The sequence below is a fragment of the Canis lupus genome, chromosome 8, assembly GCF_011100685.1.
Source record: "Canis lupus familiaris isolate Mischka breed German Shepherd chromosome 8, alternate assembly UU_Cfam_GSD_1.0, whole genome shotgun sequence".
In the NCBI taxonomy this organism is placed as follows: domain Eukaryota; kingdom Metazoa; phylum Chordata; class Mammalia; order Carnivora; family Canidae; genus Canis; species Canis lupus.
In genome coordinates, this window is record NC_049229.1 from 74,974,844 (window position 1) to 75,046,932 (window position 72,089).

Sequence of the window (72,089 nt, forward strand, 5' to 3'; positions counted from 1 at the left end):
AATAAATTAAAAAAAATCACTTACCCTATAGATAAAAGAAAAAACAAAAACAAACAAACAAAAAAAACCCTTTGCTGCCCCAAAGTAAAAATGCTATTACCTACATGCTGTCCCATATGCAGGAAAAAAAGGACACATGAAAGAAAACACTGGGGATATAGAAGATAACATGGTGGATAACAATGACTGACAAGAAGAGGGGATAAAAGCTCATGGACCTAAAGGTAGACTTAGGGAATTCAGTGGCTTATGAAAACAGTAATATTTTTATCATTGGAGTCCCACAAAATGAAGAGAGAGAAAATGTTCCAGGTTATTCGATCAAAATATAGCCAGAAAACTCCCTAATCAGGAAGGACACAGACCTTAAAATCCAGGAAGCACACATACTCCCATGAAATTCAACAAATTTGATAATCTCCAAGGCATTTCAATATCAAACTCACAGAATACGCAGACAAGGAAGGAATCCTGAAAGCAGCAAGGGAACTGCTGTCCTGAACCTCACAGCCACCAGAATAGCTGCATCTGGATGGTGATGCTCAGACTCAGGTCCCACAGGGTCAGCACATCTCCCTCCTCTGGAAATGATGATAAATAATCTTCCTCACAGTAGAGTTCCACAATCTCCCAGTCCCCTGCTCCATATGTGAAGGTTCTCCCTCCGTGTGTCTGCTGGGTCTTGTTCACAGAGTCCTAGGATTGTCTACTGGTTCATCCTTTCTGTAGGAGGGAACAAGTGTGAAATCCACCCTTCACCTCATGGACAGAAGTTATCAGGGACTTATCACAACAAATGCAGCAAGAATTTCAGAGCATCATTGTTTGGGTTCATGTGTCACTAAAATCTTAGCCTGTGCCCCTCCTGGAACATCATAGGAACAGGGGGAATAAACAACAGATACCCATTCCCACAGTTCTAGAATCTGGGAAGTCTGAGGTCCAGATGCCAACAGATCTGGTGTCTGGGGAGCGCCCACATCCTAAGGCGCCCTTTCCCAGTCACCTTGCATGGCGTCAGGACTGGGTGTATAAGGACCCTGATACCATCATGGGGCTGAAACTCCTGACAAGTTCTCCCCTAAATCCCTACCTCCAACCCCATCACATGGGTGTTAGTTCTAGATGGGGAAGTTCGGTCACTCACTGTGAGCTGATATCAGCACCTAAGTTATCAATGATATATTTCCTGCAGAGAAAAGGCTCTCCCAATCCAGTTCCTCATCCTGAGGTTCTTCCTGGATCCAGTAGAATCTTCTGGTCCCTGATTGGACACAGTATACAGATGTCTTTAAGAATCAGCTGATGACCATAGGGAGAGGACTAATTCAACTTGAAATTCTGAGTGATTTCCTAGTCTACCTCTACTACCATATCATAAGTTTGTTGCTTCTCTGTGATTCTTCCTAATTTTCAGGACGTCACATATTTTTCATGTTTGATTGTTGATTCCTCTAGAAGTTGGGGAACATGGAGGTATTTGTATATTATTCATTTTTAGGGAGAATCATAAATAAGTGTAAGCAGCTCTTTGCGCATGTAAACTAGCTGTTTTCCTATATAAACTAAATTTCTGAATCAGACACTGTATAGTTAAACAGATATTCCTGGTCCAGAGATGCTCCCTGCAGGAAAATACTCTATGGAGAGGAATTCCAGACCCTGACAAGAAACCTGCCCAGAACCTCCACTTGCATCTGCTCCTTCAAGACAGAAGTAGTGAGGAGTGTGCACACCCTGGTGTTCCTGATCCCCTTCTACAGGGAGGTTTGTGTCTGGGCTCACACTGAGGTCCCCTCTCTGTGTCCCTCGCACAGTAATACATGGCCATGTCCTCAGCTCTCAGGCTGTTCATCTGCAGAAACAGTGTGTTCTTGGCGTTCTCTGGAGATGGTGAATCGGCCCTTCACAGCATCTGTGTAGCTTGTGCTATTTCCACTAGCTTAAATCCATGCAACCCACTGAATCCCCTTCCCGGGAGCCTGGCGGACCCAGCTCATGCTGTAGCTACTGAAGGTGAATCCAGCGGCCACACAGGAGAGTCTCAGGGACCCCCCAGGCTTCATGAGGTTCTCCCCCAGACTCCACCAGCTGCACCTCACCCTGGACACCTGCAGACACAACACATCTTGGTCAGGAAACTGTCCCACATCCCCTGTTTCTCACTCACAAACTCAAGGTCTCTTGTCTTCCATGAATTACCTTTTATTTTTTTATTTTTATTTTTATTTATTTATGATAGTCAGAGAGAGAGAGAGAGGCAGAGACATAGGCAGAGGGAGAAGCAGGCTCCATGCACCGGGAGCCCGACGTGGGATTCGATCCTGGGTCTCCAGGATCATGCCCTAGGCCAAAGGCAGGCGCCAAACTGCTGCGCCACCCAGAGATCCCTGAATTACCTTTTAAAATAGCAACAATGAAAACCCAGCTGAGCACAGACTCCATGGTGAGTTGTCTGTATTCTGTCCTGATCCCTGTATGGGGTCACCTGAGCATCCTGGAACTGGTTTAATCTGTGGAGGGAGGGCCTTATTTGCACGTCCTATGACTAAATAGTCATCTCCAGACTTAGATTTGATTCTTTACTAGTTATAAACAGGGATTGCATTATATCTGCATTCAACCCTGTTTCATATCTTGTGAGAATATGAAATGTTCTACTCTGTGAACAGAATTTTCATTGCATCTATTTAAAAATCTCTCATTATTGTTGAGAGTTTTTAGTATGTAGTATTTTAACTACATCCCGATATTTGATCCCATTATACTTAATCACAATGTCAATGCAATATTTTGTTAATTTCCTTTTAAGTGATTTGTGTTATTGTGTTAAAATATAGCTTTATTTACTATTTTTATTTTATCCCCTGAACATTCTTGAAATAGTTAATTAATTCTAAACATTTGTTTGTGGAGGTTCAAACATTTGCCCTTGTAGCAGATCATGTCATATGGATAATATATTTTTTTCTTTACCTACTAATTTATAAATCTTTTAATTTTTCATTACCTTTATTTCCAGGGTAGTTATTCCCATTTTTGTGGTGAAAATATCTTTCTTCTATTTTCCTGAGTTCTTTGGACATACAACTCTGTAGACATTAGACAGATCTTGGGAGTAAAGTATTTCATTTTGCCTGTGCATGAGCTACCTAGAATATGACACCAAGACAAAGACCCAAGTAGATGGCTCACATACCTCTAAGACAACAAGACCTTATATTTGTGGAAAGTTAAAGCCACAAAGTTTTTTGAGTCAGTGAATTATTGAGAAACGGACAAGACTTGTTTGTACAGCATTCTGAGCCCTGTGTTCCCTGTTCTGGTGCTGAGGCTGGTTGTTCCCTCCTGGTACAGGAAGGAAACATTCGGAAAAAGATTTATTTCCTGCCAACAAGGGGATATAAATGGGATATATGTGGCTCACCATGTCTGACCTCTGGGGGTTTTATTTTTTTTTATTTTATTTTTTTTTATTGGTGTTCAATTTACTAACATACAGAATAACCCCCAGTGCCCGTCACCCATTCACTCCCACCCCCTGCCCTCCTCCCCTTCTACCACCCCTAGTTCGTTTCCCAGAGTTAGCAGTCTTTACGTTCTGTCTCCCTTTCTGATATTTCCCACACATTTCTTCTCCCTTCCCTTATTATCCCTTTCACTATTATTTATATTCTCCAAATGAATGAGAACATATAATGTTTGTCCTTCTCCGACTGACTTACTTCACTCAGCATAATACCCTCCAGCTCCATCCACGTTGAAGCAAATGGTGGGTATTTGTCATTTCTAATAGCTGAGTAATATTCCATTTATACATAAATCACATCTTCTTTATCCATTCATCTTTCGTTGGACACCGAGGCTCCTTCCACAGTTTGGCTATAGTGGCCATTGCTGCTAGAAACATCGGGGTGCAGGTGTCCCGGCGTTTCATTGCATTTGTATCTTTGGGGTAAATCCCCAACAGTGCAATTGCTGGGTCGTAGGGCAGGTATATTTTTAACTGTTTGAGGAACCTCCACACAGTTTTCCAGAGTGGCTGCACCAGTTCCCATTCCCACCAACAGTGTAAGAGGGTTCCCTTTTCTCCGCATCCTCTCCAACATTTGTGGTTTCCTGCCTTGTTAATTTTCCCCATTCTCACTGGTGTGAGGTGGTATCTCATTGTAGTTTTGATTTGTATTTCCCTGATGGCAAGTGATGCAGAACATTTTCTCATACGCCTGTTGGCCATGTCTATGTCTTCTTCTGTGAGATTTCTGTTCATGTCTTTTGCCCATTTCATGATTGGATTGTTTGTTTCTTGGGTGTTGAGTTTAATAAGTTCTTTATAGATCTTGGAAACTAGCCCTTTATCTGATATGTCATTTGCAAATATCTTCTCCCATTCTGTAGGTTGTCTTTGAGTTTTGTTGACTGTATCCTTTGCTGTGCAAAAGCTTCTTATCTTGATGAAGTCCCAATAGTTCATTTTTGCTTTTGTTTCTTTTGCCTTCATGGATGTATCTTGCAAGAAGTTACTATGGCCGAGTTCAAAAAGGGTGTTGCCTGTGTTCTTCTCTAGGATTTTGATGGAATCTTGTCTCACATTTAGATCTTTCATCCATTTTGAGTTTATCTTTGTGTATGGTGAAAGAGAGTGGTCTAGTTTCATTCTTCTGCATGTGGATGTCCAATTTTCCCAGCACCATTTATTGAAGAGACTGTCTTTCTTCCAATGGATAGTCTTTCCTCCTTTATCGAATATTAGTTGCCCATAAAGTTCAGGGTCCACTTCTGGATTCTCTATTCTGTTCCACTGATCTATGTGTCTGTTTTTGTGCCAGTACCACACTGTCTTGATGACCACAGCTTTGTAGTACAACCTGAAATCTGGCATTGTGATGCCCCCAGATATGGTTTTCTTTTTTAAAATTCCCCTGGCTATTCGGGGTCTTTTCTGATTCCACACAAATCTTAAAATAATTTGTTCTAACTCTCTGAAGAAAGTCCATGGTATTTTGAAAGGGATTGCATTAAACGTGTATATTGCCCTGGGTAACATTGACATTTTCACAATATTAATTCTGCCAATCCATGAGCATGGAATATTTTTCCATCTCTTTGTGTCTTCCTCAATTTCTTTCAGAAGTGTTCTATAGTTTTGAGGGTATAGATCCTTTACATCTTTGGTGAGGTTTATTCCTAGGTATCTTATGCTTTTGGGTGCAATTGTAAATGGGATTGACTCCTTAATTTCTCTTTCTTCAGTCTCATTGTTAGTGTATAGAAATGCCACTGACTTCTGGGCATTGATTTTGTATCCTGCCACGCTACCGAATTGCTGTATGAGTTCTAGCAATCTTGGGGTGGAGACTTTTGGGTTTTCTATGTAGAGTATCATGTCATCGGTGAAGAGAGAGAGTTTGACTTCTTCTTTGCCAATTCGAATGCCTTTAATGTCTTTTTGTTGTCTGATTGCTGAGGCTAGGACTTCCAGTACTATGTTGAATAGCAGTGGTGAGAGTGGACATCCCTGTCTTGTTCCTGATCTTAGGGGAAAGGCTCCCAGTGCTTCCCCATTGAGAATGATATTTGCTGTGGGCTTTTCATAGATGGCTTTTAAGATGTCGAGGAATGTTCCCTCTATCCCTACACTCTGAAGAGTTTTAATCAGGAATGGATGCTGTATCTTGTCAAATGCTTTCTCTGCATCCAATGAGAGGATCATATGGTTCTTGGTTTTTCTCTTGCTGATATGATGAATCACATTGATTGTTTTACGGGTGTTGAACCAGCCTTGTGTCCCAGGGATAAATCCTACTTGGTCATGGTGAATAATTTTCTTAATGTACTGTTGGATCCTATTGGCCAGTATCTTGTTGAGAATTTTTGCATCCATGTTCATCAGGGATATTGGTCTGTAATTCTCCTTTTTGGCGGGGTCTTTGTCTGGCTTTGGAATTAAGGTGATGCTGGCTTCATAGAACGAATTTGGAAGTACTCCATCTCTTTCTATCTTTCCAAACAGCTTTAGGAGAATAGGTATGATTTCTTCTTTAAACGTTTGATAAAATTCTCCTGGGAAGCCATCTGGCCCTGGACTCTTGTGTCTTGGGAGGTTTTTGATGACTGCTTCAATTTCCTCCCTGGTTATTGGCCTGTTCAGGTTTTCTATTTCTTCCTGTTCCAGTTTTGGTAGTTTGTGGCTTTCCAGGAATGCGTCCATTTCTTCTAGATTGCCTAATTTATTGGCGTATAGCTGTTCATAATATGTTTTTAAAATCGTTTGTATTTCCTTGGTGTTGGTAGTGATCTCTCCTTTCTCATTCATGATTTTATTAATTTGAGTCTTCTCTCTCTTCTTTTTAATAAGGCTGGCTAATGGTTTATCTATCTTATTAATTCTTTCAAAGAACCAACTCCTGGTTCTGTTGATCTGTTCCACAGTTCTTCTGGTCTCGATTTCGTTGAGTTCTGCTCGAATCTTTATTAACTCCCTTCTTCTCTTGGGTGTAGGATCTATTTGCTTTTTTTTTCACTAGCTCCTTTATGTGTAAGGTTAGCTTTTGTATTTGAGTTCTTTCCAGTTTTTGAATGGATGCTTGTATTGCGATGTATTTCCCCCTTAGGACTGCTTTTGCTGCATCCCAAAGATTTTGAACGGTTGTATCTTCATTCTCATTCGTTTCCATGAATCTTTTTAATTCTTCCTTAATTTCCTGGTTGACCCTTTTATCTTTTAGCAGGATGGTCCTTAACCTCCATGTGTTAGAGGTCCTTCCAAACCTCTTGTTGTGATTTAGTTCTAATTTCAAGGTATTATGGTCCGAGAATATGCAGGGGACAATCCCAATCTTTTGGTATCGGTTCAGACCCGATTTGTGACCCAATATGTGGTCTATTCTGGAGAAAGTTCCATGTGCGCTTGAGAAGAATGTGTATTGAGTTGAGTTTGGATGTAAAGTTCTGTAGATATCTGTGAAATCCATCTGGTCCAGTGTATCATTTAAAGCTCTCGTTTCTTTGGAGATGTTTTGCTTAGAAGACCTATCGAGTATAGAAAGAGCTAGATTGAAGTCACCAAGTATAAGTGTATTATTATCTAAGTATTTCTTCACTTTGGTTAATAATTGATTTATATATTTGGCAGCTCCCACATTCGGAGCATATATATTGAGGATTGTTAAGTCCTCTTGTTGAATAGATCCTTTAAGTATGATATAGTGTCCCTCTTCATCTCTCACTACAGTCTTTGGGGTAAATTTTAGTTTATCTGATATAAGGATGACTACCCCTGCTTTCTTTTGAGGACCATTCGAATGGTAAATGGTTCTCCAACCTTTTATTTTCAGGCTGTAGGTGTCCTTCTGTCTAAAATGAGTCTCTTGTAGACAGCAAATAGATGGGTCCTGCTTTTTTATCCAGTCTGAAACCCTGCGCCTTTTGATGGGGTCATTAAGCCCGTTCACATTCAGAGTTACTATTGAGAGATATGAGTTTAGTGTCATCATGATATCTATTCAGTCTTTGTTTTTGTGGACTGTTCCACTGAACTTCTTCTTAAAGGGGAATTTTAAGAGGCCCCCTTAAAATTTCTTGCAGAGCTGGTTTGGAGGTCACATATTCTTTTAGTTGCTGCCTGTCTTGGAAGCTCTTTATCTCTCCTTCCATTTTGAATGAGAGCCTTGCTGGATAAAGTATTCTTGGTTGCATGTTCTTCTCATTTAGGACCCTGAATATATCCTGCCAGCCCTTTCTGGCCTGCCAGGTCTCTGTGGAGAGGTCTGCTGTTACCCTAATACTCCTCCCCATAAAAGTCAGGGATTTCTTGTCTCTTGCTGCTTTAAGGATCTTCTCTTTATCTTTGGAATTTGCAAGCTTCACAATTAAATGTCGAGGTGTTGAACGGTTTTTATTGATTTTAGGGGGGGATCTCTCTATTTCCTGGATCTGAATGCCTGTTTCCCTTCCCAGATTAGGAAAGTTTTCAGCTAGAATTTGTTCAAATACATATTCTGGCCCTCTGTCCCTTTCGGCGCCCTCGGGAACCCCAATTAAATGTAGGTTTTTCTTCCTCAGGCTGTCGTTTATTTCCCTTAATCTATCTTCATGGTCTTTTAATTGTTTGTCTCTTTTTTCCTCAGTTTCCCTCTTTGCTATCAACTTGTCTTCTAGGTCACTCACTCGTTCTTCCACCTCGTTAACCCTCATCGTTAGGACTTCTAGTTTGGATTGCATCTCATTCAATTGATTTTTAATTTCTGCCTGATTAGCTCTAAATTCTGCAGTCATGAAGTCTCTTGAGTCCTTTATACTTTTTTCTAGAGCCACCAGTAGCTGTATAATAGTGCTTCTGAATTGGCTTTCTGACATTGAATTGTAATCCAGATTTTGTAACTCTGTGGGAGAGAGGACTGTTTCTGATTCTTTCTTTTGAGGTGAGGTTTTCCTTCTAGTCATTTTGCTCAGTGCAGAGTGGCCAAAAGCAAGTTGTATTGGGAAAAAGAGAAAAAGAGAGGAGAGAAAGAAGGAAAGAAAAGAGAAAGAGAAAAAAAAAGGGAAGAAAAAGAAAAAAAAAACGAAAAAAAAAAAAAGAAGAAAAAGAGAAAGAAAAAGGAGAAAAAAAGGGGGTGGGGGAAGGAAACAAATCAAAAAGCAAAACAAAACAAAAACAAAAACAAAAACAAACAAACAAAAAAAGAACCACCGGGGAGTATCTTCTGATTCTGTGTACTTTAAGTCCCTTGGCTTCTCCTGGAAGTTGTCAGTCTAGCTGGTGTTCTGGGGGAGGGGCCTGTTGTGCTGATTTTCAGGTGTTAGCAGTTGGGGGAGCTGCTGTGCCCCTGCCTGGTGCAGGGCTCGGTGGGGGTTGTTTACCCCGTGAGGCCGCAGGAGGAACAGCCCCAGTGGCGGGGCAGCTCTGGAGCCCTGGATTCAGCTCCGGCAGGAACTCCGTCTGCAGGGCCTGGAGGCTCCGGGGCGGGGCCGCTGATGTGCTCAGCTGGGGCAGGAGCGTCCTCGCTGTCCTGGGCCCTCCCGGCCTCTGCCTGTCCCGGGGGAGGCGGGATCCTGGGCTGTGTCCCGGCGCCCTGTGCTCCGGAGCCTGCGCTGGTGGATTCGCGCTCCCGGGCCGCGCAGCCCCCTCCGCGGAGCTGCCGCCCAAGCCCCTCCGAACTGCTCCTGGAACCGCGCAGCCCCCTCTGCACGGAGCCTCTTCCTCTGCCCGAGCCCCTCCGAGCTGCTCCCGGGGCCACGCAGCCCCCTCCGCGGAGCCGCCGCCCGAGCCTCTCCGAGCTGCTCCGGGTCCCGCCGTGCGCGCTGCAGCCCTTAGGGAGCTCGGCGCACTCTCCTGGGCGCGCAGTTGCTGTTACTGTCCCGGGGATCCCGAGGGCATCCCTGCCCTCCTGGGTCCTGCTCCACCTCCCCGCGAGCCCCTTTCCGCCCGGGAAGGTCGGTGCAGCTCCTGCGTCTCCGGGACGGGGCTCTCCTGTCCTGGGGACACTCGCCCCGGCCTTAGCCCGGCTCCTCGCGGGGCCCCTCCCCCTTGGAGGCCTTTGTTCCTTTATTTCTTTTTCCCCCGTCTTCCTACCTTGATAGATGCGCGAACTCTTCTCACTGTTGCATTCCAGCTGGTCTCTCTTTAAATCTCAGGCCGAATTCATAGATTTTCAGGATAAATTGAAGGTTTTCTAGGTAGTTTGGTGGAGACAGGTGATTTGGAGACCCTACTCTTCCGCCATCTTGCTCCTCCCCCCCCACCTCTGGGGGTTTTAAAGTGGCATTTCCTCACAGTAACCCAGGGGACCAGCTGACATATATGCTGTGTCAAGTTTACTCTCCTTCATGATACCATGTTGAATAATCATGGGGGGAATGCATATCCTTGTGTGGCTCCTGACTTGAGAGGAAGGCTTCAGTTTTTCACTGTTGAATATGGTATTGGTGTGTGTGTTTTGGAAATTGCCACTATTCTCTCGACTCAATATCTTCTGCCTCGATTTTTAAGACGTTTTGAGGATAAAGTGTAATGGCTTTTGCCAAATTGTTTTAGGCATCATAGGAAAGGATCATGTACATCTAATCCTTCACTCTGCTAATTCAGGGGATCCCAGTTATAATCTGGGCATATTGAAGGATCCTTGCACCGCAGGGCTGATTTCCTCTGGGTCCTCCTGTGTGATCCTCTCCATGTGCTGTTGCATTCAGGATGCCAGGATTTTGCATTTATGTGCATCTGAGATATTACCTTTAGTACCTTCTTATGGGGTCTTTGCCTTGCTTTGTTGTCAGAGTCATCCTGGCCACCTTAAGCTAATCTGGGCATGTTTCACTCTCATTATTTTAGAATAGGTTCAGATGTTTTGGCCTTAATTCTTCTGAAAATGTTTGGTAGAATTCATAGAAAAATCCATCTGATACTGGATTTTTTTTCTTTTTGGTTTGTTCTTTTTTATTTTATTTTATTTTATTGGTCTTTTTATGAGACAATAGCTTTTAGATTACACATTCATTTGTCTTATTAGATTTGTTTTGCTTATGTTTTATTACTTTATGAAAACTTTTAGTGGATTGGTAATTCTAGAAATTTTATAATTTGCCTTGGTTATTCAATATGTGCTGTAGTATCATCTTTGTATTTTTTAATGGGCTTTTTAAAAGATTTTATTTATTTATTCATGAGAAACACATACATAGAGAGAGAGAGAGAGAGACAGAAGCAGAGACACAGTCAGAGGGAGAAGCAGGCTCTATGCAGGGAGCCTGATGCTGAACTCGATCCCCGGACTCAAGGATCACATCCTTGGCTGAAGGCAGCACTAAATCACTGAGCCACCCAGGCTGCCCAAATTTTCATGGACTTTTTGTTTTCTTTAGTGTCAGTACTTTCTTCACTTTGAAATCTAAATGTATTATTTCAGGCTCACATATTTTCCTAGACTACCTATGAGTTTTAAATTTCATTTGTCTTTTCAATATACTATTTAAATCTCCTTATTTGTATTTCTTTAGTCACTATTTCCGTTTTCCATTCTCATAATTTTAGTGTCACTTAAATGAATCAAAATACTAGTTGTTGTTGTTTCTTTGTTGTTGTTGTTGTTTTTTTAAATAGAAAATACCCATAATCATATGGAAACACAAATCCAATAAGAGTGACCATACAATAATGAAAAGAAAGACCAATCCTCTGGCATCAGACTTACCTCTTTATAAATATTTGGAGAGACAAATCAAGACATCACTGTGTGACCATACCTAGACATGTACACAGACAGCACCTTATGGATCCTGGAAGTAAAAGTGGCAAACCATGGGATTCTCATCATTTCTTTACCCCAAGCACGTTTTCACATTTCAAAAAAAGAAGGAGATATTCCAAGATCATTAATGACATATCTACTATCCAGACTCTGAAGCCTGACACCTCCCAATTCTTCCCAGATGATGCCTCAAGGGACATTTTCTCTTTCTGTCCATATAGAGATTGCAAATATTCCCCCAGAAAAAGTAATACATTTTTTCTTGATGCAAAGTGTTTAACCTGTATCATTCTTTCATTGTTGCTGTTGCTTCAAACCGTCCTAGAGAGATTGGCGTGCACACAGAGCATTATCTTTGTCCCAAACCCCTGACTCATTGGTGTGAGGAAGTCAAGAGAAACCCTGTCCCTGTCACCTCCTCAGCCCTCCCCCACAGCTCTCCTCTCACCAGGTTTTCTGACACTCCCAGAATGTGGGATCTCACAATGTGTCCTACACAATAATACACTCCCTAGTCCCCATCTGACAGGTCACCCATACCCCACTTACCTCCCATGTGATAAACATCAGCTTGTACTCTGTAATGAAGGGGCTATTACTTGGTCTACATATCGACTTTATTCCCCTTTGCCCATATTCTTTTTCTTTCTTAAATTCAATATATGACTGAAATCATACGATTGTCTTTCTTTGACGGACTCACTTCACCTGGCATTATACTTGCTTCCTCCATCCACATAGCTACAAATGGATTAGATTTCATTCCATGTATGAATAGTTTTGATAGTTTGGCTAATGTACATAATGCTGCTGTAAAAATCCAGGTGCAGGGGATCCCTGGGTGGCGCAGTGGTTTAGTGCCGGCCTTTGGCCCAGGGCGCGATCCTGGAGACCCGGGATTGAATCTCACGTCGGGCTCCCGGTGCATGGAGCCTGCTTCTCCCTCTGCCTATGTCTCTGCCTCTCTCTCTCTCTTTGTGACTATCATAAATAAATAAAAAAATTTAAAAAAATCCAGGTGCATGTATCCCTTTGAATTTGTATTTTTGTATTCTTTTTTCTTTTATTTTTTGAGGATTTTATTTATTTATACATGAGAAAGACACACACACATACAGAGGCAGAGACAAAGGCAGAGGGAGAACAGAATAAATGCAGGAAGCCCGATGTGGGAATCGATCCCCGGACTCTGGGATTATGCCATGAGCCAAAGGCAGACGCTCAACCACTGACCCACCCAGATGTCCCAGAATACTTTTTGTTTTAATGATTTTATTTATTTATTCATGTTAGACACAAAGAGACGGTGACAAAGAGTGAAAAACAGGCTTCTCCCAGGAGCCTGATATGAGAGTCAATCCCCAGATTGGTAACATGACCTGAGCTGAAGGCGTGCGCTCAACTGCTGAGCCACCCAGGCATCCTATTACTTTTGTATTCTTAGAGTAAATGCCCAGTAGTGCATTTGCTGGATCATAAGGTAGGTCTACTATTACTTATTTGATGTCACACCATATGGTTTCCCAGAATGACTGCACCCTTGCCCACCCACATCTCCTAACCAGAGAATTCAGCAGAGCCTCAGGTCTAGTGGAGGTGGTATCAGGGCTCATTTAGCAAGCAGAGCAGAGCGCACCCCTTAAAAAACTCACCACCACATCTTGGCCAGGGACCACACACTGCCCACCGTAGGCAAGGAGACCCTGTGGAGACATCTGGCTTGAAGGAAATAGCAGCCAAAAGAGGAGAGCACAGTGCATGCAGCACACACCACAGACACTCTCTGAACCCAGACCCAGCACCCTATGTGAACTCTTTATCATAGAGCTGTTATTCTGGAGCAGGAACTATAATTAACTTTTGTACAAACAGAGGGAGACAGAGACTTAGAGAAAATGCCAAGATTAAGGAACTCAATTCCAATTTGCTGCTCTGATCCACCTCAATTTTGGGTTTCTCAGGTTAATCCTTTTGACCCTGCCAAATGAGACAGGACTACTATTCTGTCTCCAGATCTAGCAGTTTCTGTCCCTAAGGGGATCCTGTACATCACGGAGAATGCCAGCTTCCCACTCCATCCGAAGTACATTACCTCAATGGCATTAAGAAAGAGTTGTGATAATAATATTCCCACAATTCTTGTCCTTGTGGAGGATGCCCGACATCCTGCACAAAGCCCGTGTCACATGTTAAGAGGTGCTTTCCTCTCTATGTCATTCATTAGTGAGATTATGTGCATGGACCACATATGTCACCATTACTTACTGAAAAATAATATAATAATTGTACAACATATACTCAAACACAAATGAATCCACAGGATTGAGATAAGAGTTAAGAAGGAAATAAATTTAGGTGATTTTGACATAAAATTCCAGAATTGCAATTTGATCTTCAGCATATAAAGCAGAGGGAATTCTCCACACTGTCTTTGCTCTAACAGCATTGGCAGGGAGGACTTAAGATGCTGGATCAGGGTCTGTGAGCTTGTCTCCTTCCTGGAACATGACAGTTATTAAATCATTCTGATCACCCTCAGAGGCCTGAGAGAACAAAAACTGTATAGAAACTGCAAAAACTCATAGAAAATTGACCACCTTTTGTATGTAGGAGGTGTGGACATTGTCATTGAGAGATATAGCTGTGGTGATGATGACAGGAGCGAGGTTGATCTAGCTATATCCTCTATAGTATTATGAGCAGCAGACAGGATAATCTGAACTTTATATGTCTGCTTCCATGGGGATGTGCTGGCTTAAAGGTACCCTGGTAGTAAAGAGGGAAGAATCCTAGGATACTAATGGTTCTCCAGATCCCCAGGGTTGTAGGAAGAATGTGTGGCATCAACGTGATGCACAACTACTAAGCACAGGGACATGGACAGTGGCTGATGACAGTGATCTAGGTGTGGATTTCCTACGCTGTTTTTTCCTCACCTGACAGTTCTACTGGGACCAGGTTGTAAAGAACAAATAAGAGGTGAGTCCCTGTTTTAGTGTGTCTGCGTGATGTCACCGCATCAGACTGGGTGGATTAAACAACAAACACTCATTCTCAAAACTCTGGAGTCTGGTAGGTCTGAGGTTCAGGTGCAGGCAGATGTGGTATCTGAAGAGCTCCCACATCCCAGCCCATCATTTCCTGTCACCTCACATGGGGCCGAGGGCAGGGAGCTTTCCCAGTCCTGGTGTATAAAGGCCCTGATCCCATGATGAGGCTGCATCTCCTGACCTAAGTGCTCCCCTAAGGGCCAACCTCTTCTCCCATCACAAGGGCACTAAGTACCAACATGGGGATGGTAGAGGTCACATACAGTTAGCTGATATCCACACCTGAAGGATCCATGAGTTATTCCCTGCTGGTGGAAGGTCCTCCTCCACTTTTGTTCTCTCATTTTTCATAATAGTTTAGTGGAATCTGTCATCTCACCATATCTTTGAGTGTCACTGCTAACTCCTGTGATCACCAGTATTCCATCTTCTCCTCCTGCCTCACCTATGGGATATCCAGCAGGAGACTGAATTTCCTCCATTGAAGCAGGTGGGACACTGACTCCACACAAGCCCCTCCTGGAGCAGGACCTCATCTCCACCACTGACCCACAACACACACCCTGAGCCAGTGTCCTTCCCAAATCCAAGCACTTATGACTTGCTGAGAGGTCTGCCCTGCTCTCAACAGACCGGATGATGGTGAAAAAGGTTTGCACTCTCCTGTCTGTGTGTGTGTATGGGGGGGGGCTCTTCAGACTACACACCCTCACAACGTACTTCTTGGCGTCCCTTGCTTTCCCAGGTTGATGCTAATATTGATTCTGTCAGTGCGGTTGAAGACTGAGGTCAAACCTCCAATCCTTCTTGTCCCCTTTTGATTTTCGAGCCCTATGTAATGTCATCACCAGCATGTACTTTATGTTGTTTCTAAAATCCCTTGCCATTCTCATTCATTTGGGGAATATAAATAATAGTGAAAGGGAATATAAGGGAAGGGAGAAGAAATGTGTGGGAAATATCAGAAAGGGAGACAGAACGTAAAGACTGCTAACTCTGGGAAACGAACTAGGGGTGGTAGAAGGGGAGGAGGACGGGGGGTGGGAGTGAATGGGTGACGGGCACTGGGTGTTATTCTGTATGTTAGTAAATTGAACACCAATAAAAAATAAATTAAAAAAAAATAAATAAAATCCTTGCACATTTGAACCGAAAAATATCCACCTTTTACTTCAATGTGGATAGGACTGGAGGGTATTATGCTGGGTGAAATAACTCAATCAGAGGAGGAGAAACATTATACAGTCTCATTCATTTAGGGAATATAAAAAATAGAGAAAGGGAATAAAGTAGAAAGGGGGGAAATGAGTGGTAAATGTCAGGTTAGGAGACATAACATGAGACTCCTAACTCTGGGAAGCAAACAAGGGGTAGTGGAAGGGAGGTGGGCGGGCAGTGGGGGTCACTGGGTGACGGGCACTTAGGTGGGTACTTGATGGGATGAGCACTGGGTGTTATGCTATATGTTGGCTAATAAAACTCCAAAAACAAATATACAAAATAAAAGAAAATAAAATCTTAGCACATTGAGCTGGGTGGTTATTTCATGTACCATGTATACAGCTGGGTCTCCCCTTATAAAGGAGAAGTTACAGTACATGGAGATATGGATAATTAACTGGTATTTCGGGACAGTAGTAAGAACACTTAAGCAGTTCTGCTCTTACCCATATAAGAATAGTTGTTGACTAAAACCAAAAAAGTTTCCAAATCAGAAACTGCTTAAGGATTAAGCAAAGAGGGAGAAACTGTCATTTTTGGACGTTGGCATATTTCTTTCTATGACAAAAAAATTTTGTAAGTTAGAGACTGAATACATAAACACAGATTCCTATGCCCAGTAGAGACTCCCTGGGGGAAAATACTCCTTGGAGAGGAAGCCCAAACCCTGATGGGAAACCTGCCCACAATCTCCATGTGCACCTGCTCCTGGGCCTTCAAGACGGAAGTGGTGAGTACTGAGCATCCCCTGTTGGTCCTGATCCCCTTCTACAGGGAGGTTTGTGTCTGGGCAAACACTGAGGTCGCCTCACTGTGTCCTTCGCACAGTAATACACGGCTGTGTCCTCAGCTCTCAGGCTGTTCATCTGCAGATACAGCGTGTTCTTGGCGTTGTCTCTGGAGATGGTGAATCGGCCCTTCACAGCATCTGCGTAGCCTGTGCTCCTTCCATCATTGCTAATCCGTGTGAGCCACTGCAGCCCCTTCCCTGGAGCCTGGCGGACCCAGTCCATGTCGTTGCTACTGAAGGTGAAACCAGAGGCCACACAGGAGAGTCTCAAGGACCCCCCAGGGTTCACCAGGTCTCCCCCAGACTCCACCAGCTGCACCTCACCCTGGACACCTGCAGACACAAGACATCCTGGTCAGAAAATGGTCCCACATCCCCTGTTTCTCTCACTCATGTCCACTCACAGACTCAGGGTTTCTGGTTCTCCATGAATTACCTTTTAAAATAGCAACAAGGAAAATCCAGCTGAGCACAGTCTCCATGGTTAGGTGTCTGTCTTCTGTCTTGATCACTGAATGGGATCACCTGGAGATCCTGGGGCTGGGGCTCCTTTCCCAGCTGCAGGGTCAAGGCTGGGCTGGTATAATCAGTGGAGATGAGGCCCTATTTGCATATCCTCTGACTATATAACCAGCTCCAGGCTTACATTCGAGTCTTTAAAAGTCAACACAAGTGTTGCGCCACAATTCTCTAGCAATTTGTGTAGATGGCACTATGACTATATGAAGTTCTAATGTGTAAGCAGAGTTATCTTTGCATTTCAGGATGCAGTTTCAAAAGGCTGTCATCAATGTAGGTCATTTCCATAGAATATTTTATCTCTTTAGTAAATTTTAATCCTAAATATTTATTTTTCGTGCCAGTGCATGGCGGATTATTTTGTTAATTTTGTATAGGTAATTTGTTATTAGTTTGTAGAAACATATGTTTTTTTTTTTGCTTATTTTATATCCTGATTTTTTCCTCAGCTCATTCATTATTTCTCCCACTTTTAAAAAAGATTTTATTTATTTACTCATGAGAGACACAGAAAGAGAGAGGCAGAGACATAGGCAGAGGAGTAGCAGGCTCCAAGCAGGGAGCCCAACATGGGACTCAATCCCAGGTTTCCAGGATCACTCCACAGGTCTAAGGCAGGCGCCAAGCCCCTGAGCCACCCAGCGATCTCCTCTTCCAATTTTTATGTGAGGTTTTTACTCATTGACTCTACTAAGACATTGTCATAGGCAAACAAATTACTTTCCAGTTTACCACTTTTCATTTCATTTATGTAGTTTTCTTGCCAGGTTTCCTTTTAGATTCTTCAGTCTGGGGCAGAAATATTTTCCTCTGGTTTTTTGGATTCATTGTCTGGTCTAATCATGCAGTTGATATAAGGCTGACCTGGAGGAGACAATAGATTTCATTTTGCATGTGGAGGACCTACCTAATATAAGGTGAGAGTCAGCAACTCATACCAGGAAAGGGTGTGTCTTCATGTCTTCTGCCCATTTCTGATTGTAGATTTCACTTTTTGGTTTATTTTGATAATTTGTCAAATTTGGAAACCCTTAATCTACAGATAGACTTGCAAAGACTGGTTCAACACCCGTAAAACAATCAATGTGATTCATCATATCAGCAAGAGAAAAACCAAGAACCATATGATCCTCTCATTAGATGCAGGGAAAGCATTTGACAAATTCAGCATCCATTCCTGATCAAAACTCTTCAGAGTGTAGGGATAGAGGGAACATTCCTCGACATCTTAAAAGCCATCTATGAAAAGCCCACAGCAAATATCATTCTCAATGGGGAAGCACTGGGAGCCTTTCCCCTAGGATCAGGAACAAGACAGGGATGTCCACTCTCACCACTGCTGTTCAACATAATACTGGAAGTCCTAGACTCAGCAATCAGACAACAAAAAGACATTAAAGGCATTCAAATTGGCAAAGAAGAAGTCAAACTCTCCCTCTTCGCCGATGACATGATACTCTACATAGAAAACCCAAAAGTTTCCACCCCAAGATTGCTAGAACTCATACAGCAATTTGGTAGCATGGCAGGATACAAAATCAATGCCCAGAAATCAGTGGCATTTCTATACACTAACAATGAGACTGAAGACAGAGAAATTAAGGAGTCAATCCCATTTACAATTGCACCCAAAAGCATAAGATACCTAGGAATAAACCTAACCAAAGAGGTAAAGGATCTATACCCTCAAAACTATAGAACACTTCTGAAAGAAATTGAGGAAGACACAAAGAGATGGAAAAATATTCCATGCTCATGGATTGGCAGAATTAACATTGTGAAAATGTCAATATTACCCAGGGCAATATACACGTTTAATGCAATCCCTATCAAAATACCATGGACTTTCTTCAGAGATTTAGAACAAATTATTTTAAGATTTGTGTGGAATCAGAAAAGACCCCGAATAGCCAGGGGAATTTTGAAAAAGAAAACCATATCTGGGGGCATCACAATGCCAGATTTCAGGTTGTACTACAAAGCTGTGGCCATCAAGACAGTGTGGTACTGGCACAAAAACAGACAGATAGATCAGTGGAACAGAATAGAGAATCCAGAAGTTGACCCTGAACTTTATGGTCAACTAATATTCGATAAAGGAGGAAAGACTATCCACTGGAAGAAAGACAGTCTCTTCAATAAATGGTGCTGGGAATATTGGACATCCACATGCAGAAGAATGAAACTAGACCACTCTCTTGCACCATACACAAAGATAAACTCAAAATGGATGAAAGATCTAAATGTGAGACAAGATTCCATCAAAATCCTAGAGAAGAACACAGGCAACACCCTTTTTGAACTCGGCCATAGTAACTTCTTGCAAGATACATCCACGAAGGCAAAAGAAACAAAAGCAAAAATGAACTATTGGGACTTCATCAAGATAAGAAGCTTTTGCACAGCAAAGGATACAGTCAACAAAACTCAAAGACAACCTACAGAATGGGAGAAGATATTTGCAAATGACATATCAGATAAAGGGCTAGTTTCCAAGATCTATAAACAACTTATTAAACTCAACACCAAAGAAACAAACAATCCAATCATGAAATGGGCAAAAGACATGAACAGAAATCTCACAGAGGAAGACATAGACATGGCCAACATGCATATGAGAAAATGCTCTGCATCACTTGCCATCAGGGAAATACAAATCAAAACCACAATGAGATACCACCTCACACCAGTGAGAATGGGGCAAATTAACAAGACAGGAAACAACAAATGTTGGAGAGGATGCGGAGAAAAGGGAACCCTCTTGCACTGTTGGCGGGAATGTGAACTGGTGCAGCCACTCTGGAAAACTGTGTGGAGGTTCCTCAAAGAGTTAAAAATATACCTGCGCTACGACCCAGCAATTGCACTGTTGGGGATTTACCCCAAAGATACAAATGCAATGAAACGCCGGGACACCTGCACCCCCAATGTTTATAGCAGCAATGGCCGCAATAGCCAAACTGTGGAAGGAGCCTCGGTGTCCAACAAAAGATGAATGGATAAAGAAGATGTGGTTTATGTATACAATGGAATATTACTCAGCTATTAGAAATGACAAATACCCGCCATTTGCTTCAACGTGGATGGAACTGGAGGGTATTATGCTGAGTGATGTAAGTCAGTCGGAGAAGGACAAACATTATATGTTCTCATTCATTTGGGGAATATAAATAATAGTGAAAGGGAATATAAGGGAAGGGAGAAGAAATGTGTGGGAAATATCAGAAAGGGAGACAGAACGTAAAGACTGCTAACTCTGGGAAACGAACTAGGGGTGTTGGAAGGGGAGGAGGGCGGGGGGTGGGAGTGAATGGGTGACGGGCACTGGGGATTATTCTGTATGTTAGTAAATTGAACACCAATAAAAAATAAATTTAAAAAAAGACTTGCAAATATCTTCTCCCATTCATTTTTTTGGAAGATGCTATTTATTTATTCATGAGAGACAGAGATGCAGAGACATAGGCAGAGGGAGAAGTGGATTCCCCACAGGGAGCCTGATGTTGGTCTCAATCCCAGGGCCCTGGGCTCATTCCCTGAGCCAAAAAGAGATGCTCAAGATCCACCAGCGTCCCTAACTTTTCCCATTCGTTAGGTTGCCTTTTAATAATGTTGAGTGTTTCCATAGCTGTACGACAGCTCCTCCCTTGATGTAATCCATAGAGTTATTTTGACTTTGTTTTACTTCCCTTTGGAGATTCGAGTCCCAAGAACCTACTTCCCCTCCCACTACTTCTTTTTCATTTCCTAGAGTTAGGAGTCTCTCGTGTTTTGTCACCCTCTCTAATTATTCCCACTTATTTTCCCTGATTTCCTCTATAATCCTTTACACAATTTTTATATTATCCGAATGAATGAAACCATATAATGTTTGTCCTCTGTGATTGACCTACTTCACTCAGCATATTACCCTCCAGTTCCACTTATGTTGAGGCAAATGGTGAGTATTCCTCCTCGCTGATGGCCGAGTAATATTCCATTGTATACATAGACCACATCTTCTTTATCCATTCATCTGTTGATGAACACCGAGGCTCCTTCCACAGTTTGGCTATTTTAGAAATTGCTGCTATGAACATCGGGGTGCACGTGGCCCGGTGTTTCACTGCATCTGTATCTTTGTGGAAAATCCTCAGCAGTGTAATTGCTGGGTCTTATGGCAGATCTATTTTTAACTCTTTGAGGAAACTCTACTCGGTTTTTCAGAGTGGCCGCACCTGTTCACATTCTCACCTACAGTGCAAGAAGGTTCCCCTTTCTCCACATCCTCTCCAACACTTGTTTCCTGTCTTGTTGATTTTCACCATTCTCACTGGTGTAATGTGGTTTATAACTGTTGCTTCGGGCCATTCCTTGTTCTATTGAGTTTGCCGTCTGGTTTCATAGCATATTTGTCTGAAAATATGCATGGACTGAATTCAACCATTCTGTACCACTTGGTAGATGACTTGTGACCTGTATATGATCAAGTCTGCAGTATTTCCATAAACAATTGAGAACGTGTATTCTGCTTTATGAAAAATGCTCCAATACATTTGTTACATATGTCCCATCCTGTATGCCTCTCAAATCCCTTGTTTACTTGTTAAGCTTCTGCTTGGATGATTCTCACTGATGTTAGGGGGACATTGAACTCCCCACTGTTAACATAATAGTAGCCATGAGTGTCATTAAAATTAGGGTTAATTGGTTTGTGCACTTGTCTTCTCCAAAGTTAGCGGTAGGAAACTTTAGAAAAAAAGATCTTTTGGATAAGCCATGTTTATGATATAGTATTCTTCATCCTTTATTACAGGCTTTGTTTTATTTTATTTTTTACTATTTTTTATTGGAGTTCAATTTGCCAACATATAGCCCAACACCCAGTGCTCATCCTGCCAAATGCACCCCTCAGTGTCCATCACCCAGTCACCCTCATCCTCCGCCCACCTCCCCTTCCACTACCCCTTCTTCATTTCCCAGAGTTAGGTGTCTGTCATGTTTTGTCACCCTCACTAATATTTTCACTTATTTTTCTCCTTTCCCTTTATTCCCTTTCACTATTTTTTATATTCCCCAGATGAATGAGACCATATAATGTTTGTCCTTCTCTGTTTGACTTATTTCACTCAGCACAATACCCTTCAGGTCCCTCCACATCGAATCAAATAGTGGGTATTTGTCGTTTCCAATTCCTGAGAAATATTCCTTTGTATCCATAAACCACATCTTCTTTATCCATTCATCTTTTATTATAAGGCTACTTGTGACTCTAGAAAAAAATCATAAAAGATTCAAGAGACTTCATGACTGCAGAATTTAGATCTATCAGGCTGAAATTAAAAATCAATTAGATGAGATGCAATCCGAACTGGAGTTCCTAACAATGAGGGTTAATGTGGTGGAAGAAAGAATGAGCAACATAGAACATAAGTTGATTTTAAGGAAGGAAGCTGAGGAAAAAAGAGAAAAACTATTAAAAGATCATGAGAAAAGGTTAAGGGAAATAAATAATACCCTCAGGTGGAAGCTGATAAAGGTTTTATACACTTGTGTGTGTGTGTGTGGTGTGCGTGTGAGAAAGTGTTTATGTGTGTGTGTCCTTCGGGTTCCATATTCATATCATTTCCTGGTGAGAATCAGTCTGCCTCTCAGGATGTTCATTTTAATGAAGTGAAGGGACAATTGTAGCCCAAAGTTCACAGCAGCAAAGGCCACAATAGCAAAACTCTGGGAGGAGTCATGATGCCCTTCTACAGAAGAGTGATGAAGAAGATGTAGAAGGCGCCTCGGTGTTCATTGGCAGATGAATGCATAAAGAAGATGTGGTCTATATATACAGTGGAATATTGCACAACCGTCAGAAGTGATGGATGTCATAAAATAATATTTCCTTAACCATGGATGTAACTGGAGGCACTATATTGACAGAAATAAATCAATCACCAAAATGCAATGATATGGCCTCACTCATATGTGAAATATAAGAAATATTGAAAGAGACCATAAGTGAGGGAGTAAAACTTAGTGGGATAACACTACAGAGGAAAACAAATTTTGAGAGACACTTAACTGGGAAAAAATAAACAGGGTCACTAGAAAGGAGAGGGTGGAGTATGGGATAACTGAGAGATGGAAGTTAAGGGGAGTATATGATGTGATGAGCATTGAGTTCATAGTAAATGTGGTAAATTCAATTTAATCAGAGAAAAATAATTGAGACTAGCCTGTGCCCCCTGCTGGAACATCCATCATGGACTGGGTGGACTAAAAAACAGACACTCATTCTCACAATTCTGGAGTCTGGGAAGACTGAGGTCCAGGTGCAGGTAGATATGCTGTCTGGAGAGCACCCACACCTTGCCCGTCTTTTCCCCATCACCTCACATGGGTTCAGGGTGCAGGGAGCATTCTCAGCCCTTGTGTATAAAGGCTCTGATGCAATCATGAGGCTGCACCTCCTGACCTAAGTGCTCCCCTAAGGCCCCCAGTTCCTCCCAAAATGCATGGAGAAGGATCCTGTTCCCACCACTGACTCACAGCACTCCCAGAGCTAGGGTCAGTGTCTTTCCTGGCACCTTCCTGGCATTATGTGATGAGAGGCCAGATTAGATCTCATCAGACATGAAGTTGAAGGTGATAAAAGCTTATACTCTCGTGATTGTGTGTGTGTGTGTGTGTGTGTGTGTGTGAATGACCTCTGAGTCCACCTCCTTACCATTTCATGCTGGGAATCTTTCTCACTCCGCAGACGTTATTACCATTTTTATAGAATGTCTCTTTCCACTGATTGAGGATTGAGGTTGATTGAGGATTCCGCTATCCCATCATGTGCAGACAGCATGTTAGTTTGGGCTCCTGTGATCCACAGGAAGTGCCACTAGGACTCATGAAAATGTTCAGATGATGTGAATGGAGTTATTTGTAATTGATTAATATTTCAGGTCAGGAAAAGTTAAGTACAAGTAAGTGCAAGTGCTATAGTTGAATTTCTAAGTCTCTAAGAAAGAGACTGAAGAGGTAAACACATAACCAAGTGTTCATAGAGACTCCTTGGGTAAAACTGCTCCATTGAGAGGAAGCCCAGACCCTGACAGGAAACCTGCCCAGAACCTCCATCTGCACCTGCTCCTGGGCCTTCAAGACAGAAGTGGTGAGGAGTGTGCACCCCCTGGTGGTCCTGATCCCCTTCTACAGGGAGGTTTGTGTCTGGGCTCACACTGAGGTCGACTCACTGTGTCCTTCGCACAGTAATACATGGCCGTGTCCTCAGCTCTCAGGCTGTTCATCTGTAGATACAGCATGTTCTTGGCGTTGTCTCTGGAGATGGTGCATCGGCCCTTCACAGCGTCTGCGTAGTATGTGCTACTTCCATCCCTGCTAATAACTGCGACCCACTGCAGCCCCTTCCCTGGAGCCTGGCGGACCCAGTGCATGGCATAACTACTGAAAGTGAATCCGGAGGCCACACAGGACAGTCTTAGGGAACCCCAGGCTTCACCAGGTCTCCCCCAGACTCCTCCAGCTGCACCTCACCCTGGACACCTGCAGACACAAGACATCCTGGTCAGGAAACTGTCCCACATCCTGCTTCTCTCATTCACCTCCACACACCAACTCAGGGTATCTGGTTCTCCATGAATTACCTTTTAAAATAGCGACAAGGAAAACCCAGCAGAGCAGACTCCATGGTGGTTTGTCTGTGTTGTGCCCTGAGCACTGAATGGGGTCACCTGGAGATCCTGGGGCTGGAGCTCCTCTCCCAGCTGCAGAGTCGGGGCTGAGCTTGTTTAATCAGTGGAGGGAGGGCCCTATTTGCATGTCCCGGACTATATACTCACCTACCAACTTAGATTCAATTCTTAATAATTTATATACAAAGATTGCTTCACAACCCCAAATCAGTTTTTTTGGTTTCACTGTGGATTTATGATGTTCTAATACATCAACGTATTTATCTTTGCATTTCTGTTCCTTTTTAAATGTCTTTCATTAGAAAAGCTCATTTTTAAACAGTATTTTCTCTGCTTAATGAAGTTTAATCATAAATATTTATTTTTGGTACCAGTATAAAGGTGATTGTTTTGTAAATTTGATATAGGAAATTTGTTGTTAGTGTGCAGGATTTAACTTTATTGTCTATGTTGATTTTATATCCTGAATTTTCTTTGAGCTCATTAGTTACTTGTAATTGGTGTTTGAAATAATTTTCCTCTTTGACTATGTATATGCAAACAAATTATTTAACTTCCTGTTGACTGATTTTAATATCTTTTATTTTATTATTGCCTAATTTCAAGGGTAACCTTAGATTTAGGTGCATAAATATTTTCCCTGTTATTTGTCAGATTCTTTACTCTAATATTTTGTCTGATATATAGCAGATCTAGGAGAGCAAATCAATTTCTTTTTGCATGTGGATCAGCTCCCTAATATATGGTGTGGTGCGGGACCTCACGAAGGACAGGAAGTCGTTCACAACTTCTGCCCAATTCTGATTGGAGATATATATCTTTGGTGTGTGTTGAGATTGATAAGTTCATTTTAGATTTGGATTCAAGCCTTTAATCTGATAAGACATTTCCAAATGTCTTCTCGCATTCTCTAGGTGGCCTTTTAGTTACTTTGAATGATTCCTTTCCTGTGAAAATGCTCTTTCCTTGATGAAGTCGCCATAGTTCATTTTCCTTTGTTTTCCCTTGCCTCTGGAGAAACGTCTAGAAGTGGTTGCAGCTGAGGTAGAAAAGGTGCTGCCTGTGTTCTCCTGAGGATTCTGATGGTTTCCTGACTCACATTTAGGTCTTTCATCAACTTTGAGTCCATTTTTGTGAATGATGTAAAACGTGTCCACTTTCATTCTTCTGCATGTGGCTCTCCAATATTGCCAATGGCATTTATTGAAGAGATTTTCTTTTATTCCATTGGATATTCTTTCCTGCTTTGTCAAGATTTTTTGCCCATATTATTCTGGGTCCATTTATGGGTTCTTAGAGTTTTCTATTTATCTATAAGTCTGTATTTTTTCCAGGGCCATACTATTCTAGTGATCACAACGTCATAATTTACCTTGCAACCAGAATCACGATGTCTCCAGCTTTGCTTTACTTTTTCAGGATTGCTTTTGTTAGTGGAGGTCTTCGTGGATTTCTAAAGGTTTTTAGATCGTTTCCTCAAGCTCTGCAACAAATGCTGGTGATATTTCATCAACCTGGCTTTGAAGGGATAACTTGCTCTTGGTAGCATAGTTATTTTTTCAATATTTATTCTTCTAATCTATGAGAATAAATATTTTCTATCTACTTGTGTCTTCCATACTGTCTTTCATAAGTGTTCTGTAATGTTTAGACTATACATCTATCCCTCTTTGGTTAGGATTTTCCCTCATTATCTGATGATTTCTGGTGCAATTATAAATTGCATCCAGTCCTTGTTTTTCTTTTTTATATTTCATTTGCACTATATAGAAAACCATTGACTTCCTTCTATTCATTTTACATGCTCCAATCTTGCTGAACTCTGGTGTCAGTACTAGAATTTTTTTTCTAAGGAATCTTTGGGATTTGAACTTAAAATAACTTACCTGTGAAGAGTGAAAGTTTGATTTTTTTCTTTGCTGAGTTGGAGGAAATTTCCTTCTGTTTGCTGTCTGATTGACAAGGCTAGGCCTTCTACCACAATGGTGAAGAACAGTGGTGACGGAGGGTATCCCTGTCCTGTTCCTGATCTTAGGGGAAAAGCTCTCAACTTTTCCCTGTTGAGGAAGACATTCTCCAAGTGTCTTCTGTAGATGGCTTCTTTGTTGAATATGTTCCCCTGTGCTACACAGCAAGAAATGTTTAACATGAATATACAAGCGCTCTTGCCAAAAGCTTTCTGGGCATGAGTTGAGATTATAAAATGGTCCTTATCCTTTGTTTTATTAATGATCCAAATCCCATTGTTGGATTTGCAGATGCTGATCCACCCCTACAGACAAGAAATTAGGCCCATTTTGTCATGGCGAATTATCCTATTAACGTATTGGTGGATCATGTTGGTTAGGATCTTGGCGACATTTTGCATCCATATCCATCAAGGATATTAGTCTGTAATTCTCCTTTTAGGTTGGATCTTTGTCTGCTTTTGAGGTCAAGGCACTGCTACCCTCTGAAAATGAGCTTGGAAGTTTCCTTTAATTTCTATTTTTTGAAAAATTTTCAGGGTAGGTATTAATTCTATTTCAATACTTCTTCATTCCCAGGGGTAGCCATCTATCCCAGGACTTTTGATTGTCAGAAGACTTTTAAATATGTTTGATTTTCATTCCTTGGTTTGGAGCCTTTACATATTTTCTATTCATTCCTGTTTCCAACTGGGTTGTTTCTACATTTACCTGAAGGCATTCATTTTTTTCTCTGATTGTTGAATTTGTTGGCATGTTATTGCTCATAATGTTCTCTCTCTTTAATAGTTTGTTTTTCATGTATTTATTCAATATTTATTTAAGCTCAATTTCCCAACATAGAGTAACACCAAGTGCTCATCTCATCACGTGCCCTCCGTAGTCCCCATCACCCAGGTACCAAGTCCCACCACCCACCTCTCTTCCCCAGCCCTTTGTCTGACTCCCAGGGATAGGAGACTCTCATGTTTTGTCTTCCTCTCTGATTTATCCCCTCTCATTTTACCTCCTTCCCTTATGTTCCCTTTTGTTGTATGAGAGAAAGTATGAGGATTGTCCTTCTGGGACTGACTTATTTCATTGACTTAATACTGTGTAGTTCCAAACACGTTGATACAAATGGTAGCTATTGATCCTTTCTAATGACTTAGAAATATCCCTTTGTATATATAAACCATATCATTTTTATCAATTTGTCTCTCAAAGGACATCATGGCTTCTCCCAGAATTTGGCTATTGTGCACACTGCTGCTATAAACATTGGGGTGCAGGTATCCTGCCATTTCACTGCATCAGTATCTTTGGGGTAAATCCCCAGCAGTGCAATTCCTGGGTCGTAGGACAGATCTATTTTTAACCCTTTAGGAACCTCCACACTGTTTTCCAGAGTGGCTGTACCAGTTCATATTCCCACCAACAGTGAAAGAGGGTTTCTCTTCCTCTACATCCTCTCAAACATTGTTGTTTTATTTTTTATTATTTTTTGCCATTCTCTTGTGTAAAGTAGCAACTGATTGTGTTTGGATGTGCTTTTCTCTGACAGAAAGTGATGTGGAGAATTTTTTCATGGACTTGTAGGCCATATGTAGGTCTTATTTGGAGAAATTCCTGTTCATGTTTTCTCCCCATTTCTTAACAGGATTCCTTGTTTCTTGGGTGTTGGGTTTGATAAATTACTTACACATGTTGGATACAAGCCCTTTGCCTTATATGTTATTTGATAATATCATCTTGCCTTCTGTTGACTGTTTCTTTTGCTGTGCAGAAGTTATTTATCTTGAAGAAGTTCCAATAATTCATTTTTGCTTTTGTTTCCTTTGCCCTCATGGATGTATCTTGCAAGAAGTTGCTGTGGCCAAGTTCAAAAAGGGTATTTCATGTGTTCTCCTCTACGATTTTGATGGAATCTTGTCTCACATTTTGATTTTATCTTTGTGTACGGTGTAAGAGAATAGTCTAGTTTCATTCTTCTGCACGTGGCTGTCCAATTTTCCCAGTACCATTTATTGAAGACACTGTCATTTTTCCACTGGAGAGTCTTACCTGCTTTGTCAGATAATAGTTGACCATGGAGTTGAAGGCCCATTTCTGGGTCTTCTATTCTGTTCCATTGATCTATGTGTCTGTTTTTGTGCCAGTAACGCACTGTATTCAGGATCACAGATTTGTAGTGCCACGTGAAATCCGACATTGTGATGCCCTGGCTCTGGTTTTCTTTTTCAGTATTCCCCTGGGTTTTTGGTCTTTTCTGATTCCACACAAATCTTAAGATGATTTGTACCACCTGTCTCAAAAAAGTCCATGGTATTTGATAGGGATTGCATTGACTGTGTAAACTGCCCTGCGTAACATTGACATTTTCACAATACTAAATCTTCCAATCCATGAGCATGGAATATTTTTCCATCTCTTTGTGTCTTCCTCCCTGGTGCACAGGGAGTGCTGTTGTGATTCAGGAAAATGTTCAGTTGATGAGTATGGAGGTATTTGTAATTGATCTATAGTCCAGGTCAGGGAAATTTAAGTTCAAGAAGTGAAAGTAGTAGAGTTGTTTACAAAAGTATGCAGATGTGGGATCCCTGGGTGGCGCAACGGTTTGGCGCCTGCCTTTGGCCCAGGGCGCGATCCTGGAGATCCGGGATCGAATCCCACGTCTGGCTCCCGGTGCATGGAGCCTGCTTCTCCCTCTGCCTGTGTCTCTGCCTCTCTCTTTCACTGTGTGCCTATCATGAATAAATAAAAATCAAAAAAAAAACAAAAGTATACAGATGCTAGAGTTGATTTCCCAAGTTTCTAAGACAGAGAATGAAAAGCTTAACACAAAATCCTATGTCCAGAGAGACTCCTTAGGGAAAACTACTCCTTGGAGAGGAAGCCCAGACCCTGACAGGAAATCTGCTGATAAACTCAATCTGCACCTGCTCCTGGGCCTTCAATTCAGAAGTGTTGAGTAGTGTGCACCCCCTGGTGGTCCCGATCCCCTTCTACAGGGAGGTTTGTGTCTGGGCTCACACTGAGGTCCTGTCACTGTGTCCATCGCACAGTAATATAGGGCCGTGTCCTCGGCTCTCAGGCTGGTCATCTGCAGATACAGAGTGTTCTTGGAATTGTCTCTGGAGATGGTGAATCGGCCCTTCACAGCATCAGTGTAGTATGTGCTACTTCCATCACTCCTAATTCATGCGAACCACTGCAGCCCCTTCCCTGGAGCCTGGTGGACCCAGTGCATGTAGTAGATACTGAAGGTGAATCCGGAGGCCACACAGGACAGTCTCAGGGAACCCCAGGCTTCACCAGCTCTCCCCCATACTCCACCAGCTGCACTTCACCCTGGACACCTGCAGACACAAGGCATCCCGGTCAGAAAATTATCCCACATCTTCTGTTTCTCTCATTCACCTCCATTCACATACTAAAGGTCTCTTATATTTCATGAATTACCTTTTAAAATAGCGATTAGGAAAACCCAGGCAAGCACGGACTCCATGGTGAGTTGTCTGTGTTCCGTCCTGATCACTGAATATGGTCACCTGAGGATACTGGGGCTTGGTCTACTCTCCCAGCTCGAGGTCGGGGCTGGGGTGCTTTAATTAGTGGAGGGAGGTCCATATTTGTATGTCCTCTAACTATATCTTCAGCTCTTGACTACAATTCGATTCTAACGAGTTTATAGCAAGGATTGCATTACCTTTGCAGATCATTTTGTGATGATGTCACTCAGGAAATATCAAGTTCTCATCTGTGAGTGGTGTAATCTTTTCATTTCTGTTTGCTTTCTAAAAAGTCTTTCATCAAAATAGGCCATTTTTAGTATAGTATTTTATCCTTTATTCAAATTTATTTCTAAATAAAATTTAGAAAATATTTCTAAATAATTTTTTTATTTTATTTCTAAATTTTTATTTTTGATGCAAGTTAAAGTGATATTTTTGTTAATTTTATATAGATAGTTTTTGTTAGTGTGTGGAATCATAGCTGTATTTATTTTATATCCTGAATTTTCCCTGAAATCCTTAACCAATTCTTAGAATTTGTAGAGTTTGTAGGCATTGCCCCTGTAGCAGATCATGTCATATGGAAATGAATAATATTTCTTCCTCTCTACTGATTAATTTTTTATTGCCTACTTTCCCTGGGTAGATCTTCATCTTGTTGGAGCGGAAAAATTGCTCTGCTTTTCTTCTGATTTCATTGCCTCATCTAATAGCTAAGTAGACATAAGACAACTAAGGGGAGATGCATTTCATTTTCCACGTGCATGAGCTATGTAAAATACGACACCTGGACCATGACTACAGCAGGCAGCACTTCTGTTCTTAGAAAATATGATGTTCCGTTTGTAGATATTTAAGGCCAGGATTTGGGTTTGGGTTAGTGAATGAGTGAGCGGATGACAAGGGTTGTTTGCAGAGCCTTCTGAGCCCTGTTACCATGATTTGGAGGCAGGTTTTCCTCTCTTGAAACGGAGAAAGTGTGAATCCCACCAAATATTTATTTAACTGGCTGAGGGAGCCTAAACGGTTCTTTATACAACAAATGCAGTCTGAAAATGCCAGAGTATCAGCGTTGGATTCATGTGTCACTAGTATCTTTGCCTGTGCCTACAGAAGTTAGTATTGTCTGTCTCAACTCTGTAAAGAAAGTCTGTGATGTTTTGATAAGGATTGCACTGACTGCATAGAATGTTCTGGGTAGCATATATTTTTAAAACATTCTTGTTTTTAAAATTATTTCATAACTTTCTTATTCATGAGAGACACCTAGAGTGATGCAGAGACATAGTCAGAGGGAGAAGTGGGATCCCTACAGGGAGCCCATTGTGGAATCCATCCAAGGACCTTGAGTTTGATGAGAGCCAAAGGAAGACACTCAATCACTGAGCAACCCAGGTGTCCCAACAATAGTTATTCTTCTAATACATAAGCATGCAATAGTTTTCTATCTCGTTGTGTTTTCCTCAGTTTACTTCTTGAAACACTGTATAAGTAGAAAAGTTTTGAAAAATTCGAAGAACCACAGGAGGGGGCATCACAATGTTGGTGGTCAAGCTGTATTACTTAGTCGTTATCATCAATACAACCTGGTACCTGCACAAAACAACACATAGATGAATGGAACAGAATAGAGAAGCCAGAAATGGACAATCAACTCTATGATCAACTAATCCTCCAGAATCAAAGGTGAATGCGCAATGGAAAACACACAGGCTTATCAATAAATAGTGTAGAATGCTCAGCAAAGTAACTGAAGAAGACGCAAAGAAAGGGAAAAAATTCCATGCCCATAAAATGGAAGAATAAATATTTTTAAGATGCCTTTGCTACCCAGAGCAGTCTACACATCAATGCAATCCCAATCCATCTACCATGTTCCCCCGTGTAGATAACACGCCATGTGATATTGAGTGTACAATATAGTGATGACACTTCTATCCATCCCCCATGGCTCCTTAGGACCAGTGTTCTCCCTTATCCTGATCTGCTATGTCACTCGGGACCTCCCACCCCCCCTTTAATAACCAACAATATGTTTCCATCTTGATGAAACTGGTTTGTCTCAATATATTTTACCTCTTGGCTAATTTGTGTTTTTTAATTGAATTTTGCATATGAGTGAGTCATACGGTATTTGTCTTGCTGTGACTTAGTTAACATTACACGCACTAGTTCCACACTCTGCTGCAAATTGCAAGGATTCATTCTTCTTTGTGTATATCCGCATTTCTGCATCCTTTCATCAGTAATGGACAGTTGGAATGCTTACCTCATTTGCCTATAGCACAAAAAGTTCCTATAAATAAAGGGATGCAAATTTCTCTTTGAATTAATGCTTTATTTTTTTGGGGTAAATACACTATACCACAAGTATTTGCTCATACAGTTGTTCTATATTTAACTGTAGTAGGAATATCTATACTGTTTTCACAGTGTCTACACCAATGTCACTCCCACCAGCAGTGTAAGAGGAACCTTATCACCTTTAGAATCTCTTCACAGTGTTTATGTCATGGAAGAAGTTTTCAGAGCATGATGCTAAGACCCTAAGAGGAGACGACTGTTCAACTGACCTCCTTCCCTGGATTAAGAAATCCCTAGATCTTGTGTTCTCTGGTGAGGGTGAGTGTCCTCTGATGGTCCAAGTGCACATGCTGGATCCCAGGATCCCAGCAGACATTCACGGACCTGTTTTCCTCCCTTCTCCTGTATCCACGATCAACATAGAGAACTTTGCAGCATGAGCACCATGGAGCCTCCTGTTCAGAGAATGTCTCCCCTTACTTATTTCCCATCTTTGCCTCCTCACTCTGCTCCTGGCCTACAAATATCCAGCTACCCTTACTGTATTCAGAGGTGTCCAGGAATCTTGTATCAAGTATTCCTTAGCACATTTAAGAGACAGAAGCAGTTTTTCTTCGATAAAAGTGAGAAGAAAATGAAAGACGCTTTCAGGACTCAAAAATTATACTGAAACAGGCAGATAAAGTGCTCTGCCTCAAACATGTACCAACTTCAAGGAAAAGGAAGGGTTGAACCAGATTTAAAAAAAAACAAAACAGCACAGTAGTTGGAGTCTGAGATTCAGAACATTCTGAAGCCTTGATCCTAATGGAATGTTGCCCAAATGGATGTTCATTGCTTAGTGTTGGCGATGCCTTTTGAACTTATATTTTACCTCCTCTGGAACAAGAATGTCAGCACCTGTTTTTTTTATGTTTGTGGGGAATTGTGTTCATAAGGAGGTGATCTGTGTTTTATTTTATTTTTTTAATTTATTTTTTGTTTGCTTTTGCATTTTGTTTGTTTTTTTCCAGTGTTTTTATAAGATTTTATTTATTTATTCATGATAGACAAAGAGAGAGAGAGAGACAGAGACACAGGCAGAGGGAGAAGCAGGCTCCATGCAGGGAGCCCATTTGGGACTCTATCTGGGGACTCCAGGATCACCCCGCCTGAAGGCGACGCTAAACCACTGGGCCACCGGGGCAGCCCTGTTTCCAGTTTGTGTGTGTGTGTGTTAGATTCATAGATCTATCACCTCCTAGAAAAGGATTTACACCAGAAGAAGGAACCCAAATATCATGATACATGAGTTAGATGATTAGATTTGGGGAGATATAAATTATATGTAGGTAAAATTTGGCCTTGGTTCATTACTGTTATGGGTTGCCATTTAGGGTGATGCCAATGTGTGTCACTGTGAATGCCATGTGAGAATGAGGTGAACATTTGCATGTCTGAGTATGGGCTGTATTTATCTAGGTCATTGTTGAATCTTTGGTTGATAACTTTGTGGCCCAACGGATTGTCATGGTTGATAATTTCAGAGATCTTGATATTATCACCATGATGGCAAGTTTCGATCTGGACATTGGAGGATTGAGTGACATTCACCTTCTGTCCATCTCATGTATCCAGATGCGGGGGACTGAGGACTCAACATCCATGAGTGGCTTCAATCTGTGAATTGGGCAGGGAAACCTCATAACCAGGTGAAGCCACTTTCCTTTATAAACTCCAGGTCTCTTTCTGGTTTTGTGTGTCTAACTGAACTCAGATACGTGTACATGGATGGATGGAAAACTCCATGAGTCAGAGAGAGACTTTGCCATATAAACAAAAAAAGGTCCCTAAATTTGTCATTGCGCCTGAATCTGGTGTGCACCTGGTTCTCTGCAGGCCTGATGGGATGATGCAGGACACTTGTCAGTGGAGGAGGGAGCTATACCTAAAAACATAGCTCTGGGATGTCTGCCAGAACCCATGACCATCCTCAGTGTGAATGTGATTAGACGCAGGGGTGTCCACAGCGTGTCTCTTACCAGCAATCATTAGGTCCCTGATATTTTTGTGGAGCCATCGAGCCTCTAAGTTGTTTCTCTCCAAGTGTTTCATTGCCATAGGTTCTATTGGATGGAAATGTAGCCTCTCTCAGTAAGTTCAGGGGCCCTGCTTATCCTGGAAGGACTCATTCCTGGGATCTTGTCCCTGGTATAAACCTCTGATCTGTGTTCTGATAGTGAAAGTGAATGTCCTCTTCCCTTAAAGATAAGACCTGATATGGTTTCCACACTTGTTCCCCACCATTCTCAGTGTGAATCACTAATGAGATTGCCATTGGTCTGATAATTCTCCCTAGGAGCCAGTGCTGGGATGCATGGGTGGTGTCAGGGGGTGAAGACCAGGGTACACTCCTGGTAAACAGGCATCCCCAAGCTCAGTATTGTTTCCTACAGAGGAAAGGGAGGTGAATGGGAATGCCAGCTGACACTTGTCTGTGACTTCTGCAGATCCAGCAGCAGCCTGTGTGAACCAGTCTGGTCCAGGAGTTCAGTATGACCCCAAGCAGGCAGGTTGTGGGAGACCATGCCTGGATCAGCTGCCCGTGAGGTGTGGGCACAGATGATCTAGGATGGGCAGCTTTGGATCGATGTCTAGCCCATGGGACACCACACTGATAGTCCCTATAGTTTAGTTAACCAATGTCCTTTATCTGTTATTAATAAAATTATAAAATGCAAAAAGAGAGACTTATTTAATTAGATTCCTTTGGCTACGTCCTTTGAGGCAAAATTCTCGTTATTCCTGAAAGTAGAATGATCATAAAATTATTCTGAAACCTTTAAAAAGACATTTATAAATATACGGTAGATTTTCTGTCAGTTAAACCGCTTTATATTTATTTTAGAAATAGTACACAGAGTGAATCTTAAAATTCTTGAGGTGTAAAGCACAGTACTGTTAGGCATATGTACTGGAAATTGTCACCCTGAAGCACCTACAACAGAACCTCATTGATTCCACAACACCTGATATGTGGGTCAGCCCTTCCAGGCTCAGAGGCTCAGGAACCAACCAGAGTCCTACCGCTGGTCGCATATCATCTGGCCTTTGCAAGAGCTCCCATGGTTATTGATATACTTGAGTTGAGTAGAGATACAGATAATATGTTAATGTTTTCAAGGTATATCCTCTTCATCCCTCATGTAGGAAGCAAATAACATCAGGATAATTAGGCAGGAGTAAAAGCACAAGCATATTCCAGAGCAAAAATTTAAGAATAAGCCATCTACTCCCAGGTCATACAAGATTCTGAGGGGCAAGATGGCAGAAGAGTAGGGTCTCTTAGTCACCTGTTCACACCAAATTACCTAGATCACTTTCAAATCCTCCTGAACACCTAAAATTCGGCCTGAGATTTAAAGAGAGAAGAGCTGGAATGCTACACTGAGAAGAGCTCATGCTTCTACCAAGGGAGGAAGATGGGAAAAAATAAATAAAACAGCATCCAAAGTGGAGGGGCCCCAGCGAGGAGCTGGGCTAAAAGAAGACTTAATAATCAACATTTTTTAAAAAAGAATTTATTTATTTATTCATCACACACACACACACACACACACACAAACACAGAGGCAGAGACACAGGCAGAGGGAGAAGCAGGCTCCATGCAGGGAACCTGATGTGGGACTCGATCCCAGGTCTCCAGGATCACACCCTGGGCTGAAGGGGTTGCTAATCTGCTGAGCTACCCTGGCTGCACAATAATCTAATTTTATCCTACTTTTCACTACACCAATTGTTAGAATATAAAGTCCAGAATTTCCATTTTTTATAGATTATTAAATTTCATTTTCACATAAGTGGTAATTAGTAAATCCCTGAATACTATCAGCTTTGCTTAATAGAAAAAAACTGCCTGAATTATGCATGAAACATAGGACAATGAATAAAATTTCCAGTAGTAGTTCTTTTTAAAATTTTTATTTGAATTGCAGTAAACACAGCTGTGTGTGTACACATGTGTGGTAATTAAGTATTATTCAATTATACACATGTGTATATATTTGATATTTGTGTAATCAGCACCACAACTAAGCCGTAGAACTGTTTTATAGAAAGTATCCCACATGCAATCCTTTTATAGTCAGTCACCACAATACCAGTCACTTCTCTAACTGTTGGAAACCACTAATCTTTATAAAGTTTTCATGTCAAAAATGTTATAAAATTGGAATCATACACAATGTACCTTATGGATTGCATTTTTTTTCATTCAGCATAATTCCCTCTTGGTTCATCCAAGTTGTTGTGTGTATCAATAATTTGTTTCTTTTCATAGCTGAGTTGTATCCCATGATGTAGATGTAAACTGTTGGTTTAACCATTCATTGGCTGAAGGATATCTGGGCTGATTCTGAGTTTCAGCTGTTACAAATAAAGCTGCTATGAACATTCAAAAAAATGACTTGCAGTACAGGTTACTTCCAGTGTAACATCCGTTTCATGATCCAACATGCTGATTGAACACTTCCATACATCATCCAGTGTTCATCAGGACAAGTGCACTCCCTAAGCCCCATCTGACAGGTCATCCATCCCCCACTCTCCTCCCACCTGGTAACTATCAGTTTTATCTCTGTATTGAAGGGACTATTTCCTGATCTATGCATCAATCTCTTTGCTCATTTGTTCTGTTTCTTAAATTCAAACTATGACTGAAAGTATACAGTATTTTCTTTTTCTCACTGGCATGTCAATTAGCATTATGCATACTACCTCCATCCTCATACTTCTAAATTGTTAGATTTAATTCCACTGCATTGATTAGTAAAATCCCTATGTATCTAACTCTATTTATCTATCTCACATGTTCTTTATCCATTCATCAGTTGACAGATACTGGGATTGTTTCCATAGTTTGGCTAATGTAGATAATGCTGCTGTAAACATCGAGGTGCGTGTATCCCTTTGAATCAGCACTTTTGTAATCTTAGTGTAAATACCCAGTAGGGAAGTTGCTGGATCACAGGGGAGGTCTACATTTACCTATTTGATGCAACACCATACGGTTTCTCTGAGCGGCTGCACCCCTGCCCACCCACATCTCCTGATCAGAGAATTCTGCAGGGCCCCGGTTCTAGTGGAGGTGGTTTCATGGCTCATTTAACGAGCTGAGCAGAGCACACCCAGTTAAAACTCATCACATTCTTCCCAAGGACCCCACACTGTCCCCTGCAGGCAGGGAGAGCATGCATAGATGCCAGACCTGAAGGAAAGAGGCACCAAAACAGTACAGCACAGTGCATGCAGCACACACCAGAGACACTCTCTGAAGACCCAGACCCAGCACCCTATGTGACCTCTTCTTCATAAAACTGTTATAGTTGTAGCGGGATCTATAACTGGCATTTGTACACACAGAGGAAGATAAAGACTTAGATAAAAATCCAAGACTAAGGAATTCAATTCCAGTTTGCTGCCTGGAACCAGCTCAATTTGGTTTTCTCAAGTCAGTCCCTTTGACCCTGCCAAATGAGACAAGACTTCTGTTCTGCCTCCAGATCCAGCAGTTTCCATCCTTGAATGGGTCGTGTGCATCACAGAGACTGCCAGCAGCCCGTCCCATCCAAAATGCAAGCACATCGACTGTAGGGAGACATATAACTCATTACAATTATATTCCTGCATTTCTTGTCCTTGGGGAGGTTGCCTGAACTCCTGCCTGAAGCCCATGTCACATGGTGATAAGTGTTTTCTCTCTTTGTCACCCATCAGTGAGGTGATTTTCATGGAACACAAAACTCAACCATTTCTACTGCAATATTAATAACAATTGTATGACATACACCCAGACAGATGGCCTCCCATGGGGCCAGAGGGCAGGAAGCATTCCCAGTCCTGGTGTATAAGGGCCCTGATCCCATAATGAGGCTGCATCTCCTGACCTAAGTGGTCCCCTGAGGCCCCATCTCCTCCTCCCATCACATGGACATTAGGTTCCAACATGTGGCTGTTAGAGGACTCAACAGTGAGCTGATATGAGCATCTGAAGGATTCATGAGTTATTCCCTGCAGGTGGAAGGTCCTCCTCCACTTTTGTTCTCTCAGTTTTCATAATTGTTTAGTGGAATTTGTCATCACACCATATTTTTGAGTATTACCTGCTGTCTCCTTGATCTCCAATCCTCCCTCTTCTACTCCTGCCCCACCAATGGGAAATCCAGCAAGCGCCCTTGAGTTCTGTCTCCCAGATACTGGTAGGAAACTGACTCCATATAATCCCCTCCTGGATCAAGACCTCATCATCACCACTTTCCCTCAACACACACCCTGAGCCAGTGTCTTTCCCTGGCTCCATCCAAACATATCTGATTGCTGAGAGACCTGCCTGCTCTTAATTGAAACAATGATGAAGCTGAAAACATTTTAATACTCGTGTGTGTGTGTGTGTGTGTGTGTGTGTTGATGCTCAGACTCCACATCCACAGAACCTCCTGGTGTGAATCCTGCTTCCTTCCCAGGCTGTCACTGACATGGATCCTGTGTGTGTGGATCATGATATTGACCCCATTAGGGGTAGGTCTTCGTTTGCTTTAGATATTTGATGCATTTGCAGCCTCATGTCCAACATGGAGTTTATGCTGCTTCTACCAAATTTCTCCCTGAGCTGAGTGGTCCTGTAATGCACAATGATTGCAAGTGCGGATCAGGGAAATGCTTAGTTAATGTACATGGAGATATTTGCAATTAACTGGCATTTAGGGAAAATAGTAAGCAACTGTAAGAATCTCTGTCTTGGCAATATCACAGAAGTGACATTGTGTTCTTGACAATGTATCATATCAGGGTATACATGATTTTTTTTTCTCTCAGGATATTCTTGATCAAGGTAATGTGTGTTGGGTCTTTCCACTGTACATTTACTATTCTTCCCTTTGTAACCAATAACTATATTTGGAGAGATGCTCTGAGATTACATAAATATTCTGCTTCAGCCAATTATTTTATTTATTTTATTTTATTTTACTTTATTTTATTTTATTTATATATATTTTTGTTAGTTTTGATTCTGTTTTTTAAATAATAAATTTATATTTATTAGTGTTCAATTTGCCAACATACAGAATAACACCCAGTGCTCATCCCATCAAGTGCCCCCTTCAATGCCCGTCACCCATTCACCCCCACCCCCGCCCTCCTCCCCTTCCACCATGCCTTGTTCGTTTCCTGGAGCTAGGAGTCTCTCATGTTCTGTCTCCATCTCTGATATTTCCCACTCATTTTTTTTCCTTTCCCCTTTATTCCCTTTCAGTATTTTTTATATCTCCCAAATGAATGAGACCATATAATGTTTGTCCTTCCCCAATTGACTTATTTCACTCAGCATAATACCCTCCAGTTCCATCCACGTTGAAGCAAATGGTGGGCATTTGTCACTTTTTAAAAATTTTCTTAAAAAAATATTTATTTATTTATGATAGAGAGAGAGGCAGAGACACAGGAGGAGAGAGAAGCAGGCTCCATGTGAAGAGCCCGACATTGGACTAATCCTGGGACTCCAGGATCACGCCCTAGGCCAAAGATAGGCGCCAAACTGCTGAGCCACCCAGAGATCCCCATATTTGTCATTTTAATGGCTGAGTAATATTCCATTGTATTCATATACCATATCTTCCTTATCCATTCATCTTTTGATGGACACCGAAGTTCCACATTTTGGCTGTGATATCGCCAAGAAATACAAAACCTTAATCTAATCATGCCAAAAGGATCACATATACCCAAAGTGAGAGGCATTCTTCAGAGCAACTGACCAATACTCATCAAATGTCTCAAGGTCATGAAGGACAAAGAAAGACTTAAATAGCTGCCATAGGTTAGCAGAAACAAATAAAACAGCAACTAAATGCAGTTTGGGATCCTAGTTTGGATTCTGGGACAGGAAAAAAATATTTGGAAAACTGGTGAAATTTCAATAAGAGCTATAGATTACTCAATATTATAGTACCAGGGCAAATCATACAACTGTATAAAAAATTTTATTATAGCTGCCAAATTAATACAATGTCACCATCTAAAATAGTGACAAGGAAAACCCACCTGAGCACAGACTGCATGGTGAGTTTTCTGTGTTCTGTCCCAATCCTTGAAAGGGGTCACCTAAGGTTCCTGGGGCTGGGCCTTCTCTCCCAGCTAAGGGTTCAGGCTGGGCTGGTTTACTAGTAGAGGTAGGGCGCTATTTGCATGTCCTCTGACTACATATCAAATTTATCAGTTAGCATCCTTATGATACTAGTTGCTCAGAACACATGTGTGGATCATGGCAGAGTTTTGCAGACAGGATATGTGTCAGTAAATTGTGCTTTCTCCAACCTCATTTGCTGCCTGATTACTTATCATCAATTATCTTCCATTATTCCACATATCTGCATTCAAGATAGGTTATGAACATAACAATTTACCACCATTTACAGGTGTATAACTATTCACTGCAGAAGAGAGCTTGTGTAAGTGTCTGAGACCACACAGCAGTTTGAAGTGAGCCCCAGTGTCTTGGCTGTGCTCCTCACCATGGGACATGGATCCTCCCTGAGCCACTTCCAGGAAAGAACTGGACATGAGATTTGTAGGTTTCTGGAATTTCCAGAAGTGCCAATTGAGTGATGTGTGGATACCAGGTCTCTCGGTCACACAAAAATGGAAACAAATAGAAACCTTGACAGAGACTCACAGAGCTGATGGATATGCTGTGGATTCCACCACGACAGGGGCATTTACACCTCCTCTCTTCGTCCATATGACTGGGAATTCTAAATAAAGATACAAGAGTGGAATGATTATTAAAATGATTAATTCCTTACAATGTGACCAAAAAAGGATGTGCTGTAGAGCCATGTCCTCATCTATGGCATGGAGATCATTGAACTTGTACACTCACATATATTGCCATGAAAATATCAGTTATATTGATCCTGGAGCTTGTCCTTGGGAACTTGGTTACAGGCACTATGATTGTGTATTCAGAAATCGAGGACTCTTCTGTGTTTCCCCAAGCTTAACAAACTGTTTACCATGTCCCTACATGATGACGTTTGAAGAGAAAGGAGCTTTATTATCTTCTTTATTCATCTGACAATGTACACTTGCGCTGTTTTCATATTTTTTCTTTTGAAAATAATGAATCTATAAACATAGGTGTTTGAGGTTCCTTGTAAACCAGATTTTCTGTATTTTTTGTGTGAATTTTTAGGTCTTTGTTTGCTGGTTCATGCTAAGGCTCTGTTTTTAACTTTCTGAGTAACCTCAATACTGTTTCCTGGAGTGGCTGCACCCCTGTCCACCTACATATCCTGACCAGAGAATTCTGCAAGGCCTCAGGTCTAGTGGAGGTGGTACCAGGTGTCATTTATCAAGCAGAGCAGACCACACCCAGTTAAAACTCATCCCTTCCTGGTCAAGGACCACACACTGCCCACTGCAGACAGGAAGAGCCTCTGTAGGTATGACCTGATGCAAAGAGATGCCAACACAGAAGAGCCCAGTGCATGCAGCACACACTATAGACACTCTCTGAGGTGCCAGACCATACACACTATATAACCTCTTCCTCAAAAAAACTGTTCCTTTTGGAGGAGAAATATAACTGGTTTTTCTAACACAGAGAAGGAGGTAGACGGTTAGAGAAACTGCCATGGTGGAGGAATTCAATTTCATATTGCACTTCTGATCGCCATCAGTATTTGGTTTCCTCATGCCAATCCCCATAACGCTGCAGTTTGAGCAGAGAGCTCCTGTTATATGTCCATTTGCAGGACTTTCCATCACTGAATGGATCATGTGCATCAGGAACACTGCCAGCAGCCCACACCCTACAACTGGCAGCAACATCCACTGAACGGTGATAGAGGGTGGTGCTAATAATAGTCCTGCTATTCAAATCTTTTGGAGCTCATCTGTTGTCCCACATGAAGCTGCTGTGTCACTGGAGACAAGAATGAGATGGTGTGCATGGTCCTCAGGTGGCAACTGTCACTTCCTGCAAATCATATAATGATTGTATTATACTCAATGGACTTTCTACATTAAAAGAGCTCTTGAGTGCATAGAAGTGCTGGATCAGGGGAAATAGTGATATAAGATTATGATATTGTGTGATAAGTGGCAGAGTGATATTTAGAGTTTCCAGGTAACACAAAAGGTAGTTATCCCAACATCTTTGTTTTTTACTTTTTAACTTTAAAAACAGGCATTTACTTTTTGCATCAAATACAGGTGTTCCAAATATCTAAAGGATGGAATAAGGCAGGCAGGCCTACAGTCTGAAGCTAAAATGATTGACCCTAAAATGATTTAATTCATGTCCAGTAAAAGACACATTATCACCACAAAAGGCTAAATAAAAATAACACCATCTTAAAGAAGTTAAAAATATTTTTCTTTTTACATTTTTAAATGAAAAGTGTCTAAGGAGATGAGAATTTTTAAAGATGACTGGCAAAAATGGCCAACGATTAGTGTAAAATGCAGTATAAAACAAAGAGAAATAATCTGTTGTTGTCTGCATGATATGTGCAGGGCTGATGGAGTATTTTAACCATTTTTTCTTTATTTAAATTCAACTTGCCAGCATACAGTATACCATAGTATACCACCCTGTATTTGTCACATCATATGTGGTAACTGGGTGATGGGCATGAGGGAGGACATCTGATGAGGTGAGAACTTAGTGATATGCTATATGTTGGCTAAATGAATTTACATATCACATCATCTTTCAAACAAGATAATACTGAGGATTTTTAAAAACACCCATTTTTGGGGTCGTTAAGAAAACTGAGTTCTGTGGCACATGAGTGGTTCCATGTTTGAGCTTCAGCCTTCAGCCCAGGTCAGGATTATGGAGTCCTGGGGGTGAGTCCTACCTCAGGCTCCCCAGAGAAAGCCTGCTTTTCCCTCAGTCTGTGTCTCAGCCTCTCTCCATATCTCAAATAAATAAATAAATAAATAAATAAATAAATAAATAAATAAAATATTTAAAAGGGATAAAGCAGAGTTCAGGGAGGAATCTATCCCCCAAACTACAAAGAGGCATGTGTATTCACTGACATACCTGTGCTGTACGTGATTTGTGGAGAAGCCTTGGATTTCCCTAGAAGTGAGAGGGTTTCCAGGTGAGATGACCATTGGATCCCTGGACTTAAATATAATTCCCTCTGCAACCTTAGGAAGCATCCCCCAACTCATTGAATCCATGAATACAAGAATAGCCATGGAAGGCAGAAGTCATCTCATTTATTTGTGTCTCAATGTCTGTGCTGGACATCTCATGTTATCATCTCCTACTCTTAGACTGAGCAACACACATGACCTTCCCTGGTTCTCATTAAAACAGATCAGAATGCTTTACACCGACATTGACTCTGTGGCTCTGGGATGCAGTGGAGAGATCATGGGTCTTGTCAAGGTCTGTTATCCTAGGATCTAATTATATATATTTTATCCAGATGAGATTAGAAATCATAATTAAACTGAGTTCTACTTTCTACACAAGCTTGCTGACATTTAGTATTGTCATAGTTTAATTTATTCAATTCAGTAATTTAGTCAATAGGTGGAGATGTAGTAGTGTATTGTGAGGATCATTATATTTACATTTATCATTTACCTCTTTCCAGTGAATAGAACATTAATCTGTTACATCTTTCTTAAAGAACTGCTGAGAATAGTGCCACCATCAGGGACGTGGAAGATGTAGGGTTGGTGATGTTCCCCACATGCTTTTTCACCATTCTTATTTGGGCTGCATAAAATATGAGATGCTCTAGAAGTCCCCTATGGGCATTTCAGATTGATGGTCTTCAAATTTTGGGGGAAAATCCCTGCCAAACTCTGCTGATTATGGTTCATCTTTAGAGAAAGCTGTAAGGCTGTTTCTGCATCTTAGAATCTACAGCTGGAAGCCTGTGTCCCTAGGTTAGCATGGAAACTGAGCATTCCATCTTGAAGTGAGTGGTATTTGAGCACCTAAGCCCAAGATTGGGGCACGCACAGTGCCTTTCCATCACCAAATGGAAGAAGTGTTGGGTTCTGGAGCAATCCTGAGGACACAGCATGTCCCATTAAGGAGCTTCCAAATCCTCATGGAACCCAGTCCTGCTCCACTGCATTCAGTCTCACGCCCTGCACATATGAACTCATGGAGAGAGTAAGAAATTATTTGAAAGAGGAAAGAAAAGCGGAGCCTCCTCCACAGATGGTTCTGCAGATATTCAGGCACCACTTAAGAGTGGAACTCAGTAGACTAAAATTGTCTCCACGTTCCTGATGCAGCTGTCTTTTGAGATGAGTGGAATTTCCTTTCAAGATGGGATTAGAGTGCTAAGTAGGTACCAATAGCTTGTAAGGAGGAGACCAAGCAGAGACCTTTCAGGATGAAGGTGTTGGTCGCCCTCTCAGGTAATGGGCTATGACAAGCTGAAGGGTTGCTGAAATCAAAGAGTGTGTGTAGTTGGTAGATGAAGAAGGAAGGTCAATTAACAGTTTTTATTCTCGTTTGGTTACTAAAATGAGGATTGTAGGTGTCATGCATATTGCCTCCTTGTATTATTTCAGATATTCTTTGCTAACAAACACAAAGGGAGAAGGAGTTATGATGTAAGACCTGCCGGGGGCCCTGAGCTTGTGTCATTCCTGAACACACCTGGATATTTATCAAATAATTCTGAGCTAACAAGAAATCATGAGGATGAGAGAACAATAAATGCTAGTCTGCAAGTAGTAAATCGACACGTTTTGGAATGTAGGCCGTGTGGAGTGTTGTGTTGGGGAGATTTAGCTGTGGGGCTGGGGCCTGGAAGGAAACTACTTCCTGAAGCTACTACAATTAGGATAAGCAGCAAAGAGGAAAATTGTTTAGACTTCATTTCGTCTATGAGTTCAGCATAGAAGTCCACGCACTTGAGGATATGGCTGGTTAAAGGTGCTTATATTACATAGTAGGCTGGATCTAAAACAATGTTTTTAAAGATACAACTCGGTTTGAGCAAACATCGAAGACACTCAAGAATCACTTATTGTAGAGATAAAGGAAATAAGCCATTGTCAACCCAAAATTAAAACTGATATTACAGAAATGCTGTCCCAGATGCATGAAAAAAGAGGATGGATGAAAGAAAAGCATATGCGGGAAATAGAAGATAATATTGTGGAAAACCATGACAGAACAGTATAAGGAATCAAATTAATTGTCCCCAAATGTAGACAGGGAACTCAGTGACTTTTGAAAGAATAACATTCCTTTGATAGGAGGCCCAGAAAATGAAGACCGAGAAATGGTGGCAGGTTTGTTCAATAAAATAATTCCTGATAAGCCTCTAATTGGAAGAGACATCAACTTCCAGGAAGCACAGATACTGTTATAAAATTGAACAAATTCGACCTTCTCCAAGGCATTTCATTTTCAAACTCACAAAAATATGCAGGCAAAGAAGGAATCCTGAAATCAGGAAGGGAACTGCTGTCCTGACTTCACAGACATCAGTCTAACAGCATCTGGATGGTGATGCTCAGACTCAGGTACCACAGGGTCAGCACATCTCCATCTTCTGGAAAGGTTGATAAATCATCATCCCTACAGTAAATCCCACAATCTACCAGCCCCCTGCTCCCTGTGGTTCCACTGGGTCTTGTTCATGGAATCCTAGGAGTGTCCACAGGTTCATCCTCCCTGCAAGTGGGAACATGTGAGAAATCCAGCCTTGACCCCATGGATGGAATTTAGCAGGGACTTACCACAATAAATGCAGCAGAAAAGACCAGATCATCAGGGCTTGGATTCCCCTGTCACTAATATCTTAACCTGTGCCCCCTGCTGGAACATCGTACTTGGTCTGCGTGAATTAATAGACACTCATTCCCACAGTTCTGGAATCTGGGAAGCCTGAGGTCGAGGTGCTGGCAGATGTGGTGTCTGGAGAGCGCCAATGCCCCACCCCTCCTTTCCCCATCAAATCATATTGGTCCGGGGGAAAGTGACCTTTCCCAGTCCCGGTGTATAAAGGCCCTGGTCCTATCCTGAGGCTGCACCCTCCTGACCTAAATGCTCCCCTAAGGCTCCTCCCATCACATAGCCAATAGGTTTCAACATGGGGATGGCAGATATCACATACAGTGGGCTGATATCAGCACCTGAAGGGTCAATGATTTATATCCTAGAAGTGGAAGGCTCCTCTATCGAGCTCCTCACCCTAAGGATCCTCATAGATCCAGTGGAAGCTTCTGGTCCCTGCACAAGCACGCACATTGACCTTCAGAATCAGCTGATAACTGGAGGGGGATAGATTCCACTTCATTTTCTGGGTGAGTCGTCAGTCCACTTTTATAATCATATTATAATTTTTGCTACTTCTCTCTGATCATACTTCTCATTTATCACTACATCAGGTATTTTCTTTCGTGCATGGATTGTAGGTCCCTCTTTTTAAAAATGTTTTATTCATTTATTCATGAGAGACACAGAGAGAGAAGAGGTAGAGACACGGGCAGAGGGAGGAGCAGGCACCATGCACAGAGCTTGATGAGGGACTCGAACTCGGGACTCCAGGATCATGCTCTCAGCTGAAGGCAAACGCTAAACCACTGAGACACCCAGGGATCCCCAGATCCCTCTAGTCTTTGAGGTACATGCAGATATTTGAATATTTTTCAAATTTGAGGAAATAGTAAATAAGTGTAAGCAACAGTGCCTTCTGTGCATGTAAAGTAGCTAAATAATTTGTTTTCAAATCAGAAACTGAATAGTTAGGAACAAATTTCTGGTCCAGAGAGGCTCCCTGGGGAAACAGCTCCTTGGAGAGGAAGCCCAGACCCTGACAGGAAACCAGCCCAGAACCTCCATCTGCACCTGTTCCCGGGCCTTTAAGACAGAAGGGGTGAGGAGTGCGCACCCCCTGCTGGTCCTGATCCCCTTCTACAGGGAGGTTTGTGTCTGGGCTCACACTGAGGTCACCTCACTGTGTCACTCACACAGGAATACACGGCCGTGTCTTCGGCTCTCAGGCTGTTCACCTGCAGGTACAGCGTGTTCTTGGCATTGTCTCTGGAGATGGTGAATGGGCCCCTCACAGCGTCTGCATAGTTTGTGCTACTTCCAGTACTGCTAATTTCTGCAAGCCACTGCAGCCCCATCCCTGGAGCCTGGTGGACCCAGTACATCCAGTAGCTACTGAAGGTGAATCCAGGGTCCACACAGGAGAGTCTCAGGGACCCCCCAGGCTTCACCAGGCCTCCCTAGACTCCACCAGCTGCATCTCACTCTGGACACCTGCAGACACAAGACATCCTGCTCAGGAAACTGCCCCACAACCCCCGTTTCTCTCACTTATCTCCACTCACATTCTCAAGGTCTCTTGTTCACCATGATTTACCCTTTATTTTTTTTTTTATTTTCTCAAGGAGTGAGTTGGTTAGTTAGCTTTATTGTTTTTGGTCCTGGATTTTCTGGGTAGTAGTGTTTTGAATTTTTTTAAATAAATTTAGTTTTTATTGGTGTTCAATTTACCAACATACAGAATAACCTTTTAAAATAGTGACAAGGAATAACTAGATGAGCATAGACTCCATGAGGGTTTGTCTGAGTTCTGTCATTATCCCTGAATGGGGTCACCTGGGGATACTGGAGCTGGTGCTCCTCTCGCAGCTGCAGGGTTGGAGCTGGGCTGGTTTAATCAGTGGAGGGAAGGTCCTCTTTGCATGTCCTTTGAATATATAATCAGCACCAGACCTGGATTTGATTCTTTACAAGTTATTTTTTTTAATTTTTTTAAATTTATTTATGATAGTCATACAGAGAGAGAGAGAGGCAGAGACACAGGCAGAGGGAGAAGCAGGCTCCATGCACCGGGAGCCCAACGTGGGATTTGATCCCGGGTCTCCAGGATCGCGCCCTGGGCCAAAGGCAGGCGCTAAACCGCTGCACCACCCAGGGATCCCTCTTTACAAGTTATTAACAAGGATTGCTTTACATCTGTCGGCCACTGTGTGTAATGTCTTCTGACATTATGAAGTGTTCAAATCTATGAAAAAATTACCTTTGATTACCTTTGCATTTCTTATGACTTTTAAAAATCTCTCATCAATTTAGGTAATTTTGTGGACAGTATTTTACTTCCTTCAGAATAGTTAATTTTACATATTATATTGCTCACACCTGTTTCAATGTAATCAGTTTTTATAAATTAAACATTTTAAATTCTTAATTGTTAAGGGTGCTGGGGTGCCTCAGCAGTTGAGGTCTGCCTTCTCCTCTGGGAGTGATCCTGGAGTCCAGACATCCAGTCCCACATCTGGGTCCCAGCACAGAGCCTGTTTCTCTCTCTGCCTGTGTCTTTCATGAATAATTAAAGAAAATCTTTAAAATATAAATTATTTGTTGTTCCTGTGTGGAAAACTAGGTTTCCATTATATGTTGATTTTGTTTCCTATCGATTCCCTGAAATTGTTCATTATTTTAGGTTTTTGTTTTGGAGCTTATGGAGTTTGATCCTGCAACAGATCATGTCATATGGATACAAATATTTTTTCTGAATCTATTGATTTAAGTATCTATTATATTTTGTTTCTTAAGTTTCCTAGATTGGAATTCCAGTCATTGTGATAGTACTGGTTTCCTTATCTTCTTCTGGGTTGTTTGGACTAATTACTCTGTAGACATATGACAGACCTCAGTGGAGATATATTTCATTTTGCATGTGCCTGAACTCCCTAGAACACAACACGCAGAAAATGAACAAAGTAGGCAACCCTTGTGCTTCTTGCCCAACAGGATCTTGGGTTTGTGGAGATATAAGACCAGGATACTGGGTTTGGGTCAGTCAGTGAATTATTGAGGAACTGACAAGGGTTGTTTGCACAGCCTTCTGGGCTCTACAGACGGTTCTGGAGCTGAGGATGGTTTACCCCTCCCAGTACAGAGAAGGGAATATTCTAATGGGAGATTTATATCCATCTATCAGGGTGACATAGGAGGTTCAGCCTCTCTGTCCACTGGATGATTCTCGTGATTTTATTCACAATAATCCAGGGAACGCAAAAGACATGAAGAGAAATCTCACAGAGGAAGACATAGACATGGCCAACATGCACATGAGAAAATGCTCTGCATCACTTGTCATCAGGGAAATACAAATCAAAACCACAATGAGATACCACCTCACACCAGTGAGAATGGGGAAAATTAACAAGCAGGAAGCCACAAATGTTGGAGAGGATGTGGAGAAGAGGGAACCCTCTTGCACTGTTGGTGGGAATGTGAACGGGTGCAGCCACTCTGGAAAAGTGTGGAGGTTCCTCAAAGAGTTAAAAATAGAACTGCCCTACGACCCAGCAATTGCACTGTTGGGGATTTACCATAAAGATTCAGATGCAATGAAACGCCAGGACACCTGCACTCCGATGTTTATAACAGCAATGTCCACAATAGCCAAACTGTGGATGGAGCCTCGGTGTCCATCGAAAGATGAATGGATAAAGAAGATGTGGTTTATGTATACTTTGAAATATTACTCAGCCATTAGAAACGACAAATACCCACCATTTGCTTCAATGTGAATAGAACTGGAGGGTATTATGCTGAGTGAAGTAAGTTAATCGGAGAAGGACAAACATTGTATGTTCTCATTCATTTGGGGAATATAAATAATAGTGAAAAGGAATATAAGGGAAGGGAGAAGAAATGTGTGGGAAATATCAGAAAGGGAGACAGAACATAAAGACTCCTAACTCTGGGAAACGAACTAGGGATGGTGGAAGGGGAGGAGGGCGGGGGGTGAGGGTGAATGGGTGACGAGCACTGAGGGGGGCACTTGACGGGATGAGCACTGGGTGTTATTTTGTATGTGGTTAAATTGAACACCAATAAAAAATAAATTTATCATAAAAAACATTAAAATTTAAATTTAGATATTTGCACTGTAGGCTGGAGAAATAGAACATATTTATTGTGATCAATAGTTTTTTTTAATCTTGAAAAAGAAAATAATCCAGGGAACCAGCTGACATATGGGGTAGCACAGTTTATTCTCCTTCAGTATAACATGTTGAATAGTCATGGTGGGAATGAACTCCTGTGTGGATCCTGACTTGACAGAAGGGCTTCAGGCTTTCACTTTTGAATGAAGTGTTGGTTGTGAGTTTTTCATAAAATTTGACTAATTCGTGGAGGGAAACTCTTGTGCCTCGACTCTTAAGATGTTTTGAAGATAAAGCGTGTTAGACATTGTCAAGCAGGTTTAGCATCATAGGAAAGAATCATGTACATCCAATCCTTCACTCTGTTAATACAGGGGCCCTATTTATAATATGGGCTTGTTGAAACATCCTTGCATCCCAGGCATGATTCCCTCAAGTCATCCTGTGCTACCTGTCCATGTGCTTTTGTATTCAGGATGCCAAGATATTTGCATTTATGTTCATCTGAGATATTGTCCATGAGAATCTTCCTGTGGGGTCCATGGTGTGAGTTTGCTGTCAGAGTCCTCCTGGCCTCCTTAAATCAATTTGGTCATGTCCCATTCTCCTTAGGTTTTGGAAGACATTGAAATGTTTTGGCCTTAATGCTTAAAATATTTTAAATATTTGTAGATATAGCCATCTGATTTTGGCCTTTCAGTTTTTTTTAAGTTTCATGGTCTCCTTTGAGGCAAAATATGTTTTAAAGATTTTATTTATTTATTCATGAGAGATAGAGAGAGAAAGAGAGGCAGAGACACAGGCAGAGGGAGAAGCAAGCTCCATGCGGGGAGCCTGATATGGGACTCGATTCCAGGTCTCCAGGATCAGGCCCAGGGCTGAAGGTGGTGCTAAAACCCTGAGCCACCTGCGTGGCTGCAGGGAGAATTTTTGATAATGGTGTCAGTCTCCTTATATGTTCTGTTTTGTTCATTTTTTATTTCTTCATGAAACGTTTCAGTTTATTGAAAATACTAGTAATTTTGTAATTTGCCTCGGTTATCCAATATCTTTGGTGTGTGTTGAGATTGATAAGTTCATTTAGATTTGAATTCGATCTTTTAATCTAATAAGACATTCCCAAGTATCTTCTATTCTGTAGGTCGCCTTTTAATTACACTGAGTGATTCCTTTGCTGTGAAAATGCTTTTTCCTTGATGAAGTCCCCATAGTTCATTTTCCTTTTCTTTCCCCTGCCTCTGGAGACTCGTCTAGAAGTGGCTGCAGCTGAGGTAGAAAAGGTGCTGCCTGTGTTCTCCTGAGGATTCTGATGATTTATTGACTCACATTTAGATCTTTCTTTAACTTTGAGTCCATTGTTCTGAATGATGTCAGAAAAGGTTCCTCTTTCATTATTCTGTATGTGGGTCTCCAGTGTTCTCAAAGCCATTTGTTGAAGAGATTTTCTTTATTCCATTGGATATTCTTTCCTAATTTTTCAAGAATTTTTGACCTTTGATTTATCAGGATGTCTCCAGCTTTGCCCTACTTTTTCAGGATTGCTTTGGCTAGTTGAGGTCTTTGTGGTTCCCTGAAAGTTTTCAGAATGTTTTCTCAAGCTCTGTGAAAAATGCTGGTGATATTTTTTACACCTGCTTTGAATGTGTTACTTGCTCTTGGTAGCATATTTTATCAATCTTTATTCTTCTAATCTATGAAAAGAAATATTTTCAATCTATTTGTGTCTTCCTTACTGTCTTCCATAAGTGACCTGCAATGTTTAGACTGTACATCCATCCCTTTTTGGTTAAGATTTTTCCTCATTATACGATGATTTCTGGTGCAATTATAAATTGCATCAACTCCTTGATTTTCTCTTTTTCTGTTTCATTTTCACTATAGAGAAAATCCAGTGACTTCCTTGTATTGATTTTACAATACAATTCAGATTTTGCTGAATTCCGGTATCAGTTCTAGCAATTTTTTCAAAGCAATTTTGGGATTTGAACTTAAAGTAACTTGAGTGTGAAGAGTGAAAGTTTGATTTTTCTTTGCTGAGTTGGAGGACTTTTCCTTCTCTTTGTTTTCTCATTGTTGAGGCTAGGACTTCTAGCAGTATGGTGAAGAACAGTGGTGATGGTGGACATCCCTGTCCTGTTCCTGATCTTAGGCGAAAACTTGAGAGTTTTCCCTTTGAGGATGACTTTCTCCATGTGTCTTCTGTAGATGGCTTTTATTATGTAGAGAATGTCTCCCTATCTCTATACAACAACATGTTGTAATCAAGAAAGTATAATCTCTTTTGCCAAAAGTTTTTGGGCATCAGTTGAGAGGACAAAATGGTCCTTACCTTTTCTTTCATTAAGGACTCATATCCCATTGTTTGATGTGCAGATGTTGAACCATCCTTTCAGAACAAAAATTAAACCCATTTGGTCATGGTGAATTATCCTATTAATGTACTGTTGGATCCTGTTTCTTAGGATCTTGGTGAGAATTTCGCATCCATATCCATCGAGGATATTAGTCTGTAATTCTCCTTTTAAGTTGGATCTTTGTCTGCGTTTGAGGTCAAGGAAATGGTACCCTCAGAAAATGAACTTAGAAGTTTCCTTTAATTTCTATTTTTGGAACATTTTCAAGATAGATATTCATTCTTTTTAAATGCTTGATGCATTCCCATGGGCAGCCATCGGTCCCAGAACTTTTGATTGTTAGAAGAATTTAAATATGTTTGATTTTCATTTCTTAGTTTTGGGTCAGTAGAGCTTTTCAATTCATTCCTGTTTCAGATTTGGTTGTTTTTACATTTATAGGAGGGTATCCATTTCTTCCAGATTGCTGAATTTGTTGGCATGTTATTGCTCGTAATTTTCTCTCTCTTTAATAATTTATTTTTCATGTATTTATTCAATATTTTAAGTTCAATATGTCAGCATATAGTAACACCCAGGGCTCATTCCATCAAGTGCCCCCTCAGTGCCCATCACCCAGTCACCCCAACCCCTGCCCACTTTCCATTCCATTAACCCTTGTTAATTTTCCATGGTTAGGTGTCTCTCATGTTCTGTCTCCACTGATATTTTCATTCACTTTGTCTCCTTTCCCTTTATTCCCTTTCACTAATTTTTATATTCCCCAAATGAATGAGACCATATAACGTTTGTTTTTTTTTTCTGATTGACTTATTTCACTCAGCACAATATCCTGTAGGTCCCTGCCGGTCGAAGCAAATAGTGGGTACTTGTGATTTCTAATGGCTGAGTAATATTCCATTGTATACATAGACCACATCTTCTTTATCCATTCTTCTTTCAATGGACACCGAAGCTCTTTCCACAGTTTGGCTATTGTGAACATTGCTGCTATAAACATCAGGGTGCAGGTGTCCCGGCGTTTCATTGCATCTGAATCTTTGGGGGAAATCCCCAGGAGTGCAATTGCTGGGTCGTAGGACAGGTCTATTTTTAATTCTTTGAGGAACCTCCACACAGTTTTCCAGAGTGTCTGTACCAGTTCACATTCCCACCAACAGTACAAGAGTGTTCCCCCTTTTCCACATCCTCTCCAACATTTGTTGTTTTCTTTCTTATTAATTTTTGCTATTCTCTGTGGTGTGAAGTTGCAACTGAATGTGTTTGGGTGTACTTTTCCCTGATAGCAAGTGATGTGGAGCATTTTTTTCATGGACTTGTTTTCCATATGTAGGTCTTATTTGGAAATATATCTGTTCATATATTCTCCTTGTTTCTTGACTGGCTTCCTTGTTTCTTGGGTTTTTGGTTTTATAGGATCTTTATAGATGTTGGTTAAAAGCTTTTTGATTTGTCATTTACTAATATCATCTACCCTTCTGTATGCTGTGTTTTAGTTTTGTTGACAGTTTCCTTTGCTCTGCAGAACTTTTTTGTTTTGATGGAGCTCCCGAAATGCATTTTTGCTCTTGATTCCCTTGTTGTTATACATATGCCTTGCAAGAAATTGTTGTGGCTAAGTTCCAAAACGTTGTTTTCTCTCTCTCCTGAGATTTTGATGGATAGTTGTCTCATAGTTAGATCTTTAGCTATTTTGACTTTATCTTTTTGTCTAGTATAAGATAATGGTCTATTTTAATTCTTGTACAGGGTCTTTTCAATTCTCCCTATGCCAATTATTTTTGAGAATGTTTTCTTTTCCCAGGAGACATTCTTTCCTACTTTATCCCATATTATAGATCATATGTTTAAGGGTCCATTTCTGGGTTCTCTATTCTGATGTATTGAACTGTGTGTCTGTATTTTGGCCAGTACCACACTGTCTTGGTGATCACAGTTTTGCAGTACACCTTGAAATCAGGAATTCTAATGCCCCAGCTTTGGTTTTCTTTCTTAACGTTACTATGGCTATTGGAGCTCTTTTCTGATTTTATAGATATCTTAGGATTATTTGGTCCATCACTAGGAAGAAAGCTTCTGGTATTTTGATAGGAAATGCATTCAATATCTAGATGCCCTGGGTAGCATAGACATTTTCACAACGTTTTTTCTTCTGATTCTTGAGCATAGAAGTTTTCTCCATCTCTTTGTATCTTCATTAATTTCTTTAATAAGAGTTTTCTAGATTCAAAATACAGATCCTTTACCTCATTGGTTAGAACTATTCCTAGGTATCGTATGGTTGGAGTTATTGTAAATGAGTTAATACCCTAATTTCTCTGTTATCAGTATCATTCCTAGTGTGTACAAATGCAGCTGCCTTCTATGCCTTGGTTTTGTCTCCTGCCACATCCCTAAGTTGCTATGTCTTTTCTAGAAATTTTAGGTGGTATCTCTTGGAGTTTATATACAAATATCATGTCCTCTGCAAAGAGGGAGAGTTTGAGGAGGCGGGGCAAGATGGAGGAAGAGTAGGGTCCCCAAGTCACCTCTCCCCACCAAATTACCTAGGTAATTTGGTAATTACCTAGGTAACCTTCAACTCCTCTTGAAAATCTATGAATTCGGCCTGAGATTTAAAGAGAGAACAGCTGGAATGCTACAGTGAGAAGAGTTCACACTTCTCTCAAGGTTGGAAGACAGGGAAAAAATAAATAAAGAAACAAAAGGCACACAAAGGGGAGGGGCCCCATAAGGAGCCTGCTAAGGCCAGGGTGAGTGTCCCCAGGACAGGATAGCCCCATCCCAGAGAAGCAGGGGCTTCACCAATCTCCCCGGGTGGAAAGGCGCTCGCTGGGAGTTAGAGAAGGATTCCAGGAGGGCAGGGATGCCCTCAGGCTCTCGGGGTCACTAACAGAGCACCTGCACCCTGGGGAGAGTGCCACACCCCGTGGCCGAGCTCCCTAAAGGGCTGCAGCACACACGGCGGGCCTGGGAGCAGCTCGGATGGGCCTGGGCGGAGGCTCTGTGTGGAGGGGGTTACGCGGCCCCAGGAGGAGCTTGGAGGGTTTGGGCAGAGGCTCTATGGAGGGAGCAGTGCAGCCCCGGGAGCAGCACAGAGGTGGCAGAGGCAGAGGAAGAGGCTCAGTGTGGAGGGGGATGTGTGGCCTGAAATGTGAATCCAACAGCGCAGGTCCGGGAGCACAGAGTGCCAGGGACACAGCCCAAGATCCGGCCTCCCCCCTGGGACAGGCAGAAGCCAGGAGGGCCTAAGACAACAAGGACACTCCTGCCCAGAGCTGTGCAGATCAGTGGCCCCGCCCACGGAGCATCCAAACCCCTGCAGATGGAGAGCTACGTAGTTAATGTGGGAGCTGAATCCAGGGCTCCAGAGCTGGCCACCACCACAGTGGTTGTTCCTCCTGGGGCCTCACGGTGTAAACAATCCCCACTGAGCCTCACAGTGGCCTCACCAGATAAACATCTTAAACATGACTCACTGAGCCCTGCACCAGGCAGGGAGCTGAGCTGCTCCCCAAGTGCTAGCATCTGAAAATCAGCACAACAGGCCCCTCCCCCAGAAGACCAGCTAGACAGACAGGGGAAAAACAAATTATTGACCAAGCAGCACAGGAAAGTTCCAGGGAATTTGAGGGACTTAGAGTATACAGAATCAGAGGATACTCCCCCTTGTTTTTTTGTTTTGTTTTGTTTTTATTTCTGTTTGCTTCCCCCTTTTTTCTCTTTTTTCTCCTTTTTTTCCTTTTTTTCTTTTTTCTTTTTTTTATTTTTCTTTCCTTTTTTCTCTTCTCTGTCTTTCTCCTTTTCCCAATACAACTTGTTTTTGGCCACTCTGCACTGAACAAAATGACTAGAAGGAAAACCTCATCTCAAAAGAAAAAATCAGAAACAGTCCTCTCTCCCACAGAGTTACAAAATTTGGATTACAATTCAATGTCAGAAATCCAATTCAGAAGCACTATTATAAAGCTACTGGTAGCTTCTTTGTTTTTCTTTAATATTTTATTTATGTACTTATGAGAGACACAGAGAGACAGAGAGAATGGCAGAGACACAGGCAGAGGGAGCAGCAGTCACCATGCAGGGAGTGTGATATGGGACTCCTTCCCAGGTCTCCAAGATCACTCCCTGAACAAAAAGGCAGGGCTAAAATGCTGAGCCACCCGGGATGCCATGATTTGTTTTTTGTTTCAACATTCTTTTACCTAGTCAGAATCTTTTCTGTTTACTTACAAGTTTTAGGCTTGTTCCATTCCCTAGAAAAATGTTGGTTGTGTTTTGATAGGGTTTATATTCAATGCACAGATTGCTGTTGGTGGCATAGACATTATATGAATATTTTTCCAATCCATGAGAATAGACTGTTTTCCATATATTTCTGTCTTCTTTAATATCTTTCATATGTATTTTAGATTTTTTAGAATATAGGTCCTTTCATCTTTGGTTAGGATTATTTCTCATTATCTGAAGTTTCTTTTTTTTAATTTTATTTCTTAATTATTTTTTATTGTAGATCGCTTTGTCAACATAAAGTATAACACCCAGTGCTCATCCCATCAAGTGACCCCACAGTGCCCGTCACCTTGTCACCCCAACCCCGCTGAACTCCCTTACCAAGACCCCTTCCCAGACTTCCTTCCCAGAGTTACAAGTTTCTCATGTTCTGTCGACTTCTCTGTTATATCCCACTCATTTTCTCTCCTTTCCATTTACTCCCTTTCACTACTTTTTATATTCCCTGAACGAATGATACCATATGTTTGTTCTTCTGTGACTGACTTACTTCACTCAGCATAATACCCTCCAGTTCCATCCACATTGAAGCAAATGGTCGGTGTTCTTCATTTCTAATGGCTGACTAATATTCAATTGTATACATAGACCACATTTTCTTTATCCATTCATATTTTGATGGAAACTGAGGCTCCTTCCACAGTTGGGCTACTGTGAACATTTCAGCTATAAACCTTGGAGTGTAGGTGTCGTGGTCTTCCCTGCATCTGTATCTTTGTAGTAAATCCCAGTAGTGCAAATGCTGGGTTGTAGGAAAGTTCCAGGGGAAGTCGAGCGATTTATAGTATAAAAAACTAGATATTACATTAAAAATATTGAATTAGAAACAGGAATCCATTTTTGATGTCAGGTGGTGAAAGTCAGAGGAACAGCACAGGGTAAACATGAATCGTCGAGCTCCAAACTATTCCCTGTAGAGGAATAGTAGCTTCAGATGAATGCCAGTAGACACTTGTTCATGCTTTCTGAGTATCCAGCAGCACCCTGTATTAACAGGCCTTTTTCATTAGTGCAGGAGGTCCCCAAACAGGGATGTCATGGGATGATGGGTGTCTGGACAGGCTGAAAGTGAGGTGCGAGTATGGTTGAATTAGGAAAGGCAGCTGTGATCTCAATTTTAACCCACATGTTACCACAGTGGAGTCATAATGGTCTTGGTTAATTAATATCTGCTCCCAGTTGGTGATAAAAAGTGTAAAACAAACATATTCAACCACATTACCCCATATCTCAATGTTTATGAACTTTTGAGGAATAATTTCTGTTTTTCTAATAAAATTATTATTTTTTTACAAACATTTTTTTATTGGTGTTCAATTTACTAACATACAGAATAACACCCAGTGCCCGTCACCCATTCACTCCCACCCCCCGCCCTCTTCCCCTTCTACCACCCCTAGTTCGTTTCCCAGAGTTAGCAGTCTTTAGATGAAAATATCAAAATCACACAGACTTTTTAAAAGGTTTAACATATATATTATGGTAGATTTTCTGTCAGTTCTTTAAAATGCCCATTCTTCTTTAGACGTGATGAGCACTGGGGGATATGCTATATGTTGGCAAATTGACTCAAATAGAAAATATATAAAAATATATTTAAAAAAATAGTGTCAAGGAAAATGCAGCTGAGCACAGACTCCATCGTATGTTGTGTTTTGTCTTAATCGCTGAATGGGTCACCTATTGTTCCTGGGTCTGGGGCTCCTCTACCAGATGAAAGGTTAGGTCTGGGATGTTTTATTCAATAGAAGGTTGTCCCTATATACATGTCGTCTCAGGATATACTCAGCTTGGGATCATTTCTCTCAAGTTGTTGTGACCAGAGAAGATGTGACTGCCTTTGTGTGTTCATATTTACTTCTTTGAAAAACTATGTTTTTTGGGATCCCTGGGTGGCGCAGTGGTTTGGTGCCTGCCTTTGGCCCGGGGCGTGATCCTGGAGACCCAGGATCGGATCCCACTTCAGGCTCGCGGTGCATGGAGCCTGCTTCTCCCTCTGCCTGTGTCTCTGCCTCTCTCTCTCTCTCTCTCTCTCTCTCTGTGACTGTCATAAATAAATAAAAATTTAAAAAAAACTATGTTTTTTTATTAGGTAATATTTCAGACTTCAGACTTGTGTCCACGTGGTACTTTGTAATTGTATTTGTATATAACTCTTGGTTTGTGGGTGTCATGTTTCCCCATAGAGTGATGTGAACCTACCCCTTACATTGTAGAGGGTTTCTAAGGTATCCTTGTGCACATTTTCAGGTGAGTCTAACTCCAGATTCTTGGCCTGTGCTCCTCTCCACAGGACTTACTGCCCTCTGAAACACCTGAATGACAGAATGTCAAGGCTCCTTAGAATAGTGGACACCGCATGTATTGGAGATCGCATGATTTTGCTAAATTTAGAATTTAGCTGAATTTCAGAGGTTTTCAGGTAATGTAGTTGTATTTGTAAGTCTCTAACAACTCAGTCACTGTATTCCAATGCAGTTAACTCTGTGACCTTCTGTAATCGCTTTGATGAGTTTACCTGATGCAGAATAAGCTCATTCAAGCAGTTTGGGATATAATAAACTGGTGTCAGAATGAACATTTTCCATTGTATAGCCTATATTTCTATTTTTCTAATCTTTCCTAAACTAACAGTGTAGTACTGCCTATCCACTGTAAGTTTTTCATGAATTCCTTTTACATTCAAATACTATATTCCATCTAAGAGAAGAAAAATATCTACCATGAACCTCATCTACGGATTTATCCGGGTTTTTAAAAAAATTTAATTTTTTATTGGAGTTCAATTTGCCAACATATATCATAACACCCAGTGCTCATTCCATGAAGTGCCCCCATCAGTGCCTGGTGCCCAATAACTCCCATGCCCACCCACCTCCCTTTCCAGCACCCCTTGTTCATTTCCCATAGTTAGGAGTCTCTCATGTTCTGTCTCCCTTTCTGATATTTCCCATTCATTTGTCTCCTTTCCCCTTATTCCCTTTCACTATTTTTTACATTCCCAAAATGAATAATACCATATAATGTTTGTCCTTCTCCAATTGACTTATTTCACTCAGAATAATGCTCTCCAGTTCCATTCATGTCGACAGTAATTTGACAGTGTGGCAGGATACAAAATCAATGCCCACAAGTCAGTGGCATTTCTATACACTAACAATGAGACTGAAGAAAGAGAAATTAAGGAGTCAATCCCATTTACAATTGCAACCAAACGCATAATATACCTAGGAATATACTTAACCAAAGAGGTAAAGGATCTATACACTCAAAACTACAGAACAGTTCTGAAAGAAATTGAGGAAGACACAAAGAAATGGAAAAGTAGTCCATGCTCATGGAATGGAAGAATTAATACTGTGAAAATGTCAATGTTACCCAGGGGAATTTTCACATTTAATGCAATCCCTGTCAAAATACCATGGACATTCTTCAGAGAGTTGGAACAAATTATCTTAAGATTTGTGTGGATCAGAAAAGACCCTGAAGAGGCAGGGGAATTTTAAAAAATAAATCCATAGCTGAGGGCATCACAATGCCAGATTTCAGGTGTTGTACTACAAAGCTGTGGTCTTCAAGACAGTGTGGTCCTGGGACAAAAACAGACACATAGATCAACGGAACAAAATAGAGAATCCAGAAGTGGACGTTCAACTTTATGGTCAAGTAATATTCGACAAAGCAGGAAAGACTATCAATTGGAAGAAAGACAGCCTCTTCAATAAATGGTGCTGGGAAAATTGGACATCCACATGCAGAAGAATGAAACGAGACCACTCTCTTGCACCATACACAAAGATAAACTCAAAATGGATGAAAGATCTAAATGTGAGACAATATTCCATCAAAATCCTAGAGGAGAACACAGGCAAAACCGTTTTTGAACTTGGCCACAGTAAATTCCTGCAAGATACATCCATGAAGACAAGAGAAACAAAAGCAAAAATGAAGTATTCGGACTTCATCACGATAAGAAGCTTCTGCAAAGCAAAAGAACGAATCAACAAAACTAAAAGACAACCTACAGAATGAGAGAAGATATTTGCAAATGACGTATCAGATCAAGGACTAGTATCCAAGATTTATCAGGTATTTTTGATAGCAAATGTGGCAGGAGATTTCAGTTTCAATTCAATTTCAATTTGTGCCTTTGATCAACCATAATTTTGGTTCTCTTAGATCAGTCCCCCTTACCCTGCAGGCTGCATACAGGACTTCTGTTCTGTCTCCAAATGTAGTGAGTTCAATCTTTGGTTTTTTTTTTAAGATTTTATTTATTCATGATAGACACACACAGAGAGAAAGAGAGAGAGAGAGAGAGAGAGAGAGAGAGAGAGAGAGAGATGCAGAGACACAGGCAGAGGGATAAGCAGGCTCCATACAGGGAACTTGATGTGGGACTTGATCCCTGATCTCCAGGCTCAGGCCATGGGCTGAAGGCGGCACTAAACCATTGATGCACCCAGGTACCCCCCTTTCCATCTTTGAATGGATCATATGCATCAGGAAGACTCCAAAAAGAGACCACCAATCAAATCGCACCTGTGTCCACTGCACAGAGACATGGAGTCCTCCCAAAAATATTCCTGCAATTACAGTCCTTTGAGCATCTGTGCCCTCCTTGAAGCCCCAGTCTCACTGCTAGGATTTGCATTGCTCCCTATGTCACTTGTTGGATGACCTTATATGTATGGACCACATTTGTCTGTAAGTACTTCCTGAAACATAATATAATATTTGAACAATACTCAATGGGCTTTTACAAACACAAATGAGTCCATAGGATCTAAAATCAGAGTAGGGGCAAAAATAAGTTTATGATATTCTGAGACAAAACACCATAGTTCAAAGTTCACCTTCAACATATAAATCAGAAAGAATTCACCACACCGTCTTTAGTATACGAAAATATGGGAGGAGAAGTTAACATGTCAGAAGGGTAGTGGGTCCCATGGCTTTTCAAATCCTTGGAACAGCTTGACAGTTATTAAATCATTTCGAACATCCATGATATAGATCAGAGTTGCAAAAACAACAGCAAGACTCCTAATAGAATACTGAGCAGGTATTTGAGTTTTGGAGCTGTGTGGTGTTGACACTAGGGAGATACAACCATGGGGATGACAGCAGGAGGGAGGTTGCTTGCAGTACTACTGTCAAGGATTTCAAGGACAAGAGAGGAACATATAAACTTGTAGAATTCTATTCCTGCAGGGGACAAACTTGGCATGATGGTGCTCAAAGGGAAAAATGGGGAAATTTTCTGGATCTAAGTACCCCCTGAGTGCCAAGAAGAAAAAGTGGCACAATGTGATGGATGGTTAAGGACAGGAAACTGAACATGTGTTAACATTGGCTCTGAGCGCAGGTGTTGTGCTTTGTTTCCATAAACTGAATGCTGTGTGGTCCTTTGACCTCTATTCTGAGATTAGCAGGCAGAATGTAGAACCTCTCTCGTGACAGCCTCTTAGAGGACCAGCCCAGGTTCACATTACAGGAGCTTTTCATATTGACGTTTAGAGACCCATTCATGTGCCTGAGATAAACCAGCTCAAAGACAGGTATGGTGAACAAGGAATTCAGATGTAAACTGAGGACAGAAAGGGCTTGATGGCTCCTATGAGGGCTCCCTGAAGACCCGGGGGTGCGAACATTCAATCTCAGGCTAGAGGTAGGAGACCATGTTCATAACGGCTCTCCAATACAGCCAGGAAGAGAGTCACAAAACCCTAAAACAGTCCTTAACAAGGTGGAGTGTGAGCATCTACAGAGGAAACAACACCAACAACAAATCATAACAATCCATTTCCAACTGTACTGCGCAGTTAGACATGAATGTAAGCCTAGCTCAGGTAGAAGGCTGCACACTGCAAGAGGAACTGTGTGCTCCATCCCATGATCCATCCTCTCATATCTATTTTCTGAGTGTTCGTGTCTGGGGACAGCTGCTATTTGTATAAATGTTGATGAAAACTTGAAAGCCAACCAATGTCCTGCTTCTGGGCATTCAGAGCTCCCCCCGGCCTTGCTGACCATGAGTGGACTTACCTTCCCTGAAATAAGTACATTGTCATGTAAGTTCACAAGTAGACTATGGAATAAGATGGTAGAGCTGTTAGATATTGACATAACTAGGTCATGTTACCTGGTTGTTGCAAATTCCATGACAAAAATGATTGCATTTAAATAAAATGATAAAGGCTAAATAAGTCATGTAGGTCCCTTGAGGGTTTCTACTGAGCAAATCTTAAAAGGAAACTGATGTCATGTCCAGAGGGAGACTCACAGATGCAGGTGGATTTGAAATGAGGACACGGGGCACCAAATGTTCACCCACTGACAAGGGACACACCTAACAGCCATCAGTACAACACAACACTGCCAGGTGATGGTGAGACACAAATCCCACTGGAATACTATGAAAATCCTTTACACTTTCTGAGTCATCACATCCTCATCTTCGGGAAACATTATAAAAGAACATCCTTAACCTGACGTTCCAAAGTGTCTGAGTATCTCTGACTCTCTTGTATCATTGTTCACTTTCTCTGTGTCCACTGTGACTTTTTGACAGATACCTATGGTTTGCAACAGGTTAGTCCTAGTTCCAGTGAGAAATGCAACCTTCACTGGATGAGGGCTGTTACCTGATACTTCTCACAACAAATACAGCAGGGCCATGCCAGAGCATCAATGTGTCCCTAATATCTCTGTGTGTGCCATAAAAATCTTAGGATTATATGTTCATACTCTGCAAAAATGTCCAGGATGCTTTCACAAGGATTGCTTTGAATATGTAGAAGGTTCTGGGCAGCATAGAGATTTTCACAGGATTTATTTTTGTTTTTTTTTTAAGATTTATATATTTATTCAGGAGAGTCACAGAGACAGAGGCAAAGACATAGGCAGAGGGAGAAGCATGCACGCTCCCAAAAGCCCCATACAGGACACCATCCCAGGACCCCAGGATCACAACCTGAGCCAATTGCAGATACTCAAACTCTAAGCAACACAGGTGCCCTGACAATATTCATAGTTCTAATCTGTAAGAACGGCATGTTTTTCATCTCTTTATGTCTTCTTCAATTTCTTTCCTAAGTTGCCAAACAGGTAGAAATATTTTGGAAAAAAAAAAGAAAACAGAAAAAAAAAACTACAGCTGGAGGGCATCACAATGTTTGCAGACAAGCTCTATTATAAAGTCTTTATCATCAAGATAGCCTGGTAGTGACCAAAAACAACACATAGATCAATGGAACAGAGCAGAGAATGCAGAAATGGACCCTCAACTCTATGGGCAACTACTCCTCAAGAAGAAAGAAAAAAATATCTAATGAAAGAACGTCTCATCAATAAATGGATCTGAGGGATCCCTGGGTGGCGCAGCGGTTTAGCGTCTGTCTTTGGCCCAGGGCGCGATCCTGGAGACCCAGGATCAAGTCCCACATCGGGCTCCCGGTGCATGGAGCCTGCTCCTCCCTCTGCCTGTGTCTCTGCCTCTCTCTCTCTCTCTCTCTCTTTGTGACTATCATAAATAAATAAAAATTAAAAAAATAAAAAAATAAATGGATCTGAAAAAAATTGCATAAGAATGAAAGTGGACCATTCAGGTGCACCAAATACAAACATAATGTCAAAATAGATGAAATACTGAAATCTGAGAAAGTAATTCATCCAAATCCTAGTGGCGAATTCAGGAAGCAACTTTTTTTCCTCAGCTGCAGTGACTGCTAGCAAGGCACCTCTCAAAAGGCACAGGAAACAAAGGGAAAAGTAAACTATTAGGACTTCATCAACATAGAATCTGTACAATGCAACAGGCAACAAAATGAAAGGCAACCCACAGAATAGGACAAGATATTTCCTTAACAAAGTCAGCACCCAACAAAACAATCAATCCAGTCAAGAAATGGAGAGAATGCACAGCCACTTCTCCAAAGAAGTCCTACACATGGCCAACAGGCAGATGAGAAAAGTGATCCACATGACTTGTCATCAGGGAAATACAAATGGAAACCACACTAAGATCCCACTTATACAACTCAGAATGGATAAAATAACAAGGTCAGAAATAATAAATGTAAGAGAGGATATCGACAAAGTGGAACCCTCTTCAACTATTGGTGGGAATTCAGTCTTGTTGAGTCACTCCAGAAAACAGAATGGAATTTCCTGGAAAATAATAGGACCCAGTCATTGCACTACAGTGTATTTACCCCAAACACAGATTTATTGAAATGAACGGACACTTGCACCTCAATGTTCACAGCAGCAAAGTCCACAACAGCCAAACAGTGGAAGGAACCTCAGTGTCTATCAACAGATGAATGGATAAAGAAGCTGTAGTCTATGTATACAATGGCATATTACTCAGTCATCAGAAACGAAGATTACCCACCAATTGTTTCTACGTGGATGGACCTGGAGGGTATTATGCTGAGTGAAATTAGTCAATCGGAGAAGGACAAACATTATATGGTCTCATTCATTTGGGGAATATAAAAAAAATAGTGAAAGGGATTTTAGGGGAATGGAAAGAAAATGAGCAGGAAATATCAGAGAGGTTGACAGAAGTTGAGATACTCTTAACTCTGGGAAATGAACAAGAGGTAGTGGATGGGGAGGTGGATGGGATGTGAGGGTGGCTGGGTGACGGGCACTGAGGGGGGCCCTTGATGAGATGAGAACTAGGTGTTATGCTATATGTTGGCTAATCGCACTCTAATAAACAATATACAAAAAAAGATGTGCTTTATATATACAATGGGATATTACATAGCCGTCAGACATAATGAATAATATGAAATAATGTTTCCTTCAATATGGATGGAACTGGAGGCATTATATTGAGAGAAATAAATCAATTACAGAAAGGTAATGATATGGTCTCATTCATATTGAAAGACACTATAAAGGAAGGAGTGAAACTTAGTGGGGTAAGACTAGAGAAGACAAATGATGAGAGACACTTAACTCGGAAAAAAACAGACGGTCACTGTAAGGGAGGAGTGGGGAGTGGGGTAACTGGGTGATGGGGGTTAAGGAGTTTACATGATGTGATGAACACTGAGGGTATAGTGAATGTTGATAAATTCAATTTAAATAAAGAAAAAATGACTTTAGCCTGTGCCCCCTGCTGGAACATCGTACATGGACTGGGTGAATCAAACAACAGACACTCATTCTCACAGATCTGGAGTCTGGGTCATCTGAGGTCCAGGTGCAGGAGGCTGTGGTATCTGGAGAGCACCCACATCCTACCCCGTCCTTTCCCCATCACCTTACATGGGGCCAGGGTGCAGGAACTTTCCCAGTCCAGGAGTATAAGGGCTTATCCGACAATGAGGATGCACCTCCTGACGTAACTGCAACCCTAAGGCCCCACCTACTCCCCGCATCCCATGAGCACTAGGTTCCAACACGGGGATGGTTGAGGTCACACACAGTGAGCTGACGTCAGCACCCAAAGGATTCAAGAGTTACTTCCTCCAAGTGGAAGGTCCTCCAATCCAGCTCCTCACACTGAGGATCATCATGGATTCAGTAGAAGCTTCTGGTCTCTGATCACATGGTGTACACATGACCTTCAGGGCCACTGGTGACCCTGGGGAGAGGACAGCTTCCATCTGAGACCTTTAGGATCTTGGCCTATTTGTATTATGATTTTATGTTTCATGCTCCTTCCATACATTATCCAGCTAGTTTTCCTGTGATTAAGGCATTTTTTCTACTCAGAATGACCATGTCTTTCTTTTGTCTTCCCAGTTTGATGCTTGTTTAGTGAAATTATTCCTCACACCATGTCCAGTCTTTATTGCCTGATAGCTCCCTAACATTCCATCCCCATTCATCTCCTCCACCCAAAGGATAAGAAATGAAACAATAACCCAGGAGTTACCTCTTTTGATACAGTTGGGACTCTGACTCCACACAAGCCCCTCGTGGAGCAGGACCCTGTCCCCACCACTGACCCACAACATACACCCAGAGCCAGTGTCCTTCCCTGGCACAATCCAGGAATTTATGACGTGATGAGAGGCTTGCCTGGCTCCCAACGAACACGCATGTGAAAGTATAAAAGCTTATACTTTCATGATTGTGTGTGTGTGTGTGTGTGTGTGTGTGTGTGTGTGAGTGTGAGTGACCTCTGAGTCCACATCCCTACCATATCATGCTGGGAATCTCACTCACTCCCCGGAAATTTTAACATTTTTCTGGAACATCTCTTTATTGTTGTGTTGATCGGAGATTCCTCCATACCGTGGTGTGCAAGAAGTATGTTAGCTTGGGGTCCTGTGATCCACAGTGAGTGCTAATAGGACTGGTGAATATGTTCAGATGATGTGAATGGAGTTATTTGTAATTGATTAATATTTTGGGTCAGGAAAGGTTAAGTACAAGGAAGTGCAAGTGCTATACTTGAATTTCTAAGTCTCTAAGAAAGAGACTGAAGAGGTAAACACAAAATCAAGTGTCCAGAGAGAATCCCTGGGGGAAACTGCTCCTTGGAGAGGAAGCCCAGACACTGACAGGAAACCTGCCCAGAACCTCCATCTTCACCTGCTCCTGGGCCTTCAAGACAGAAGTGGTGAGGAGTGTGCACCCTCTGGTGGTCCTGATCCCCTTCTACAGGGAGGTTTGTGTCTGGGCTCACACTGAGGTCCCCTCATTGTGTCCCTTCACACAGTAATACACGGCCGTGTCCTCGGCTCTCAGGCTGTTCATCTGCAGATACAGCGTGTTCTTGGCATTGTCTCTGGAGATGGTGAATCGGCCCTTCACAGCGTCTGCATAGCTTGTGCTACTTCCATCACTGCTAATGTATCCGACCCACTGCAGCCCCTTCCCTGGAGCCTGGCGGACCCAGTTCATGTAGTTGCTACTGATGGTGAATCCGGAGGCCACACAGGAGAGTCTCAGGGACCCCCCAGGCTTCATCAGGTCTCCCCCAGACTCCACCAGCTGCACCTCACCCTGGGCACCTGCAGACACAAGAAATCCTGGTCAGAAAATTGTCCCACATCCCTTGTTTCTCTCACTCACCTCAACTCACAGACTGAACGTCCCTTGTTCTCCATGAATTACCTTTTAAAATAGCCAGAAGGAAAACCCAGCTGAGCAAAGATTTCATGTTTAGTCGTCTTTGTTCTGTCCTGATCCCGAACGGGGTCACCTGGGGATCCTGGGCCTGGGGCTTCTCTCTCAGCTGCAGGGTCGTGGTTGCGCTGGTTTAATCAGTGAAGGGAGGGTACTATTTGCATGTCCTTTGAATGTATAATCAGCACCAGAACTAGATTTGACTCTTCACAACTATTAACAAGGATTGCTTTGCATCTCTATACCACTGTGTGTAATGTCTTCTGACATTATGAAGTGCTAAATCTATGAAAAAATGACCTTTGCATTTCTTTTTGAGTTTTTAAAAATCTCTAATCAATGTAGGTTCTTTTAGTGTACAATATTTTACCTTTTTCAGAATACTTAATCCTACATATTATATTCTTAACACCGGTGTCAATGTAATAAGGTTCATTAATTACCTTTTAAATACTTTATTGTTAGGGATGCTGGAGTGGCTCAGCGGTTGAGGTCTGCCTTCTGCTCTGGGAGTGATCCTAGAGTCCAGAGATCCAGTCTCACATTAGACTCCCTGCATGGAGCCTGCTTCTCTCTCTGCCTGTGTCTCTCCCTCTCTCTGTCTGTGTGTCTTTCATTAATAATTAAATACAACCTTTAAACTATAAATATTTTTTGTTAGTGTGTGGAAACCTACATATATTTTTTATGTTTATTTTGTATCCTATAGATTTCCTGAAATTGTTCTTTAAGGATTTGGTTTTGTAGCTTGTCGGGTTTGACCCTGCAACAGATCATATCATATGGATACAAAGTTGTTTTTCTGATTCTATTGATTTAATTATCGTTTATTCTTTGTTTCCTACATTTCCTGGATTGGAATTCCAGTCATTGCCCCAGTAAGGGTTTCCTTCTCTTCTATATGTTTATTTGTCTGGACTAATTACTGTGTAGATATATGACAGACCTAATTGGAGATGTATTTCATGTTGCATATTCATGAGCTCCCATGAGAGAGAGAACACAAAACGCAGACAATGACCAAAGTAGGCAGCCCTTGTGCTTCTTACACAACAAGACGTTGGGTTTGTGGAGATATGAGGCCAGGATTTGGGGTTTGGGTCATTGAATTAATGAGGAACTGACAAGGGTTGTTTCTGCAGCCTTCTGGGTCCCACAAATGGTTCTAGTGAAGAGGATGGTTCACCCCTCCCAGTAGGGAGAAGTTAATTTTCCCACGGGAGATTTATTTCTTTCTATCAGGGTGACACAGGAGGTTCCCTATCTCTGTCCACTGGATGATTCTTCTGTGATTTTATTCACAATAATCCAGGGAACCTGCTGACATATGGGGTGGCACAGTTTATTCTCCTTCAGTATAACATGATGAATACTCATGGTGGGAATGGCCCCCTTTGTGGTTCCTGAATTGACAGAAAGGCTTCAGGTTTTCACTTTTGAATGCAGGGTTGGTTGTGGGGTTTTCATAAAATGTGACTAATTCACGGAGGGAAACATTTGTGCCTCGACTGTTAATATGTTTTGAAGATAAAGTGTGTTAGATATTGTCAAGCGGTTTTAGGCATCATAGGAAAGAATCATGTATATCCAATCCTTCACTCTGTTAATACAGGGGCCCCATTTATGATCTGGGTGTGTTCAAGCATACTTGCATCCCAGGCATGATTTCCTCTAGGTCATCCTGTGCGATCCGTCCATGTGCTGTTGGATTCAGGATGCCAGTAGTTTTGCATTTATGTGCATCTGAGATATTGTCCATGTGTCCCTTCTTGTGGTTTCCGTTGCATGAGTTTCCTGTCAGAGTCATTCTGCCCTCCTTAAATCAATTTGGGCAATTTCCATTCTCATATTGTTTTGGAAGAGATTGAAAAGTTTTACCTTAATTCTTAAAGTACTTGGTAAAATTCATAGAAAAAGCCATCTGATTTTGGACTCTCTTTTTTTTTTTGCTTTATTCTTCTTAAATCTTTCATTGTCCTTTTGTAGGCAGAAGCTTTTAGATAATGATTTTAGTCTTTGTATTTGATCTGTATTGTTCATTTTTTACTTCTTCATGAAACAATTTTAGTGTATTCATAATACTAGTAAAGTAATTTGCCTATGTTCCAATACTTTCTCTATGAGAATCTTTGAATTTTATTTATGGTCCTTTTTAATTTTTTTTTTGTTTTTTAAATTTTTTTATTGAAGTTCAATTTGCCAACATATACTATAGCACCCAGTGCTCATCCCATCAAGTGCCCTCCTCAGTGTTCATCCCCCTGTCACCCCAACCCTGCCTGCCTCCCCTTCCACTACCTCTTGTTCATTTCCAGAGTTAGATGTCTCTCATATTTTGGGACCATGTCTCTCATATTTTGTCACCCTCACTGACATTTTCACTCATTTTCTCTCCTTTCCCTTTGTTCCCTTTCACTAATTTATTTTTTATTGGTGTTCAATTTGCCAACATATAGAATAACACCCAGTGGTCAGCCCATCAAGTGCGCACCTCAGTGCCCGTCACTCAGTCACCCCCACTCCCCGTCCCCCTCCTCTTCCACCACCCCTAGTTCATTTCCCAGAGTTAGGAGTCTTTTTGTTCTGTCTCCCTTTCTGTCATTTCCCACACACTTCTTCTCCCTTCCCTTATATTCCCTTTAACTATTATTTATATTCCCCAAATGAATGAGAACATATAATGTTTGTCCTTATCCGATTGACTTACTTCTCTCAGCACAATACCCTCCAGTTCCATCCATGTTGAAGCAAATGGTGGGTATTTGTCGTTTGTAATGGCTGAGTAATATTCCATTGCATACAAAGACCACATCTTCCTTATCCATTCATCTTTCAATGTGCAACGAGAGTCATTGGTGTTGGTCATTTTTTCTCTTTGAAATCTGATTATATTTATTAAGGCCTATCTATTTTCCTAGAGTGCCTATGACTGTTAAATTTCATTTTTATTTTTCATACTTATTTAAATCTCCAGGAATATTTTTATTCGTATAGATTCTTTTTTTCTTCTAAGAATTTCAATGTTGATAAATTAAACAAAATACCAATGGTTTTCTTACATAATAGAAAAATCCAAAAAAAAGAAAAAAAAAGAAAAATCCATATTCATACATAAAAAGAAATCACATGATAGTGACCATAAAATTATGAGAGGTAAGAACAATAGTCAGACATCACACATCCCTCTACAGAAATTTAGTCGCCCATTAAGCATATCAGTGTGTGGCTCCATAACATCAGACATGTAGACAGTAGAGCATAATACAGAGCCCAGAAGTAAATGTGTGCGTATAGTCAGAAAGCCTCCAAAGGATACCTAAGCATACACAATGGAGAAAGGATAATCTCTATAACAAATGGTGTTGGACAGCCTCATGAAAATAATGACACCTGGTCCTTACCATACATCACACAGATACAAGGATACAGAATATCTCAGAATGGATTAAAGAGTTAAGCAGAAGTCTCAACTCTAGAACTCATACATGAAAACTAAGCCTAAAACATCATGACATTTGCTTGGATGTGATTTTTTTGATATGACATTAAAATCACATTCAAAAAAAGCAAAAGCCAGTGAGTGGGGCTACATCATGCACAAAGTGTGAAGAACAAATATTAGCAGAGCAAGAAGGCAGACTATGGAATGGGAGACAGTGTGTTAAATCATATACTGAGACAGACTTAGTATCCAAAAAACAAAAGGGACTCTCAACCTCAATAGAAAATCTGACAGAACACAATAATAACATATCTAAATCCCCCATTAAATAGTTGCTCAAGGATGGGACGTCTGGGCCATTCAGGTGGTTAAGGATCTAACTCTTGGTTTTGACTCACGTCTTGATCTCAGGATCCTGGACTTGAGACCCAAGTCAGGCTCTGTGGTCATGGGGAATCTGCTTGAGACTTTCTTTCTCTCTCTCCTGGTCCTCTCCATCTCTCTCTTTCTCTCCAAATAAAAATATAAAATATTTTAAAAATATTTTATTTATTTATTCATTAAAGACACAGAGACAAAGAAAAGCCGAGATATAGGCAGAGGGAGAAGCAGGCTCCATTGAAGGAGCTCGATGCGGGACTCAATCCTGAGATTACAGGATCACACCATTCGCTGAAGGCTGGTGATAAACCG

The 72,089-nt window shown here is 41.4% G+C and overlaps 1 pseudogene and 2 gene segments (V, D, J or C); all 3 read right to left on the reverse strand.

Moving 5' to 3' along the window:
* Positions 1-13,705: 13,705 nt before the first annotated feature.
* Positions 13,706-16,905, reverse strand: LOC119869066. The segment is given in 3 exon segments: positions 13,706-13,789; positions 16,330-16,640; positions 16,744-16,905. Coding segments are annotated over 3 exon segments (441 nt in total).
* A 5,160-nt stretch (positions 16,906-22,065) lies between these two features.
* On the reverse strand, positions 22,066-29,953 carry LOC119876547 (annotated as a pseudogene).
* Positions 29,954-67,492: 37,539 nt separating this feature from the next.
* On the reverse strand, positions 67,493-68,079 carry LOC607343. The segment is given in 2 exon segments: positions 67,493-67,839; positions 67,943-68,079. Coding segments are annotated over 2 exon segments (378 nt in total).
* Between the last annotated feature and the right edge of the window lie 4,010 nt (positions 68,080-72,089).